The 72,089-nt window shown below is 39.2% G+C and overlaps 2 protein-coding genes across 3 annotated transcripts; both read left to right on the top strand.

The window, feature by feature from the left end:
• The first annotated feature begins 15,461 nt into the window (after positions 1-15,461).
• Positions 15,462-24,359, top strand: Gpr61 (G protein-coupled receptor 61). Of its 2 annotated transcripts, none has more exons than XM_046467271.2 (3): positions 15,462-15,746; positions 18,565-20,775; positions 21,430-24,359. In XM_046467271.2, exon 2 carries the CDS (start codon positions 19,163-19,165, stop codon positions 20,516-20,518), a length of 1,356 nt encoding a protein of 451 aa, XP_046323227.1. In that variant the 5' UTR covers positions 15,462-15,746; positions 18,565-19,162; the 3' UTR covers positions 20,519-20,775; positions 21,430-24,359. The 2 variants fall into 2 exon arrangements, with proteins under 2 accessions (XP_046323227.1, XP_058442299.1); XM_058586316.1 differs by having other exon boundaries at positions 18,565-20,953.
• A 141-nt stretch (positions 24,360-24,500) lies between these two features.
• Gnai3 (G protein subunit alpha i3) lies at positions 24,501-67,825 on the top strand. Its single transcript, XM_046467199.2, has 9 exons — positions 24,501-24,749; positions 47,093-47,135; positions 47,249-47,390; positions 55,058-55,215; positions 57,258-57,386; positions 60,635-60,764; positions 61,465-61,618; positions 66,349-66,561; positions 66,653-67,825. The coding sequence occupies exons 1-8, from the start codon at positions 24,632-24,634 to the stop codon at positions 66,537-66,539; spliced, it is 1,065 nt and encodes a 354-aa protein (XP_046323155.1). The 5' UTR covers positions 24,501-24,631; the 3' UTR covers positions 66,540-66,561; positions 66,653-67,825.
• The last annotated feature ends 4,264 nt before the right edge of the window (positions 67,826-72,089 follow it).

Raw genomic sequence — 72,089 nt, 5'->3', positions numbered from 1 at the left:
TAGGAAAGTGCAAAGAGCATTGGTCCAGACTCTAATCCTGCCACAACTACCTCTGTGACCTTGGATGTCCCCCATTCCCTCTTTATGAAATGAGGCGTAATGACCTTGGTACTTTTCTCAGTCCTAATAACATAATTTTGTGATTCTAACTCTGAAATTTGACTGTGGTGTCCCCTTGGAGTCCCAGGCTAGGAAAGCTGCCAGGCTAGGAGGCTGCATCTCCAGAATGGATTTTCCTTTTGCCTTATTATTGCATTGTTCTCTACCTTCCTCCTGGTCTTGCCAGAAGGGAGAAGGGCAAGGAATACCCTCTTTAGGAAGATTTCTGTTTCTAGCAGTCCAGACTGTGCTAACTTGATGAACCAGTATTTTCCAGCCTGCAAAGAGACAGGATATGGAACAGTAACTTCCGTGGCCTACTGAGTACAGAGGAAGAAATCAACTTGATTTCTAGGCATTGGCCCATCTCTGCGTGTGTGCCCTGCCACCAACTTCACACCAATTGCAGAGTCCTCTCGTAGGAAATCAAAGAACTGTCCCCTTTCTCTGGGGAAACTCATCTCTACAGATGGATAAGTAAGATGGGTAAAATGGGTGGGTAAGCCTCCCTCTGCCAGGGGGTCAGCTGTTAGATAAACCAGATATTTTCATCTGATGAAACAAATCTGTGAAAAAGTAAACCTGGGTCATAGACCCCTTTTGAAAGGGAAGGAGAAAAGGTAGTGTTAAAGTTATACTTGTGCAAAGGAGGAAACTGCTACTTTTAGAATAATGAAAGATTCTGAAAAAGGATTAAGGCCTCCCAAGATACCAAGTCCATGCTACCTGGCCTGGTCTGATGGGACAAACCCTCATGTGGGAATCAAAAGGCCACCTTTGACATTATGTTTTGTCACTTCTAAAGGGTAAACTTGGGCAATTATTATTTTTTTTTACACAATACTTTTATTTCTTTGTTTTTATGTGGTGCTGAGGATGGAACTCAGTGCCTTTCCCATGCTAGGCAAGTGCTCTACCCCAGCCCTTGGGCAATTCATTTGCTTTTTGCAATGGTTAAGGTAGTTAACTGATGTGACCAATAACCCCCAAATCTTAGTGGCTTAATTTCAGTAGAAGTCAATATTTCACTCACAGAACAGTTTAATGCAGGTATTTAGTTGAGGGCTTTCCACAGGGTGATAGACACCCAGTAACTATCTGTCCTGTGGCTCTGCTCACTACTGCAGGCTTTGGAATTTTCTACCAGATCCTCTGTATTTTAATCAGCAGATTGGAGAAGAGGCAGGGAGCATGCAGGATTATGTGGAAGCTTTTATGGGCCAGATCTGGAAGTGGCATTTATCATTTCTACCACATACTGCTGGACAAAACATCATATGTCCACATCTGACTGCTGAGGAGGCTGGGAAGTGTCAAGCTATGCACACAGGAGGTGAGAGGAAATGGTTTGATAAACAACCAATCAATCTTTGCCATGCAATGTTTGAAATTTTGTTTCCCAATTTATAAGTAGGGCAAAGGGCCTCTACTTTGTCATATAAATTGGCATGATAAAAAATAGGAAAATAGATTATGAGAAAGCTTTAAATATGTAGTGAATATGCACTTATTATAGTGTGTTTCTAGCTTAACCTAGAATTAACTTCATGAATACTGGCTCTATTACTCTTAAACAATAAAGTTCTCTATTGTGGAACAAACCTATTTGAGTTATATGACAATTGTCTGAATAATGGTGGAATTGATTTCAATATGTGATGAAGATGAATTTGTCAATAAAGCCAATCCTTTAAGAACTTATAGAATGTGCACTTAGTCTCCTCCTTACCTTTGATTGGATGGAGGGTTCAGCCAGCATAGCTGGAGTGGTCAGTGCAGCCAGGACCAAGATTTGGCCTCCATGAACAGCATGTTTGGTGAGCCTGGGGCAGTGAAGGTGGCCTGTGTGGTTAGAAGTTTGATTATAAACAGGAAGACTGAATTAACAGGTAAAAGATTGGGATAATGGAAACTGTATGTCTCCTGGTTCTAGGAGTTATATATGTGAAAAGGGAATAAATACTGTAGTACAAGATGCAAATTGGGAATTAATTTGAGCTCATGTTTTTAATATAGATAAACAGATGTAGAAATGAGTATGTGTTTATGTTTATGTGTATGTGTGTGTATATATATGTGTGTGTATGTGTATGTATATATATGTATATATATATATATATATATATATATATATATATATATATATATACAGCGCATAAATGAGGAAACTCACTTACGTGTCCTCTCTGAAAGACATGAGAAGCAGTAGCAGCAGACAAACCAAGCACCAGATATTGGTTTCTAAATATCATTTTACACACACACACACAAGAAAAGAAATCAGGACTGATCAGCCTAGAAATTATGAAGTGAATTTGGAATATCTTGTTATGCTAGAAAGTAAGGAAGTGCTCAGAGAATAATGGAAACATGAAAAAGGACTGAGAACCTAGCTTGAAGTTCACAGCCCATATCTGGGCAACTTAAGCATCAAAGTAATTTTAGTATTAGGTTGAAACCCATTGAATAAAATAGGAGTAGATGAATTTATGCTTATGTATGCATATAATATATGTATATACCTACTGTATCTATCTATCTATATGTGGAGAGAAGGAAGCCTTTATCTTATATTAGAATGTCAGTTGATAGGGGCTGGGGTTGTGGCTCAGTGGTAGAGTGCTTGCCTAGCATGTGTGAGGCCCTGGGTTCAATTCTCAGCACCACATATAAATAAATAAAATAAAGGTCCATCGAAATATATATATATATATTAAAAAATAATGTCAATTGATAAATATATTACAAAGGATAAAATTAGAAAATTTGCCATTTGGTAACCATCATAGTAATAAATGATTTAGGCAAAAACCATCAAGGTATTTTAAAACTAGCAGAGAAGGTTTGATGAGGAATATGATATTTACACAATCTCAAACATCTCCCCACAAATAGTCATTAATTGATGAGCACATAATACTTCTTAATTGACTTTACAATGGAAAAACTTGGCTGACATCATCTTAACCGAGTGATAAAAGTTAACATCCTAGGTAACAAGACAAACCAACATTGTGAGGTGAAATGAGAACACAGCACACTTCTGTAGTATTCACAACAAGATGCATACCCAAATTCAAGTAACTGCCAAACTGAAATTGAGGGACATTCTACCAAGTAACAAAGTGAAGTGTTCTTCAAAAATATTAAGAACAGGGAAGACTGAGGAAGTGTTCCAGATTGAAGGAGACTAAAAAGACAAAACAACACATGATCCTGGATTGAATCTTGAACTTACACACAATATTATTAGAATAAGCAGTGAAATTCAAATGGAGTCTCCAGATTTGATGGTTGTTCTGTGTTGAGGTTAGTTTCTGATTATGATGTCCTGCTGGGGTTCTGTAGGAGAATTGTCTTTGTTTTTAGTAAATGCACACTGAAGTACAAAGGGGTAATAGGGCATTGTGTCTACAATTTACTCTCCAGTGGATAAGAAATTACATAAATATTTATAAACAAGAGGGAGGGAGGGAAGTAGAGAGAGAGAGAGAGAGCGAAGGAGAGAGAGAAGACATAACTGGGCAAGTTATGTTGCCAAATTTCAACATAAAACAATTTGAGAAACTGGATGAAAGGTATTCAGGAGTTCTTTGCAACTTTTCTATAAATGTGAAATTATTTTTAAAAAATTACAAACAAGTTGGTGGAACAGAATGCTTGCACCTTCCAACTCTGGCAGGAGAGATGCTTGGTAAGAACTAGGAGTTACCAAGAGGTGAGAAGGAGCAAAATGTCAGAGAGTGATCAGGGTTCAGAATAAATGACTTAGTTTGGCTTCTGATTTTGTCACCTACCAGTTGGATGATCTGGAAGAAGTCACTTTGACTCTCTAGGCCTCAGGTAATAGTACTGATCTCACAAAAGTGCCATGTGGTTTAAATAATGATAATAATATTAGTGATAATAAAAATAATATATGCGACAGAGCTTTGTAAGTCATAAAGCATAGCAGCAAATGTAAATCATAGTACTACCTTCTTTCTCCCAGAAAACCACAACTAATGAATATAAAACTGTCCCTTAGTCCCCGTATCTCTTTCAGTTCTTTGTCTGGTTACCACCTTAATGTTGTTATTCTCAGAGAAACAAACTGTATCATGGACTGAGAAATGAGAAAGCCCAGCACCTAGAAAGGCTTGCCATGGTGCATGTGTCTATGTCTGTGTGTGCATATGTGTGTGCACATGTCTTAGAAGCATAGGTTTCCAGTGCTTCCTCTGTGAGCAGAGATCCTGTGGGGACTGACGCATGCTGTTATAGATTCATAAACATCTGCTCATATGGCCTGGGTAGTCCCTTCTAGAAGGAAAGCCCCTTGCTTCTGTCACTCTGACAAAAATACTTGTGTACACAATGTTATGATGCAAACCATTCTCTAGCAACTTGGAAAGCAGGGTCCTAACACCACACGCTGCAGATGAGCTGACAGACAGCAGTGTGGGGTAATGAAAACCGTCATTATGGTTTGAACACTTTCCAGAGCCTTTCACGCGCATTCCCTCCAGTGAGCCTTAGAGCAACGGCAACCTGGGAGGCAAATATCACTCTTAGCATTCTTCACAGATCAAGACTTGTCCTGATCAGATCTGGAACTTGCCACAGTCTACAGGGATAATAAATGGCACCCAAGGGACATACCCTCAAGACTTTTAACAATGCCCCTCTGCACCACAGACATTTTGGTATCTCTCTCTCTCCTTTTCCAGAGCCCCTTTCCTGCCATGCTGGTTCTGTTTCTTATGTTCTTGGCTTCTCAGGGCTCCCCCTTCTTGCCACAATGACCCCACCCCCAGATATCTGGTCCCAAAGCATCCTATGCTAAGGTTTCTACTCCAGGTTGTCTGGCAACCTCCTCCCCACGTTCCAGCTAGAACCAGGGGGTTTGCTTCTTAGTCCCTGCTGCTTAAGGCTGTCACTCCCTGTTCTGGAGCCAAGAGAAGAAAATGAGGATGAGGCTGCCCTGCCAATGGCCTCAGGAAGCAGGCCCCAGGGACTCACTTATGTGCCCTCCCTGATTCCCAGGCCAGCTGCCATGTTATCTTCTATCCCATGGAGAGCCTCCCTTTCCTCCTAATGCCAGCAGAAGGAACAATACTGCATTTCTATTTCATTCCATCCCTGTGCATCAGGCTAGATGAAGTTCCAGAAATACCAGGCACCCGTTAAGCTCCTTCTGTCCTGAGCACCACTTGGACCTAGACAGAGAGATGGCTCCACGTCAGACACAGCAGAGCCCAGTGGTCTCTGCTCCATGCTTGAGTAGTAGCTGCTCAGGGGTCTAATCTAACAGAGTCTTACCTGAGAAGGGGCAACTCAGGAGGCAATGGTGTGTCCAATGTGCTTCTGACTCATCCCAGGTCCCTTCTCTGTTCTGAGAGCCCTGAGAAAGAGGTTGGCTCATTGTGGCAGATCTTAGATATAAGAACCTGTGGTGAATGGACCAACACTGACCACCTGGAAACTGGGAACCCTGATCTCCAGTCTGCCTCTGCGAATCCTTGAGCAAAAAACCTTACCTCCACATACATAAGACATAAACGTTAAGGGCCCTTCTGCCTCTGGGCGCTTCTAGTTATCTTGGTCTGCTGGCTTTTCAGGGCTGGAGCTGGGTCCCATTGGATCTCAAGTCTAGAATTCAGGTCTCTTATTTCTGAGCTTTATTCACTGCTGATTCTGGAATGGAGGACTCTGTAGGAATTTGGGGGAGCAGAGGGCACTCTGCCCAACGTGGCCTCTGTTCAGTGGGGTAGAGATATGGCACAGGAACCCAGCAGCTGAAGCCATCATTGCTCTGGTGACTGTTGTTTACCCTGGTGGTCCTGAGGTAGCATGGGAAGAAGCCCAGCAGGCCTACTGCTTTCTTGGAGAGCAAAGCCTCCATCTGTGGCCTGAGGACGGACCTGTGCCCCAGGGACCTCAGGGCTATATTAAAACTCAATTCAGAGATTAGGAGAGAGGAACAGAGAAAACTGAAATGTGCACTTGCTAGCAGAGTCAGCCAGGCATGGCAGAATTTAAAGCTTATTAGAACTGGCTATCTCCCTCCTTAAAATGAGGAATGTAGCTTGTGATATTTTGGAGGTCCCTTCCAGCTTTGACACTTAAGTAAAAATGTAGTTTATTACTTAATGGACTCCCCTCTGACAGTGGGACTTAGGGGGTGAGGCAGGTGGATGTCTTCCTTGGGTTCTGCCCAGCTGAGTATCTGCTGGCCCAGGTCAGAGAAAGGAATAAGGAGAAAGTGAGAACCATTGTCTTTCGCCTCCTTCCTTCCAGCACCTCTATTCCCTGAGGGTCAGAGGATCCCCTGCCATCTCTCCACCCCACAGGAAATCAAACCCAGCTGAACCCAGGGGCACAGAGAGGTGGCCCTGGGCCAAGAGAAGCAGCTGCCTTAGGTGTCATCTTGCTGTGGGGGTGGAGAGGAGCTGGACTTTTAAGGTCTCCTCTGAGACCAGGGTAGGTAATCCGAGCCTTTTCTGCCCTTCTTGATCCCCTGTGAGAGAAGTCTCTAGGGTCCCCTGTGAGCCAGGTCAGTGTCAGCCTAGAGGCCATCTCTCTAAGCTCCAGGACAGGAAGGGTTGAGGTTTCGTGTATGAACTCCAAGGAGCTTGGCCAGTGCTGCAGCCGCAGCCCTGGAGAGAAACACAGCCCAGAGTGCCAGAGGAGGCAGCCACCAGGCACTTCCCCCACAGACAGACTGGGTATTGATCCTGCTTGCTCGCTCCCTCCCTCTCTCCACTTCATGGCGCAGCTAATGGCCTGGAAAAGACTGGCCAGCTGTTCCCCAGCTGTGACATAATGAGCCCAGGGACGATCAATGCCGTTCCGGTCTCTAATTAGGCTGGGGAGCTGGCTGGGGTGAGCATGTAGCCTGTTTCCTGAGGGCGCCACTTCCACTCCAGTCCCCAGCTGCTGTCTGCTGGCAGCCACCTGGGCCCACGCATCTGCGCCCTGGAGGAGTGGGCAGGGCCCTGGAGTGACCCTTGGGAGCTTTTCTGGCCCAGAGTGCCTTCTCCAGCAGCAGAAGTCAGTACTCCAGAACCATGCTGCGGGGAGAACCTGACCTGAATATGAAGCCCCCCCCCATCCCCTGCAGCTTGTTGGCACACCCCTCTCTCTGTCACTGTACAATGGCCTTCAATTCTGACCCTCCAGTTTCCTTCACTTGAGGCCTTGCCCAGGACCCTCCACACCTTAGGTCCTGGATACCCAAGCCCCAGACTGCAAGGAAGAGACTGGAGGCAAGTTTGGCTGCTAGCCCAGCCTCCCTCTGCTATTTATACCCTCAGTCCAGAGAGGGATGGATCAGCTTCTCTGTGTACTCACTGCAGAGGAGGAAGTGAGGGTGGAGAGAGAGATGGCAAGCGGAAGGTGTACATTGAGGCAGACTGAGAGTGGTGGGGGAGCAGGGGCCCATGGCCAAGAGGCTCCAAGACTTGGAGAGTTCTGAGAACAGGATACAGAAAGCAAAGGAGGGAGAGAGATCAAAGGAGGGAAACCAAATAAGAGGCAGAAAAAGGGAGCAAATGGGGCATCAAGGAAGAAAGAGGAGATGAGATAAAAGAACGAGGACACACCCTATGCTTGGAGGGTCAGGCCCCAGGTGCCGGATCAGATGCCATATCAGGGAAGCCGAGGTGATGGGTAGACAATGTCCAGAGGCCTGCTGTGAAATTACAGGAGTTGGGAGGGAATGATTGGGTCAGAGAGGAACAAGAAGCAGCTGTAAGGGCATGAACAGAGGCAGATCTGAGGAGATGGAGACGAGCAGGGCAATCCAGAAATGGAAAGGCCAGACAGGCACCTACCCTGGAATTGAGGCTGCAGGCTCCACTCCTTGGAGGCGAGATTTTGTCAGGGAGCTGGGATCAGGAGTCAGAGCAATTTGGGGAGTAGAAGAGACTACTGGGGAGTCTGGGAATTAAGGAGACCTGGGAGGGAAGGAGTCTAGGCTTTCCTCCTGATTCTACTGCAGTGCAACCCAATAAGATCCCGTGGCTTTTGGGGTAATCTGGGCTGGCAAGGCGACATTCTTCACCCAGGCTCCAGGTCTTCTGCCCAGTCAAATGCAAACCAATCAGATAGAGCTTGTCAGAGGGGTCTTTCTAGTATCCAGCCAAACCTAGTCATCCCTTTCTAGGTCCCTTCCCAGTCCTATCATTGCAATTTTTTCTGACAATAATTCCCAGAGAATGGCCTGGTTTGGAGAGATCAGAAGTATCCACAGACATTTCCTGCACCCTCCCACCTGCCTAGACCCTGAGCCTCTGAAGCTGTCAGGGCCCTGGAGAGAGAAGCCATGCAAGGACAGGAACTGCTGACTCAGACTTGAAATCCAGAGCAGAAAAGAACCTCAGAGAAGGTATGGAATCCTAGCTCAATCCCTCATTTGAAGTTGGGGATCAGTGAAGCTAAGAGAGGAGCCCCCAATGCACTACCCCCTTCACATGAGTGCAATCTGCACTGAATGCTCTGGGTTGCTTCTTGAACCCCAGTTGGCCAGATCTGCCTCATAACATCCTAGGAATAGGAGGGATTTTCTTTTGGGACCCCCCATGACTTTACTGCCTGCCCACCTTGCAGCTGAGACCACAACAGTGTAAAAAGATCAGGTCCCACAAGATGCAAGTCCCTAGGAAGGAGAAAGCAGGTGGGGGTTGGCAGGAAGAAACCTGTTACTAAGATGCTGACTCTTCGCAGCTCTGTAGCAACACTGTCCTCTTGTGGCTATTGTCTGTTAGTGCAGCCTAGAGGTCCTGCAGTCTGGAGGCCCTGAGATGGAGCAGGTGGGTCCTCTTTCCTTCCCAGGTCCTCCCCATCCAGGGATTCCCTGCTGGAGTATGAATTGATTTAGACCCTTGAGGGCTAGGCCCCTGGAGAGACAACTCACACATGCCATTCTAAGAGGGTCCCAGGAGGGTGGGTGAAGTTACCCCTTTGTGAGGGTTCACTCATGAAGCCATCTGTCCATCCCAAAGGAGCCCTTGAGAGCTCTGAGTCTGGGGGTATAGCCCTCCCTTGAACCAATGGGCATTAAAGTTGAATAGGGGGTCTTCCTGTCTTTAGCTGGGCCAGAGATCCAGGGAGAGTACTTTGGAGGGAAGAGGAACAGCTGGGAAAGGGACTACAAGGCCAATATCACAGAGCCCAGCAGTGTCCAAGGAGGGAAAAGTCAGGATGCCCTAGGGCTCAGCATAGACTGGCCTTCCTGAGGATGAGATGCTTAGGGACAGCTGTCCAGAGACGCCACCAGACTGAGAGTCTGAACTTTGTGGAGTGCAGCTCTTTGTTATCAGTACGAGCTAATGAAGTTGAGCTTGAACTGCCATCTCAGGCTGGAATAACCAGCTGAGTGGTCCGGGGTGCCATGTTCCTGCAGATCAGGCTGGGTAGCTTCTAGGACACCACCAACCCACAGGAAGAATTTCCAGGTACTCAAGTTGCCACTCCACCCATCTCCACCTCCTCCCCACAAAATGGGCATGCAAGTCAGAGAGCCCCGCCTGGAAAAAGGAGTATAATTTGATCTCTGTATCTCCTCATCTGTATCTCCTCATCTCTGACCTGCCCTTCCCTCTGAGTTCACTCTGCCATACTTTCACATGCCTTAGCTCCTTCATGACTTATAAACTTTTGTGTTCTTCCTCTGGGCTTGAACAACAAGGAAAATTCCCAGTCTCTAGTTCAGTTCCTTGCTCTGGAACTTGTGGCTTCAGTAAACACAGAACAACCGACTCACAAAAACACAGGAGATGGACACATCTGTGGCACTGTGACTCTCTGCTCTAAACATTTTGCCATGCTGACTTTCCAGGCTGGCTTGCAAGGTCTTCCAACAGTCCCACAAAAAAGTTTTCTCAACCTTTCTGTGAGAAAACTTCTCTCCTATGCACAGATTATTTTTCAGTCAAACTGGACAACTCATAGTGCCTGATATTTCTTAAACTTGGCATTCTCCATGATCTGGGCTACTCCCCTTCTTAGCCTCCACCTACTGCTCCCAGTTAATATCCCATACCAAAAAGGAATTTCTAATGTTCTATATATAGCAAGGAGGATGACTGTGGTTGACAACAATTAGTTGAATGGTTCAAAATAGTTAATAGACAGGATTTTGAATGTTCCCAACATAAAGAAATCATAAAAATCTGAGATGATAGGCCAATTACCCCAAACTGATCATTACACACTATACATGTATCGAAATACCATACATTACCCCATAAATATGTACGGTTACTAGGTGCCATTAAAAATACATATTAATAATAATTAACAAAATAAAATCTTACCCTTCTTTTAAGACCCCCCTCATGAAGACTTCCTAGACTTCCTGAAGGTTTCACTTTTTCCTTTGAATCTCCCCAGCAATATGAGTCTCCCTTGAAACTTATAACCTACTTTGACCCATCGTACATTGTAAGCACCAAGAGGGAAAGGTTTGTATTCATTTAATCTCTGCTTCCCTTTCCCTCACTCCCTATACAGAGCTTTGCATGTAGCAGAGAATTGATAAATATTTCTGGACTTGAGCAAAATATAGTCTGTAGTTAGGACTGCTGGGAGCAGAAGGAGTGGGTGGGTGCCCCGAGGTTTCAGTAAACTATATGAGTGTGAGCAGAACAGGGAGGCGGGGACTTTGCACAGAGAGGTGATAGGGAGCCTGAACCCCTTCAGAATCACACCAGGGAGGAGAAGCATATTGCTGAAGAGCATGGAAAACTAGAGGGCCTTGGAGATGGGGGTGGCTTGAGGAAGGACACTAAGTATTGGAAGGGACCCCAGGTTACCCTGAGACAGGTCTGTGAAAACTTACAGGCAAAAAGAGGAGAAAGGTTTTTTTTGTTTTGTTTTGTTTTTTGTGTGCTGGGGATTGAACCTAGGGCCCTGTGCTTGTGAGACAGCACTCTACCAACTGAGCTATATCCCAAGCCTCAAAAGAGGGGATAGGAACCTGGAAGCTTGGGTTCTGGTCACACATCCTTTACTCTTTTTGTCAGGAGGGTACTGGGTATTGAACTCAGGGGCACTCGACCACTGAGCCACATCCCCAGCCCTATTTTGTTGTTGTTGTTGTTTTGTTTAGAAACAGGGTCTCACTGAGTTGCTTAGCACCTCGCTTTTGCTGAGGCTGACTTTGAACTCACAATCCTCCTGCCTTAGCCTCCTGAGCCACTGGGATTACAGGTATGTGTGCACCACTGTGCCTGGCCACATCCTTTACTCTTGAGCTGTGCATTCAGGACAAGTTATTTCCTCATCTGGACCTATTCATCTGTAAGATGAGGGGTTGGATGCCTGATCTCCTAGAACCCTTTCAGTGTTGCTTTTCTTACACTGGGGGTTTGGATGTGCCCCTCCCCAGGCCTCAAATGCAGGAATGACCCAAACCAGGTCCTGGACTGTTTTCTCAAGAAGTGGCTAGAACCTGATGCAGTGGGGAAGCAAGCAGGTGGCCTGGGTAAGCTGTGCCCTGGCTTGGAGGCTGTGGAGGTAAGTGGCTGGTGGAGACAACACTTCTAATTCAGAGCAAGTAGAAGTGCCAAGTTATCAGCCCCAGGGAATGATTTTCAGCAACCCCCCACCTTCACCCCTGCTTTCCTCTGCTGGGCTTCCTGTCCTCTCCCTTGTCCTAACCCCAGTCTGAATAAATGTAGATTCAAACCCTAGATTTACATTTACTCAACTGTGTGATTCTGAGAAAGTCACTTAACTTCTCTGAGCTTCAGTTTCTGTACCAGTCAATGGACTTATTTTATTGAAATTACTCTTGTGAAATGCTCAGGACTGTGCCTACTGCTAGATCTCCCTTCCCAAATCTGGAAAAGAACAATTGGTACTTGTTGCCCCTGCGCCCCAGGGTAAATGGCGAATGCTGCTTTGTGGGGGCATGGGGTAGAGCATATGGAGGAACAGGTTAATGATGAGAAGGTTTAGTGGTCTTGCTCAAGCTGCCCCTGATTGCCAATTAGGGTGGCCACTCAACCTGTAAGTCTATTTATTGTTACTAAGGGCCCAGGAACTGTCTGGAACTTTCCTTTAGGGGTCCATGGTTGAGGCCTGGCTAATGGTTAGGAGGTGGGCGGCATGGCCTGGTCTGCACATGTGCACTGTGGATGTTCCTGCCACTCTTTTGAGCCTGGTTCATCCAAGGCCCCCAGTTTCTAATCTGGTTGGGAAGGATTTATTTTTGGGTCCCTGTAACCTAGCAATGGGCTCACATGACCAGTGGCAGCTGCCGGCTGAATACACTGTTGGATCTCGGCTCCTGGCAGGGGGTGTGGGCCAGACTGTGGGGGAATAAAGAGAATGGAAAGGCTCTCACCTCAGTCTTCCTGCACCCCCCTCCTAGTGCCTCAGCCTGGCCCCCAGATGAGGACAGGGGAAGGTGGGTGCCTGAGGAGCAGGCCCCATGGTGCCAAGCTGTAGTGGAGAGGCCCCAGCTGTGAGCCTACTTCCTGGGTGGGAGAGTTGGCTGTCCACATGGATGGAAGTGGGTGCTGAAGGGACACAACGCTTGCCTCCTGGGGATGAGGCCAGACTGGGGAGTGCTCTGTATTTTGGGATCTCAGGGGCTTCCCTGGTTGCTACTGGAATCCCAACATCTTGCTTCTTCCCTTTGTTTCTTGATAAATTGTTAATATTCCTGGGAGAGAGAACACATTAAGCTGCTATCATTACCAACGGATTTATCAACCTCTTTCCTCAGAGCAGGTTTTGACAGAAGGCAGAGAGAAAACAGAGGGAAGACAGTGGTTACCTCTAAGCAGAGGGGCTACAGGGAAGGAGCTATGGGCTCATAGAAAACATTCAATATTTAATAAATGGATACATGGATGAAAGGTAAACTTGGTCAGTTGCAGTATCTCATGTTGGCAGGAAAGGGTGGGTGGAGTGAACAGAATACTGTCAAGAGGGGCTTGTGGGCAAGGGTGGGATAGAGTTGTTTCAAGAAGCAAGTCTAGGATGGACAGACCAGTCCTCAGCACCAAGGGCTTCCCCATGACACGGGGAGAAGGGGTCCTGGTCTTCATCCTATACCAGGGAACCTGGGCGTATGTGGTGGACCATGGATCTATGACATGTTTTGAGGGACCTCACCCAGTTTTTCTACCGTGGTTTTCTCATTCCCTTCATTGTGCTAAGCTCTAAAAGGAGGGATTAGCCTGGTTGTGATGGTTGGGTGATGTGAGCTACTCCAAACCCTGATTGAGATAATCTAGTGACGTATAGCATAAGAAGTACCTCCCCAGACTGGGCCCTCAGGAAGTAGCATTAACCTGCATGCCTGTAACCCCAGGGACTCAGGAGGCTGAAGCATGAGGATCACAAGTTTAAGGCTAGCTTTTGCAATTTAGCAAGACCTTGTCTCAGAATAAAAAATAAAAGGGCTGAGGATGTAGCTCAGTAGGAAAACACCCCTGGGTTCAATCCCCAGTACCAAAAAAGCAAGCAAGCAAGAAAGAAAGACAACAACAACAACTAGCACTATCATCATCATCATTGTTATTAGTAGTAGTATCAGTGGCCACTGAGGCTTGGCCAGACAGTTCTCTCCATGCCTACCCACTTCTCTTTGTCTAACTCTCTCCTCTGAACCAAGATGGTTTCTGACATCCAGGAGGAGCTCTAAGACCCACCACCTCTTTGGTACCTCCTTCCTCAATAGCTCTCTGGGAGAGGCCTCATGACCTTGGCTGTTGGCCACTACACCATCTGTTTGGCCAGCCATGGCTACCATACTAGCTCCACCAACCCTCAGCAGCAGCCGTGATAGGGTGGGGAACCCTATCACCCTACTAGATAAGCTGGGGAGTGACAAATTTTGCCCGTCTTATAGGTAGGAAAACTAATGCACAGCTGCCAACTCGCAGGTTTTCCAACCAACCAGTAGAGCAGAGCCAAACTAAAACAAAGTTTTCTGACCACAGTCCAGTGCTTTTTCTATAACCCCATTCCAAAGAGCCTTGTTTGCTCAGATTCTCCCTGAACCTCTTGGAAGAGGGCCACACCAGCCTGGGCTTCTACCTGGTGTGTCATGTCAGGACTCCATGGAGGTTATGGGGAGGGAACAAACACTTTGATTTCAAACAGACCTGAGTTTGAATATTGACTCTGGCCATATTTGTGGAAAGTCACCTCACCTCTGGTACCTATAAAACAAGATGAGTGTGGGGGTTGAAAATGCTGTACTTTAAAGGACTGACTTTCATAAGAGCTCAAGAAATGGTAACTAAGTATAGCAGAAAATGGTTCTGTGAGCTCTGAGCTGGCCAGTGGCCTCTTTGTTGTTGAACGGGGGCCTGGGCAGCCACCCTTCCCTTCTGAATTTGCTGGGTAGTTCGCTATTCTTATGACTTGAGTTGGGTTTAGTAAATAGTTCTAGAATTCATGTTCTTCCTTTTTAGAGACAGAAGGAGTTCCTGGTGGGCAAGCATAAGGTTACAAGGCTCTGGAGTCAGTAGCATGTCTGAATTTTCTGCACAGGCTTATGGCTCTGCCAGGTGGAACTGTGTGATTTTGAGCAGTCTCTTTATCTCAGGAATGTGGATGCTTTGGTTTGTAGAATGCCTGACAGCTCTTGCTGTGTCAGAATCCGACCCTTGCTATCAGTCATGTACCTGAGAAGCTGTAGTTTTCTTCATAGTTAGTGGGAGGTCATGCCCCTATCTCATCTCTAAAGCCCATCACATGGATAGTGACGCTCCATGGATGATGTTCCTCCAAGCCTATAAACTAGACCAATCTGATCCTTTCTGAATACCTGGCCCCCACTCTGCCTCTAGAGAGCAGTGTTGTTAAGGTGCATTCTCAGAGAAATGTTAGATCCCCCTATCTCCACCAATCTTACAGCTCCACTCCAAATAAGCATACAATCTAGGAACATAATAATGTGCTTTTTTTCGGGTATGTGTGTTGGGGCAAATGTAGGGTTAACACAAAGCCTTCAGCTCCTCTTTGAACCTGACTGCTACCCTTCAATCTGTCTACTGTATACACTTGGCATGTTCCAAAGGAATTAAACCTTGGGCCATTCCCTGGAGCCTCCCCTTCCCTGTCCTAACCTTGGAGTCCTATGCATGCACTAACCTACCTGCTAAAAAGCACATTGGTCCCGATGTCATACAGAACCATGAGATGACAAGGCTGTCAGGAACCTCAGGGATCATCTATCCTATAATCACTTTGAACAGATAACAAACAAAGTCCAAAACTGGAAATGATTTGCCTAAGGTCATACAGCCAGTGAGTGCCGTAGCCAGTGAGTACCATAGCCAGGTCTTGAACCTGAATTTCTTGACTCCAAATGCTCTCTTTACTTCAGGAAGGTCTCTCCTGCCTGTCATCGCCTGGTCCCATGAAACTTTTAAGAAGCAGTCCAGCAACCTGAGAGAAGTGAGAAGCACTGGGCTCACTCCAGAGCACTTCACCTGAGGCACTGATGCCCAGCTGTTTGCTTCAGAAGTGGCTCCAAGGGGCTGGGTGGGAAGCAGGAGGCCATTAGGACCCAGAAGCATTTCGAGCATCCTGCTCTGCCGGCTGCCTCTCACGCTCACTGCAGTGGTTCAGGCTTCAGCAGCCTTGGAGAAGCATCAGCTGAGAGGAGCTATCACATGGGAGCCGGGAGCTGCTCAGCAAAGGTAGGAGTTGCCGACTAGGCCAGGAATGGGCCAGACCCAGGGCCTGGTGGTGAGTGCTGCAGCACCCTATGGAAGGGTAGCATTCAAAGGACTAGCTCATCTTACCCTATGGTGGGCAGTTTTGTTAGGGGATGGGCTCCCAGGTATCCCACAGGCAGTAATAGGGTGTCGGCATCTCTGGAGCCTAGAGATGGGGGTTTGATGATCCCCTGCTGGTGGGGGTAGCCACATTCTGCAACAGACAGCATTCTCCATCTGTCTTGTTCCATGTCATAGAGATGGGCTCCCCACATCTTAGGAATTGGTTCTTTGGCATCTAGGCTGATGGGCAACTGTGCCCTGGGTGTGGGCAACTCTGCTTGGGAGAGGTGTTGAAGCTTCCTAGAAATCTCCCCTGGCTCAGGAGGGGTATGAGCTTGCCTGAAGGAAGACTGGGCTCCGATCCTTGGGAAGGAAGCTCCGTATCTGAGAAACAGGTACATTGAATCTCAACAGCACTTCTGTGGCCTTGGGCTGGGCACCTGTGTGCATCCTGCGTCCTGAAACAAGGGTATTTGTTACTTGACTATGCCCCTGCTACAGGCCAGACCTCAGTCCCTATGGTGGCCAAATCTTCCAGGAACTAAGAGGTCCTGGAGGTGAGGTGGGTGGTGTTGGAAGGAAGCAGTGGGAGGATGAAAGCATCTGTTGGGGTAGAAGGCATGATGACATGAACTGGGAGTGGAGCAAGGCTCCCTGGACTACCCCTATAAAAGCATTACACCAAGGCCCAGCCCTCTATAAGGCAGATGGTCAGAGGGAGTGTCCAGTTGCCAGGTATATTGGTCTGTCTGTTAGAAGTTAAATAGGATTCCTGGAGTTTGGGAGTCATTGTGGAAATACTGGCAAGACTGAAGGGACTCTGAGAAATGTCCAATGCTTGTTACCTAGGGCTCCATCATGGCTGTATGCATCCCTCCACATCCACATGGAAACCATGTCTGCCTCTCTCATTCTGGGACCCTGGCTGAGCCTTGCTAGATTAGACTCTTGCATGCAATCCACCCATGGTGGATCTTTCTTCTATTAGTTACCATGGACTCGGAGTCATGTCTTCTGGGTGCCTCATAGGTAGAAGAGATGGGTAAATTGTGGCATAAGAGGCAAGGATGCTTCCTCTAGTATTTCTGGTGTTTTTCCTGGTAGACCATCTTAAGAGAAGATGACATCTCCACTTTTCTGCCCTCTCTTCATGTTCTCTGCAGACCCTGAGTCTATGTGGCCTTCTCAACTGTGAAATGAGCTTTCTGCTATCTCTGGAGAGAGGCATGTCTCTAGGCAGATGTCCAAAGTTAGGGCAGTCTTGAATCCAAGAGCCTGGGTTATCCTTTCCAAAAAAGAGTCCCCTGGCTGGCACACAGATGACTGACAGAATATTCTTGGAGTTTGTACTAGGAGGTAGGGATTCACTTTGAGTCAATTTGAGTCTGATTCAGTTCACAAAATTGCATTGAGCACCTATTGCACAGCATGTTAGAAACTGGATTAGTGTGAGAGTCATGGTAACACCAAAACCCATAATTATTTTAAGATGATAACTGGAGAAGAGTGGGCCCTGGAGGCCACATTGTCTTATTCATAGAAGTCATGAAGATGGTAAGTTTAAAACTTAGCAACCACCAGGCCCTCTGTATCAGGGAACTCACAGAGTAATCAAATGTTATCATGTGCAGGATTTTGGAGGTCATCTAGTCCCAGCCTCCCATTTCACATATGAGGAAACTGTAGCCCAGGAAATTTTTAACTTGTCTACAGAAAGACCATCTGATTGGGCGTGCTGCAGTTTGCCTCTAGGTTGCATAAGTCATCATACTATATTGAGGGAATCTGCACTGCAAGAATGATATGTGTAAATGAAAAAAATTTAATTACATTGGGCAACCCATTTCAATTATATGAAAACTCAACATGGATAATGACACACATAAAAAAGATGTGATATTGACATTTGATAAGGAGAAATGAGAGATACTGGTTTCTTCCAGTCTCCTTGTCTGCTTTATGCTCACCACTTCATGATCATGCTGCTATCTGGGCATCTTCACCTCATGCCTACTCCAGCACCTACTCCTAGTCCTTGTTCTGTGACCGTGGTGACAGTCCAGAACCAAGAAACCCTTGGGCCAGGGATCCTCAGAGGGTCAGTCCAATGACAAGATATGGGAAGCTGGGAAAGTGAGAAGCAGCTCTTCTCCACCCACAGTGGCACAGTGGCCTTGAGAAGCTAGAGTAGGTAGAGAAGGGCAGCTTTCAAGTGAACCAGTTTCCTTCCAGCTGGGACATTCTATTTTCACTGTTTCTTTTCAACATTCCCAAAGTGATAGCTCTTTGTCTTGGGAGTGGTGATGTCAGAAGAGACAAAAGCACAGTTCTCCTTTTCAGGTGACAGCCCTATAGCAGTGAGAGACATTTTTTAGAGATAGTTCATATTCAACAATCGCTAGAATCCTACTGTATTTCAGTTGCTATAAAGGGCATCTTCATGCACATCAGGGCACCAGACTGACCAGGTAGGTACCAAGACCTGGCCATTTACTAGCTGTGTGACCTTGGGTAAATGCCTTAACATCTCTAGCCTCAGGTTTATTCCTGGAAAAATGGAGATAAGAATACTATTTGTTTTATAAGGTTGTATGAGGACTAAAGTGAGTTAATATTCATCGAGAGCTTAGAACAGGGTTGGACATGTGGGAAGCCTGTGATTAGAACTGTGGTTAATGAATCTCGCTGGGCCTGTAAACACAGTTGTGAAGTAGGTACTATTCCCTTCATTTTACAGATACCTTTATGAGGAAACGAGTCCAGAAGAGTTGCAGAGTTAGTAATGCCCAGACCTGGAACCGGAAGCCTAACCTTATGCTCCTTCTACTCCCTATTTGGAGATCAGAAATCGGGAAATTCACATAAGCAGCCCTAAAACTGCGCACTGTTCCAGAACTTACCAGGACCTGGGAAAGGCAGACAGAGGATTCAGAATCTCTGGATAACAGCTCTTGAAAGGGGAGAAGGGTATGGAGAATGGAGGAAGGAAAGTGGAAAAGAAAGAGCCAGAGGCCACTCAGGAGGGGGAGTGCTATTGAGTGGTCAAGGCTTCATCTCTCTCATGTCTCCTGCGTCTTCCCAGTTGTCAAGGCCAACCTGGGAGCCACCTCCTGCCGGAACAGGGATAGGAATTCCTAAGACTGCAGCTGCCTGGCCTGGTGCTCTGGACACAGAGCAATCCAACTTTGAAGGCTGGTGATAAGAGGCTCCAGCAGGAGCTCCACTTACTCACAATATTGGAAAGCCTGAGTCTGGGCTCACCATCCCAGGGTCGTGAACTAGAATGGGGGATGGGCCTGTGACAGGAGGTGCCCTGGGTGTCCTCTTTCGGCCCCATGGAGTCCTCGCCCATCCCTCAGTCATCTGGGAACTCTTCCACTTTGGGGAGGATCCCTCAAACTCCAGGTCCCTCTACTGCCAGTGGGGTCCCAGAGGTGGGACTGAGGGATGTAGCTTCAGAATCTGTGGCCCTCTTCTTCATGCTCCTGCTGGACTTGACTGCTGTGGCTGGCAATGCTGCCGTGATGGCCGTTATCGCCAAGACACCCGCCCTCCGAAAATTTGTATTTGTCTTCCACCTCTGCCTGGTGGACCTGCTAGCTGCCCTGACCCTCATGCCCCTGGCCATGCTCTCCAGCTCCGCCCTCTTTGACCATGCCCTCTTTGGGGAGGTGGCCTGCCGCCTCTATTTGTTCCTGAGTGTATGCTTTGTCAGCCTGGCCATCCTCTCTGTGTCCGCCATCAATGTGGAGCGCTACTATTATGTGGTCCACCCCATGCGCTATGAGGTGCGCATGACACTGGGGCTTGTGGCCTCAGTGTTGGTGGGTGTATGGGTGAAGGCCCTGGCCATGGCTTCTGTGCCAGTGTTGGGAAGGGTCTCCTGGGAAGAAGGAGGTCCCAATGTACCCCCAGGCTGTTCACTCCAATGGAGCCACAGTGCCTACTGCCAGCTTTTTGTGGTGGTCTTTGCTGTCCTTTACTTCTTGTTACCCCTGCTCCTCATCCTTGTGGTCTACTGCAGCATGTTCCGAGTGGCTCGTGTGGCTGCAATGCAGCATGGGCCACTGCCCACGTGGATGGAGACACCCCGGCAACGCTCCGAGTCTCTCAGCAGCCGCTCCACTATGGTCACCAGCTCGGGGGCACCCCAGACCACTCCACACCGGACGTTTGGGGGAGGGAAAGCAGCAGTGGTCCTCCTGGCTGTGGGGGGTCAGTTCCTGCTCTGTTGGTTGCCCTACTTCTCTTTCCACCTCTACGTTGCCCTGAGTGCTCAGCCTATTTCAACCGGGCAGGTGGAGAGTGTGGTGACCTGGATTGGCTACTTTTGCTTCACTTCCAACCCTTTCTTCTATGGGTGTCTCAACCGGCAGATCCGGGGGGAGCTCAGCAAGCAGTTTGTCTGCTTCTTCAAGCCAGCTCCAGAGGAGGAGCTAAGGCTGCCTAGCCGGGAGGGCTCCATTGAGGAGAACTTCCTGCAGTTCCTTCAAGGGACAGGCTGTCCCTCTGAGAACTGGGTTTCCCGGCCCCCACCCAGCCCTAAGCAGGATCCACCTGCTGTTGACTTCCGAATCCCAGGCCAGATAGCTGAAGAGACCTCTGAGTTTCTGGAGCAGCAACTCACTAGTGACATCATCATGTCGGACAACTACCTCCACCCTGCCCCCTCACCCCGGCTGGAGTCATGATGGGACGCTGGACACTTGGAGGGAGATGGGGCTGGAGGCCAGTTATGATTGCAGAGACTGCCTTGTGGGACCACCTTTTTCCCAGCTGGGCTGCGACTGGGGTTTCCCCACAGTTTTTGCTTAGTGTTTCCTGGGTCGAAACCAGAGCCAACAGGAGGGATATGTGGCAAAAGTCATGGACTTGGCTGTGATCTTTGACTACTGGGGGAGGGAACCTGGGTATGGTGAGACAATGACGAGAGAAAAAGGTCACAAAGGTGAGGTGAAGCTTCTCAACCAGTGAACTTTCCATGCCTCAGGAAACAGGGAAACTCTATAGGTTTAAGAGCTGGAGGATCAGGGTAGCAGGGAAGGTTGGGAGTTATTCTGGGGACCACTGAGGATATTTTGCCTTTCAATGTAATTGTCCAAGGCAGTAATTTCACCCAAGCAAAGGTAAGAAAATAACCTGTGTCTCATTCTCTACTAGGTTTAAAAAGACTGAAACTTCAATTAAGGGTCATGAGTTAATAGATGATTTTGTAGTTTTATACTTGAAGTTTCCTTAACACAAGAGGAAAAACAAGGTACTTTCCCCACAGGGTTTATCCAGGAACAAGGGGAAACAGCAATTAGGGTACATGGAATAGAAGACAGGAAAGGTTACTGCAGCTCTTTCTCCCATTCTTCAGGAAAAGCCCTTCTGATTTTTCTGCCTTTCTCTTGCATGCAGAAGATCCAGCATGGGGACTGATCTCAGCAGAGATAATAAGACAGGCTTTTTCTCCCTATCTTTTCAGATGAATAACTAGAATGATTAAAGTTTGGATAGTTGAGGGTGGGGGTTAGCATTTGAATTAGTAAAGTGGCTGGATACAGACAGATCAAGTAAATTACCCTGATCAATAATACTGCAAATCTTCTCTTTCCAGGACTGGCCTCCCTGATCTCTCTCCTCATGGCAGTGACCCACCTCCAGCCCCCTGGACAATCGGGTACAAGAGACTAAGGTTGGGCATGGGAAGGGTGGGGTTTCCATGGTCCATTAAACGCTTTCCTACTCTCATTCATCGCTCTCAAAATTAGCTTCAGTAACAAAGACTTAAATCTCTTTCTTATTTGCAGCCCTGGGTTGGAGAGAGGGCACATGAGTTGGGCTGAGTTATTTACTGATTGAGACTGTAGGAACTGTGTTGATTGGCTTTGGTGATAGTATTTGCAACAGAAAGGGAATAATTGCAAACTGGACAGGAATCTGGGACCACCTGTCTATCTCACTTCCCTCAGTTGAATCAGGTAACACTAAAGGGTCATGGCAGGGCCCAAGGGTGGTGTGGTCTATATTTGAACAAATTCTTGTCTTCTGAGCATCACAGGCAGAAAATGGCTTGGTGGGAGTGGGGCTGTCTCCCCTTTGAACAGCCAATAAATAATTTTATGATAAAAATTATACTGATACCAACATTGACTCCTTCAGTTCAATTCAGTACATAATAGTTTTAACATCCATTATGTCCTGGGACCCACACAGAGAATGTGTGCGCCCCTGCCTTCAAGGAGCTAATAATCAGATACTTTGTATCTTTATAGAGCATTTGAATCTAATAAAGCATTATAAAATGTTTCTAAAATATGCTTGAGAAATATGTTAGAGACTATATCCACAGTTCTAATTTCTGAGAGTTCATTGCAGTAATACATAGAGGTTTCCTGCAGATTGTGGAAAGTGTGGGAGTTGTAAATGAAATGAAACTGGGCAAACATAGATTTTCCCCTTTTGAACTAGAAAAATTTGCAGGTTTCTGTCTTCCTACCACTAGACTATCATTCTAGTACAGTGCCTATTACACTGAAGAAATCCCTTAGGAAAAAAATGTATATATAGCAAAGGAGTGTCCTTTGTGATTCAAAATCTGTTTACCTCTATTTCCTTTTAAGATAAAGTCATAGGAGGAATCTCCTTTCTAGATAGGGTAAAAACTTTTCAATCACTAATCATCTAGTAGATCTGAGGTATTGCCAGCAGATGGCAGTGTGATTCTGGTGGAAATAGGAAAGGCATATGAGGGGGGAGGGAGAAAAGGGAAGGCATTAAATATTGCTTGGCAGCCATTTTGTTAATTTATTTTGGCTTTTCTTTTGACATTGTCCTCCAACCCTTCCTTCACATACATCAAAGAAGAAAAGTTTTAAGTGCAAGGATCTCTCTAATTTAGGCTGGAATTACCTGACACTGTGAACTCACTGACATTTACTACAGAGTTTGACATAAATAGATTCATTTGCAATTTGTTTTTCCCTGTAGGAATGGATCATGAAGGAAATTAAAGAGTTTCTCTTTTATTATGATGAGAACTTTCCAACATTTTCTGCTATGACCAACTTCCAGGAGTTTTCTAGTCACCAGGATGGCTTGGTAAAATTCAGTGTGTAATCCTTAGCTCTGAAAGCTGTTCCTGGGTAAAATCTGACCTCCCTAATACACTGAAGAATCAGCAGGCTGAGGAAACCATTCTGTCAATTACTTTTTCTTACATTCTGGTGATATCCAGGTGACTTTCAATACTAAATGAAAACCTTAGGCCTTTTGTTGTATGATGTCCCCAGAGCAATATCTTCTAGGGGGCAATGTAGAAAAGGGGTTAATTTGTAGTCAGATCTACTTACTCACTGTTTGAACTTGGGAAAGCTGCTTAATTTCTCTGAGCCTATTTCCTCATCTGTAAAAATGGGGATCATTATAACCTACCTCACAGGGTTGTTGTGAGGATTAAGAGATGAGACATGGAAGCGCCTAGCCATAATTGGTAAATAGGTACTCAATAAATATTGGTTTTTCTTCCCTTTCCTCTGGCCCTTTTTCCCCAGAAGTGTTGATAATGGAAAATTATCACAAAAAGCTCATTTCATTCTAACATCAGTTAGAAGCGACTGGGGACTTTAAAAACTTTTAAGAATTAGCATAAGAGTTATGATGCATGAGGCTGTTTGAGGTGGTTCTAATTTTCTAATTAATGAATCATCATTATATAGACCTTTCTGTTGGGACCTTGTATTCTTTTAGATTCTTTATTCCCAACTAATTTTTAATCACAGGAAAAGATTTTAGGGGCTGCAAAGAAGTCCCTCTCCCTAGAATGTACCATGACAGTACCTGTGGGGCTGTCTGTCGGTAAAGCTAATTCAGAACCGGCGCCACAGTACTTTCTAAGGTTATCAGTGAAAAGGTATCAGTATGGGGCTTTCACGGATTTATTTTCAGGTGACAATAAAGCCGAGAGGCAATTTTTACCAGAACTTCCCTTTTGTGTGGTATCACAACAGAAAATTTTAGGAGATTAAGAGGATGCACTGGTTTGTTTCCGGGTGGGGCTGACTGGACAAACTACACACTTTTCAACTGGCCTTTTGTAAAGCCCACAGCAACTTAGTCGTAGTACCATAAGGACTAGAATATATTTTAAGAGCAGGAAGCAGTGGGCCAGAAGAGAAGGCTTGTCTTAAGTAGGATTGGTGTTACAGATCTCAGATATCAGGAATGGCAGGAGCTTATGCGGGGCAATTTGTTCTTACTCGATAGATAAGACTGAAGCAACTTAGGCAGAAAAATGTCCAACACCTGGGCAAGTGCTCTGGGCCGCCAGAACAGAACCTGAGACCAAAGGGGTTTTATGCCCAGCGAGAATTTACCAGTAGAAATGGACATGTTGGCTGTGGGTTCTTATTTGAGAATCCCAACCCCCAGCCTCCAAACCCGCTGTGAGACCTCAGAAGAGCAAATGAAAAGGAGAACCCGGTTTTTATACATTTACCCAACAGGTAAGGGGGGGATTAAGGTTAGGAGATGCGCACCGAGCTTCACAGAACCTGACAGCTCCTCGGAACCCTCGCCCTCCCGGGGACTTCCGCTTTCGGTCTCATCTCCTCTCTTAGAGCGGGAGTGGTTCAAGTGGTAACGGCCGCAGGGCGTCGCCGGAAGTGTCGTAAACGCCGGATATCCGGTTTCTCGGATCGCTAGTGAAGCTGACGGAGAGGGCCGCCGCCCAGCAGCAGACGCGCTGTCTGAGCCAGAGGAGAAACACTTTCAGCAGAGTGTGAGTGAGGCCGGGCCCGGTTCCCTCTCCCGCCGCCGCCATGGGCTGCACGTTGAGCGCCGAAGACAAGGCGGCGGTGGAGCGGAGCAAGATGATCGACCGCAATTTGCGGGAGGACGGGGAGAAAGCGGCCAAAGAAGTGAAGCTGCTACTACTCGGTGAGGGGCTGGGGGCGGGGTTGGAATGTGGTCGGGAGAGCCCGGCTTTTCCGAAGCCTGAGTAGGGTCTAGCCTGACCGGCGGAAAGTACCCCAAAGGGATCCGGAGGGCGTGCCGGGGTGTTGAAGTTGGTGGCTGAGGCCCGAGAAGGCGTGTTGAGGGGGTGGAGTTTGAGGTAGTAGGAATTAGGCTGGAGAGGGTGTAACTCCGGACTGGTATGGCTTTTAAGAGAGTTTGGGAATACGGAGTTTTGAGACTGTGTTAGGAATTTGTGAAAAGCTCGTAAAGGAAGAGCCTCTATTAGGGAAGGTTTTACATTGGGTTGGAGCGTGTTGGTAACTCCGAGGACGCGGAAGCGTATATGTTGGGTTTGTACAATGGTTTGGGAGTTTGAGCGTGGTGATACTTGATGACAGGATAAAGCTGCAAGACTTGAATGTTTAAATGGAGAGGCTTGGACAGAATAGTCACATAAAGACCTTGTCATTTGTTAGAGTATTTTGAACTGTTATTAACGTATTCAAACATGAAGGTATCTATGTGTTGTGATAAATGGTAAGTTCTTAGCTATAAAGGAAAAGAGCTTGGGTGCAGAGGCAGTCTATGCTTTTTCCTACTTTTTTGTACCATTCGTATTCTCAAGATTTTATATCTCTTTTTGTAAAAGGAGGGGGATGGTATGAATTGAGGAAATTCAAAGAATGGCTTGAGTTTTGTGGCTATCTAGTGGACAATAGATTACACATTGGAAATTGCTGAATAGTTGCTATGGGTGGTGTGCAGTGGAATGGAGTTACTTTAGGATAAATTATGGAATTGGACATTTACTGTAAGACTAATAAACTTCTGGGGAGCTGGTTATCTCTTGTGTTCTCTTTAAAGGAAAAATACTGCCTTTAGGACTACTTCATGTTACCTGATATTCATTTTAACTGTTTTTATGTACCGTCAGATGCATTTTACTTAGCATGATTTAGTTTTAAACTTTTATAAATCATATGAAGTACTCTGGTATTAACTTATCAATAAATCAAGCCATGTTTCTTCATTGTTAGTATTTTATAGGGGTCTGTAAGTAGGAGTCATGGTTTCTGTAAGCAGTAAAACTTTACTTTTTAAAATAAATTGATTTTTCGAGAAAAAGGAGTTACTTTAGGGAAGTGCCAGATTTTCACAATGTAAAGCTCCAAAGGACAGAATACAACATCATAACCCAAGACTCACTTTGTACTCCATTTTGTACCAATTACTTCTCCTAGTCTCTTTATTTTTATTTTATTTATTTATTTATTGAGTACTGGGAATTGAACTCAGGGGCACTCCACCACTGAGCCACATCCCCAGCCCTATTTTGTATTTTGTTTAGAGATAGTGTCTCACTGAGTTGCTTAGTGCCTTGATTTTGCTGAGGGTGACTTTAAACTTGCCATACTCTTGCTTCAGCCTGTCTAGCTGCTGGGATTACAGGCTTTATACCGTCCATATCTCTTTGTTAATGTATTTGGTTGTTAGTAGATTGTAGAAATATTAGTGACAGCTTCTTTTGGATACAGAGGAAAAGTTGTACATTGAAAGGAGCTTCCAATTTGAATACCAGAACTTCCAGAAGGCATGAATTTGAATTGTAGTTTTGGACTGTCTTTGTACAACAGCAATCTTCTGTGGATGAACATTTCCTTGGAGCATAGTAGATGTTCCTTAAGTATTTATTGCTAGTTAATGTTGGACATTTGTCTTTGGGGCCCCTAAGAAGTTTGGCACAAAACACAATATCCAAGACATTAGCATTTTCTTTATTGATCAGTTGGTTATGAAATTAAAGGCATATTCTCATCTTTTGTGAATGATTTGATTTATTTACATTGACCATAAGAGAGACCCTCAGGACACTAGCCTATTGTAATATAATTGTAAACTGTGAGGCTTTTTAATGGCATGATGTAGCAGTCAGAACTTGGGCAAGCAGAACTTTTCCAAATGTCTGGAAAATTTTTTATTCAGAACTTTACAAATAGTGCATTTAGTTAAAAACAAAATTAAACACATGATGACTTACAGAACTTGAAAAGCAATAAGTAAAAATCAAAGTACTAAAACTTTGCTTTTAATTTTTACCAGCTTCATTGTTTTTCAAGTGTGGTTTTTATACAGTATTCTTGAGTAAGTTAAATCAGTAAATTCAAACAGGTTGTAAAAACAGCTGCTCTCACTTGAGCCATATCATAATACATATCTTTAAGTTAAAATTATCTTTCATGCTATTTCTATAACCATAGTACACCAACATAGTATCCAAGTTTTTTTTTTTTCCTGTGGAATATCTCCTTTAATGTGCATGCAAGCCTTTTTTATTTTTACTTCAATACTATGAAAGTATCTAACTTAGTTTAAGTTGAAATCTATCTACTTATCCTTGTCTCTTCTGGCTCACAATAGATTTTCTTACTGGGATATAGTTTTTTTTAAATATTTATTTTTTAGTTGTAGTTGAATACAATACCCTTATTTTATTTATTTATTTACTTTTATGTGGTGCTGAGGATCGAACCCAGGACCTTGCACTGCACATACTAGATGAGAGCTCTACCACTGAGCTACAACCCCAGCCCATGGATGTAGTTTTCAATAATGATGGACAACATGGGCTTCCAATCTTAATTCCCATTTGCTAGCTATAAACTTGGAAAAGTTATTTACTTAATTTCATTCTGCCTCAGGTTCTTTAAAATGGAGAAAATAGAGAATCTTCATGGTGTCGCTGTATGGATTAAACATGAAAACAATGTGAGGCAGAACACAGCCAGGTATATAGTACTACCTCAGTGAATATTAGCTGTTACTGTTATTATGAAATTAAAGTGTATGTTACAGACCATAGGTAACACAGAAATTTAATTAAGATACTAGAATGGGCTAAATTAGCTAAGACTTGAGTATTGTAATTCTTCTTGGATTACTTTTGGTTTGAATTTCTTTCTAATTGGAAAGGTCTTGATATGCCAAATTAGTGTTTAATCACAATTTTCTCTTGAAAGAGAAAATTATATTATGAAAAGCTTCCCAATCAGTGTGTAGTAGATAAGATGGCATACAGGTGAGCTGTTTGCAATTTTTTTGTAATGTTGAAATTTTAAATTATTTTTATAATAGTTGAAATAATATTTGAACACTTATGTGATTCTCTAAACTTCCTGAAGTTAGTAATTTGAAAAATATTTATTAGAAAGATTTATTCCAATTTAATCATCTGTAATACTTTGTATTTTTTTAGTCATAATTTCATAACAAAGAATATTTTTCACCAAACCTCTCCAGTTTATTCCAGTGAGCCTTACAAGTACTCCTTCTCTTCTTCCCCCTGGACACTGGGGATTGAACCAAGAACTCTACCACTGAGCTATATCCCCAGCATTTAAACATTTTTTTATTTTGAGACAGGGTCCTGCTAAATTGCTTTAAACATTTTTTTATTTTGAGACAGAGTCCTGTCTTTAAACATGTTTTTATTTTGAGACAGGGTCCTGCTAAATTGCCTAGGCTGGCCTCAGCCTCACTGATAGTTGAGATTATTGGCATGTACCACCACTCCCAGTTTATCATTTTCAGTGTGCACCCTGATATAACTTAAAGTTGGGAAGCACTAGTGTGATTGATAAAGGCACTACTTTTGAATAGACATAAAACTGAATTAAATTTCTACCTTTATTTACCACTATGAGATTTAGAACAAGTAACTCAACCATATGCATCAGTATATTCACCCATATAGAGTTGGGATGATAATACTTGTTTCATAATGTGCAATGAGATAATATATATAAAATGTTTACCATTATTGCCTTCCAAATAATACTCACTCAATGGCAAGTTTTATCTATTATGTTTGTGAGGCTTATCATTTTAGCTACTTTTTCCAGAGATATTTCAGAAAAATATTCGATTATTTTTCATATTACTAAGTTCTTTCCCAAGCTTTTCAAAGAATTTTATATTCTTGTGGTGAAAGGAATTAAATCTATGGCAAGAATTAAGTTGCATGCAGATAATTGCATTTAAAACCTATATTGTAGGATATTTGAATTTATCTCTAATCCTGTATTATATAATTGATCATATTTAAATTTGCAAATTACTGACTGTGCTGGAAATAAGACCGTCCTTTGATACATATGCTATTATATTCTTCTATAGGAGGGTATTCATTATAACATTTGCCATTTATTTGGGATAAGGTTTATAGAAGTTAAATTTACTGTGAGGATTTGTGTTATATTGGGACAAAGAAAGAAAATGGCATAACAGATAAAAGTATGTGTTGCAAAAAACTTTTTATAGGCACTTTCTTGGTATCTTTTTTTTTTTTTTAGTTGTTGATGGGTCTTTATTTTATTTATTTATATGTAGTGCTGAGAATCGAACCCAGTGCCTCACACATGCTAGGCAAGCACTCTACCATGACCCCAGCCCATCTTGATATCTTTTACATAAGTACATTCTTTTGCAGACTGAAATATGGTCCTTTTTTGGACACATGTCATAATGTGATCTTCCCTGACCATGATATTCTTGTCATACAGTGATGACCATAGAATAGGGTGCTCAGTATTTAGATTTGAAAGGGCATGTGACTTTATAATCAGGGCTGCAGCTATATTTCCTTTTTCTTTTTTGGAGGGGGTTGCTGGGGATATTGAACCCAGGGGTGCTTAACCACTGAGCAATATCCCCAGCCCTTTTTAAAATACTTTATTTAGAGACGGAGTTTCACTAAGTTACTTATTAGGGCCTCACTAAGTTGCTGAGGCTGGCTTTGAACTCATGATCTTCCTGCTACAGCCTCCTGAGCTGCTGGGATTACAGGATTACTGGATAACAATATTTCTTAATAATAATAATAATTTTAGCTCAGCATACTTATTTGCACTATTACAAAACTTTGTTTAGATCTTAGGCACTTGTTTCTGATAACAGTGGCTCCTGGTCAGGAGTTCTGTTTTGCAGGTTTGTGAAATCTGAAGCAATATGCTGTTTACGCTGTCCCTCCTCCAAACAGCTGAACTGCTTCACCTTCTTGTTTCTCAGGGAAAAGGGAGTTGGTGGGTCCCTGAGATATTTCCTGTTTTTCCCTACCATCTCTCTGTCCCTTCCTTGGTTTCTTCCATAGCATGCTTGCTTTTTTTTAAACATGAGATGCCTGCCACTCATTAGGGTATCAGAAGACCAGTGAACTTTGAAAAAAAAAATTATTAACACAATTTATGGTTATGTATGTTTTCGTGGGGAAGGGAACCATTTTATTTTTTCCCATCAGGTTCCTCCTTGGAGTTTTTGAGAAATCTGTTTTCTGTATTTGGGATAACTCGCGTTTCTCCTTTTCCCAGTGCATTAATAAACTTGCTGCTACTTATTCCCAAGTCAGTACATCCCAGAGAACTAGCCTTCCTTCTTTACTTCTCTTCTCAGATCCACTTGTTGCAAACTTTTCTCTTCCAACACCAGCATTCACATTCAACATTATGGTTGTGGCTCAGTGGTAGAGCACCTGCCTGGCATGTGTGAGGCACTGGGTTTGATCCTCAGCAACATATAAATGTAAATGAATAAAATAAAGTTAATGTGTCCATCTACAACTAAAAAAAAACAAAAAACATTATCTAGACTGAAAACTGGATTTATTTTCAACTCCTCTCTTGCTCCCATCTCTTTATTATCTGTCAGTTGCCCAGTTCTGTCACTTGGTCATTACCAGATTCCAAATTCTCTAGACCAGCAAAATTTAGAAGAAAAAAATTTTTTTGGTAGACCTAGGATTCCAGTTTTCTTTGTAAATACATTTAAAAAATGTTTCACACACTATTGTCCACTGTGATTACCATTTAGTTCCTTTTACCATGAAACCTTTTTGATATTCTGAATTGGATGTGATCTGTCCCTCTCTCTCTCTTTTTTTTTTCATTCATGAATTGTTTATTTACCAAGAAAAACTATTCTTTAGGCCATATATTCATGTTTTATAGTTCTGGAGCACAAATCAGTAACAAACTTCCCATGATCACAATCCAAAGAATTTTTTTTTTTTTTTTATTCCAGGATCACTTTGCACTCTGAAAGATACCAGCATTCTTCATCTCCTCAGAATCTTTTTTTGTGTGTGTGCTGCTAGGAATTGAACCCAGGGCTTTGTGCATTCCAGCCAAGTACTCCACCAACTATGTTATATCCCTAGCCCATTCTTAGAATCTTTCATAGAATCATAATTTCTGTAGAAATCTTTATATGTCTTCTTCCTTGGTTCAGTCACACCAAACTTATAGAGGGCTGCAACCTCCAGGGTGACTGAATGCTCCAGCAGTATGAAACCCCGGATGCTTGGCCAGAAGGCTCTGCCTCTGAGGATTCATTCGGGTGCTGGAAGCCATGGCAGCTACTTTCCTTCACACGAGCATCCCTCCTGATTGATGGAGAAATGAATGGTGTCCCTGTTCTTGAGATTTCATGGTACTTTTTTTTGCCAATTAGTGTCTGCCTTATAGCATGATTATTTATATATGTAGTTGCTCCTAACTATATATGGTTCTTAGTTCAGGAGAACTACATATTTCTCATATATGTGTATTTCAGGACCTAATATAATGTTAAGAGCCTGTAAGAAATAATATCACTCATATCATACAAGTAAAAGAGAGGTTTATTGAAAGAACACAGTAGATAACTTCTTAGGCATTAGACATCCCAGGAGAGATAAGAAATTAAATATAAGCAAGTTGCATTCTCATGGACTGTGACACTATTCCCCACCCCCATTTCTCCTACAACAGAATGGCCACTTGCTGTGCTCTGTTGGCTAAGTCATCAGTTCATATCAGCTTTCTCTGCTCACTTCTGATACTCTCCCAAACCCACCAGTATTCAACTTTGGCTTATTCTTACACCTTCTATGGCTCACATGCCACCTGACCTGGTATGTTAAGTGTTATGTGTTAGGTTGGTGGCAGCGACTTGGTGGCGACTTAGTGGCAACTTAGAACAAAGCAGCCCGCGCCGAAAAAGAACATCAGTCAGATGTGGTGGAAACGCCTGTCAATCAGCCAAATCTCCTGACTAACGCCTGTCAATCAACAGGACCCCCCTGGCCAATCCTGGAGTTCAGCCAACTCCCCTGACCAACTTCAAGGGGGCAAGGGACCCTAGAAACACCTTTTCCTGTCCCAAGCCCTTCCCTTCCTGCTGTAAGCCCCATAAAAGTCCAGTCCGGTCGAGCTTTCACGCGGTTTCTCCTCAGACCCTTCTCCTGTCCCCTCTGTGGGTCTGATCGAGTTCTGCCAGGGAGTGATATCTCAATAAAGCCTGTTCAGCGGCCCTTTTAAATCTGCCTCCTTTGGCCATTGCCTGCCCCGACTGATCTGACATTATGTGTCATCTGGCATATGCTTCCAGTATCCCCCCATTCCAGGATCCTGGGAAAGAATATCAGATTGGTTCAGCCTTGTTAGATACCCACCAGTCTAGTCTTGAAGTAGGCAGGGTTGTTGGGGTATTGTGAATTTTATAAAGCTGAACTTTATAAATTTTTATAATTTTATAAGAGCTAGGGTGGGTCACTATTAAAAAGAATTAATGATTAATTAATAGATGTCAATGCCTACCACTTAGTAGACATTCACTAAATATAAATTGAATATAATGAAATTAGATGGAAATATTGAGGAACTAAACATATTACTGCTCTAATTTCTCATTAATTCATGAGAACATGTCTGCTCATTTTCAATGTGGTCATTTTGTGTAGTTCAGAGAAAACAGTTCAATTCACCTTGAGGTAGGGTGTAGGATTCTATTCTAAGCTCCTGTTGTCAACATATCCAATTGAGAATACTTAATGTAAACTGAATTTCATTACCTTCTATTTTACTTTAGAAAAGTTTAAAATATACATGATCAAATGTATTTTGGGAGGTTCATGCATCATCATCACCCCTGTTTTTTCTTGCTAATTCCCCCCGTAAACTTTTTATGAACACCAAAAAAAAAAAAAAAACTGTTCAAAAGTAAGAAGAGAAGTAAACAGATTGTTTTGCTGCTTATATTGTGTTTCTAGGTTTTTCATAAGGAGTAGGTAAAAACATTTGGCAAAGTAGATTTTGGTGTGGATAGGTTTTAGCTGTCTTGTGCTGTTTTTTTGTTTAGTTATTTGGCTAAATTTCATTGGAGATTGGGACTTTGGAGGGAAAGGAGAAGAGGGGATACTTTAAATGTTCAGGAACTAGAATATTAGCAGTAAAGACCAAAAAATAAAAATGTTACAAATTTCATTATAAGAAATGTCTAGACCAGTGGCACTAATTTTGTTCGGATTACTGATGTTTATTTTTAAATGTATTTTCTAGCCAACAGAATATAGTAGACTAGTATTAACTAAAACACATCCCTGATTAATACAATTCAAAATAGGAGATACCATGTAATACAGGGCAAAGAGCCTGAAAATTGAGAGATTAGTCCTAATCTTTGAACTTCATTTTTCTTTCTCTCAATTGGTGAGGGATTTAAATTGATCTTAAGGTCCCTTGATGGTGAAGTTAATATGATTAATCAGATAGAATATTTAAGTAAGTTATAAAAGGCTTATTTTTGTGTTATTTTTCTTATTCTTGAGTGTGATCGAAATCGTTTTAACCCTACAAAGCTTCTTGAGAAGATAGTTAAATTGAAGTTAGAAAAATGCCTCTGATGTAAATGTTCAAAAGAGAATACAAAGAAAATAAATTCTACTAGTATTTGGATTTCCCTCAATTTTAATTGTCTTCATTTTAGTGTAGCTCTTTTGCAGTGTTTAGCAAGTTGGAGTTATCTTTAAGCTTTTATCTATCCAGACTATCCTGTTACCTGCTTAGTGATCAGCTGTATTTATTTCTGTAATTCAAGCTGCTTGAACTGAATAACATTGTGGTAGGATTGCTGGTTAATTGTTCTAGTTTTGATATAGTGCTCTATGTAAATAACATATCCTGAAATGGCCTATTTTTGTCTTAACATTTAACAGAAATTAATATGTCTGATGTAAACTTAGCCAAGAACAAGGGTACCCAAAGACCAAATTTGTTTGTACCTGAGTGTGGCTTAGAGATATTAGAAATAAGTTTTTAGGAGAAGCTAGTTTTTAGTCTGAAATTCCTTTGATTTCTAAATTTAACTTGAAAGATATTTAAAGGTTTAAGGAAGATTGTTAAAAATTAGCTGAGATTTTATCATGTTATTGATCCATTACTGTTTTTCTGCTGTGGGCTTTTCTTTTTGTCACTGAGTCATATTTTTAAATTGATAAAATTTTAATATTCATGTAAAAAAGTTTTTCGAATGATGTATTTTAACGTCTCAGAAATTCTTGTTATTTAACTCAAAAAGTAGATGATATTCTGATTTTTTTCTAGCTGCTCTTGTAAATCTACAACTGTTGAATTGGACATGTCTTGCTATGATCCAGACATTTGTATACTTTTATTCACCTGGCCTGCAAATAATACTTACCAGACTGGTCATATAGGGATCATTTCTACTGGATATATTTAAAATTATTAAGGTAATTTGATTCTGGTCATCTTGTAATTACTTTTCGTATAAATATTGATATGTAACCTATTTATACTAGGTCAGGTACTAAAAAATTGCTTTTATTTTTTCAAGCTGAATTTAATTTTTTGTTACTGGATTGAGCCCAGGGGTACTCAACCACTGAGTCACATCTCTAGCCTTTTTTTGGTGGGGTACTGGGGACTGAACTCAGGGCATTAAACTGCTGAGCCACACTCCCAGCCCTATTTTTTATTTTATTTAGAGACAGGGTCTCACTGAGTTCCTTAGCACCTCACTTTTGCTGAAGCTGGCTTTGAACTGGTGATTCTCCTGCCTCAACCTCCCTAGCTGCTGGGAGTACAGGGTGTGCACCATGGTGCCGGGCTCTAGTTATTTTTTATTTTTTATTTTGCGACAGGGACTCTCTAAGTTGCTTAGGGACTCTCTAAGTTGCTGAGGCTGCCTTTCAACTTGGGATCCTCCTGTGCCCCAGTCTCCCAAACTGCTGGGATTATAGGTATGCACCACTGTACCTGGCTCCCCTCTGTTTTCTCTATTTCCCCTAGAACTGGGGAATCATTAACTTCAAAACAGAGCACTGTTTGATGTAATGACATAATTACGTCTGTTAAGTTACTTAGGATTTCTGAAAATAATAATGTTAGTACTACTTCAGTTTAATGATGTAAATCTTTTAAACCATTTTGCAACATTAATAAATTCTCACATATTTGGTTCATCCCAGAATGTGATCCAGTCCTAGGGTACTGCATCACATTTAGCCAAGGCTACTTTTTATTGAGCTTTTCAATTTTCATTGTTGTGCCATACAGTGGGAGACTCATTTATTATTTATGATTATGTATCTCTGATTGTCTTATGAAAAAGGCACTTTTATAGCCTAGTGATAGAAATAAGAAATAGACAAGACTCTTAAGCAGTTCACGGGAGGTAGATGTACAATTAAACAATAGAAATATATGTGGGATGTGATTTGAGAGGGAGTCAATTTTGTAAGGTGGAAGAAAAAAGATATTCATATCAGGAAGTCCTCTTGGAGGATGTTACATTTGAGAGGACCTTGAAAGATAAACAGGAATTCTTAAAGCAGAGACTGGAGAGAATTGTATTCAGACAGAGGGAATAGTATGCATTAAGGCTCAGCATGCGTGAGCAAATAGATTTGACAAGAAGGATTGGTATAGGAGATGAGGCTGGAAAGATATGCAGGAGATTTGGAGAGTATTTATTTGAAATTTTTAATAGCTGTTTTTTAAGACATATTTTATTGTATACACACAAACAGAATTAACATACCAAAGTCTTTAGACTTAGAAGTAAATACATATGCGAAACCCAGACTTTTAAGTTTTGTCTTAACAACAATGGTGAACATTTATATGTTAAAGGAAATTGAAATAGGCCCTTACCTGGCAACTCAAATTGTAATGTTTTCCTATTGGTGAATTTTTAAAGTGTGATATATTAATTTACATTTTATTAAATAGATATATAGAAAAGTGTTCTGTGCTGCTATCAATGTTTCTGGGTCCTAGGATTAGATTCTGATATTTTTAAAGGTGAAATTATGGGATATTTGGATTTTTTTTTTTTTTTTTTTTTTTTTGTACCAGGGATTGAACCCAGGGGAGCTTAACCACTGAGCCACATCTCCAGTCCTTTTCTCATTTCTATATTTTGTTTAGAGACAGCGTCTCGCTGAATTGCTTAGAGCCTTGCTAGGTTGCTGAGGCTGGGTTTGAACTCATGATCCTCCTGCCTCAGCCTACCAAGAGGTCTGGGATTATAGGAATACGCCACCTCTCCTAGCAGAATATATGGATTTTGATGAATGGATTTAGTGTTACTGTTAACTTTGGAGGACATCCTCCAGTATAATGAAATTATTTGTATAGACTAAAATAGGTCTTTGGATTATTTGTACATTACTGTTGTTCATGGCATTTCTGTTCCTTTTTACCCTAAATAAATGAATGTTTTCAGTCATGTCATATATAAAGACCATATATAATTTAGTATTATTAGAAAAATGGCTTTTTGTTGCTTTGCTTTCAAAGAAGTGAAGAAACTTACTCACTAGAGGCCAAAATTTGAATATTAAGGCATGCAGAGGATAATCATCCTCCTTGCTGACAAATGGCTGCTCCCTTAAGCATTCTTATGTTCTGCATAGTTGAGGAAGAAACTTGGCTTCTCCTCCTTCTTGACCAGTTGTTATTACTAAAGTTACTTTGTTCATATTCTCAAGAGGTGATATTTTGGTAATATTTTGGGAACTGAGTGAACTGTCTGTCTGTCTCTCTTTTAAAATCAAACCAACAGCTTCCTCAAGTGATTTATGAATGTAAAAATGGTTGATTAGTGATCTATTGCTTGGTTTTATAAGGCTTGTTACAGGTTCATGCTCATGCAATTGGCAAAACACATCAAACTCTGAACAAATCATACACTGCCATGTAAGTTATGGATATGTTTTAGTTGGAGGTTTTTTTTTTTTTTAATCTGCCCTTCCCTCCTTGCATACTTACCCTCTAGAAATATTTAATGTAACAGTAATTGACATTGAGCGGGACACATAGATGGCTTCAAAGATAAATGGTAATATTTAATTTTTTTTGAGGAATAGGTACACAGAAATTTGTTTTATTACACATAACAAATGTACCCTTTTATTAGCATTTAATATTTAATAAAAACAAACTTTTTAAAAGCTCCCCCCAAAAGTAATACTAATTTCCTTAAAGCTAATTTCATTCATTTTCTTTTTTTTTTACTTATTTTGTTGCAAGGAATAGAAAACTCATTCAAACTAGCTTACAAATTGTTAGAATATAGGGAGATTTTTGTGGGAATACAGAAAAATTGAAGAATGGTTGCAGGAGCTGAGGCACCTGTTTTTCTTCTTGCCTTCACTATATCTGCCTCCTTTTGCTTTCTTATCTTCACTTGTTCCCCTCTGCCTCTTTCTCTTTTTTGGTCCCTTTGGTCCTGTCCATTCTTTATTTCTTTTCTAACTTTCTCTTGGCATGCTCTCTTTTCACTCTCATGGCTTCTTTTTTTTTAAAGTCTTTCTGCTCATTTGTCTAGACGCTTTCCAAATCAACCTTTCTCTGAATCTTTTCCTTATGACCTTGGTGTAAATGAGGCTCTGTAAAGGTAGTGTGAGCATGTTTTTTCTTTCACATATTGTGAGCTTTTAGTTTAGGATAATGTTTTCCGTATCTTCTGGCACTTATTTCTCAGATAACTGATTTTTCCCGCTCACCTTTTGGAGGTAGGTTTCACACAGTGTAAGCACCTGACAGCCTATGATTGGGTGATTACTCTGTCAGGCATTCATTACTGATCCAATCATGGAAGGAAATTGGCCCATATTATGTGGATGATTGATTACTAAGGGGAGTTAGGATTTTTCTAGAAGGGAGTTTATGGGCAGGCAGGTATTCTGAAATTCTGTCTAAATGAATGTGGTGGTGCATGCCTATAAATCCAGCAATTCAGGAGGCTAAGGCTGGAGGATTGCAATTTTGAAGCCAACCTCAGTAATTTAATGAGACTCTAAGTAACTTTTTTTTTTATACTGGGGATTGAACCTAGGGTCCTCGGAACAACTCCCCCCTCCCACTGTAAAAATTTAATTCTTTTTTTTTAAATATTTATTTTTAAGTTGTTGTTAGACACAACACCTTTGTTTCACTTATTTATTTTTTTTATGTGTGCTTAGGATGGAACCCAGGGTCTCACACGTGCGAGGAGAGCCTCTACCTCTGAGCCACAACCCCAGCCCCCATTGTAAAAATTTGAGACAGAAGCTCACAAAGTTGTTTAGGGCCTTGCTAAATTGCTAAGGCTGCCCTTGAACTTGTGATTCTCTTGCCTCAGCTTCCCAAATTGCTGGGATTACAGGCCTGTATCCTGCTAGTTAAGTTTTATAAAAATTTTCTTATATATCCTTTAAGCCTTTTTAGTGATTGGTATGTGATTGCTTCCTTGAAAAAATCTTTTTTAGAAGAGAGCTCCATCATCTCTGTCGTAATTGAAAGTTCACTGACTTACTTAACCCATAAGATATTTATTCATTCATCCACTAAGCGAATATTTAAAGAGTGCTCACTATATTTTTTGTACTTTTAGGTGTTGGGGTTACAAGGACAGATTTGTAGCAGTTTATGCTGCTGGAACAGAATGGTAGTACATGCACGGGAGCTAGGACAGGGTTTGAGATTAAGTTTAGAGGGAAAGGAGGCTGGTGAGTCCAAATTTATTCTCATTATAGTAGTGGGCTGAGAATTGAAGGCATAGCCAGGAGTGGGTGTAGAGTTGAGTAAAGATAGCCAAGGAATAGAAATCTGTTTCTGCTAACTGCCCACATTAAAAATTCCATCCATTGCAGCTGGCACTTACAAAATAAGATTAGGCAACCACTGACTATCATAGAAACTCGAGCCATTCATCCTACAGATAATTATTAAGTGCCTATTCTGCCCTAGTTTTGGAAGAGGGGGCTATAGAAAGAAGGCAGCTTTTTGTACTTTCAAGAATTATCCTTTTAAAGAGTTTAAGGATAAGTGGAATTCTAAACAGGCATAGGTCCGAATAATTACAAAAAAATTAACCAAGTACGAGTGTAACAGTGTCTGATCCTATCCTATAGAGCCAGGTTAGGCCTGGTCAGGGTACTCTTAAGGGTGAGGTACACAGGCATGGAAGGGTTTTTAGATTATGTCAAAAAAGATTTCATAATTATTTTAATCAAAATCAAGAAGACCATTTAACCGTTTATGAGAAGCCAGGAGATGAGGAGCTAGGAAGGTAGTCATATAGTGTTTTTAGAATAGCCAGAACTGGGCTAGAGATAAAATTGAGGTGCAGTGACTGGGAGGGACGATCTGGAGTTTAATTTTGGAAATTAACCCCTGGGACTGGTGCTGAAAATGGATAATTTTTGCCAGCCATTGGGATGGCAGTAGAACTGTGGGAGAAGTGCAGAAGACTTCATCAATAAATTGGAGTTTGACTTGAATAGGGGCATCAGGAGTATTTATACATACAAGGCTTAGGATGTTTAGAGAAATAGTGGGGTGAGTAAACAATTCTTCTGTTATTTTAGACTAAGGAAACTTGAACTTTGAACTCTTGATGTCCAGCAGTTCTGGGCACAAAGGAGGCATATTTGTTGAAAAAAAAAAGTGAATAATAATTTTTATTTGCTCAGTGACATTTTCCCCCAACTGTGATTCTTCTAATCTTTCCTTTTAATTAATTAAAAAGCAACTGATTTTTGTAGTTAGTACCTTGAAAAGCACTTACATGAAATGTCATTGTTAACCTTTGTCTGAATTTTTACTGTTAGCTACTTACTACCTGTTAATATGAAGGATCCAGTGAGAGCAATAGGTATCCTCATTGGAAATAGCATGGACTGTGTTCCTGTGATCCTTAATTGTGGGTATTTACAATTCTTTTCTTTTTTTCTCTTTTTAACCATAGCAGTTTAACTTGAAGGCTCTGCTAGTTTGAGACCATATATAAAGTGCCCTTGAGCATGAATAATAGGAGTTTACATACCATATAACTCATCCTTACTGTCATGTATTCTAATTCTGTCTACTATTGGTCCCTTCTGGAGCCAGGAGTGCATGTTGGAGAACATGCTAATAACTGCATTATGGTAGCTGTTGTAAATTGAGTTGATAGGAAAGTAGGGAGCCATGGTTTGATTCGAGACCTCTGTGTGTCAGAATAAGAGATTTAGTCAGCTTTTAGTGTTATAGTAATTATAGTCATGGAATAATAGAATATTAGAGTGCATCTATAGATCACATGTAGGCCTCCATGTTTTTAATTTTTTTGTGTTGTGTATGGACAGAATGCCTTTATTTTATTTGTTTATTTTTATGTGATGCTGAGTGAGGATCCTCCGTCTTTTATATATAAGGACATAAGACATTGTGTAGTTAGGTTATTTGCCCAAGGTCACCCAAGTAGACTTGGCAGAGTTGGGACTAAATTTTACTCTTCTGTTAGAGTTTGTTACTATATGGTGTCATTAGCTTTAAAAAGGAGGGAAAAAATCTTCTTAACTGCCTGTGTTTAAATGAAAAGTGAGAATATGTTAAGGGAAAAAAATCTAGTTAACTTGCTTTAGAGGAGGGGCTGCCCATGCCTATTCTAATTATGTTTCCATATGTATGATAATGGACCTATACAAGAGAGAGAGTCTTGGTCTAGCATTGGCTAGAAGGTTATCCAAAAATATTGTCATTCTGGAACTTCATTTTGCAGACCTCTGGAAGAGGGTTTGTATACCAGTTATAATTCTGAATTATTAAAATTTTCAGGATTTCTCCACAGTAGCAAGTATTTATTTAAAAGCAAAAGGAGGTGTTTCAGGTGCCACTGGAATGCCTGTCTCTCAGGTGGTAAGAGGTATAAAGGAAACTTTAAGGAAAAGCAATAGAGACAAAGGTGGGTTAGAAAACTGTGAGATAGGAGGCTGTAAACAGAGCCTAAAATATATTTAAGGAAAGAGAGGGGGATGGAGAAAATAACTAATGCTTTGACATAGTTTGCTGTAGTTTTTAGGTTATAAATTGTTTATGTGTGTGAATCCAGATCTGATCTAGGGTTTTATGAAATAGTGAAATAGCTGCTGAATATTATGCCATTTCTACTGATATTTTGAACTAACATCAATATCAGAGTTTTTATTAAAAGAAACTTTGGCAAGCCTTGACATTTCTTGATGATATTCTGAACAGTGAAAACACATTCGTAAATAATAGTAGGCTAACATTTATTGAACATTTACTACATGTCAAGCACTTTTAAGCTTTTTCTATTAGTCCCTGTTTTGTGCTTGAAGACATGAATAGAATAGTATAATACACTCAAGTATGTTATAAATATACTCAAGTATAAAAAATAAATGTATGTTTATTTTTTTAGTTGTAGTTGGACATAATACCTTTATTTTATTTATTTTTGAATATCAGGCATTTAAAAAAAATAGACTGATTTTTTTAAAACCCATAGTGTTATATGTGTGGAAGGGGCAAATAAAATGATAACTGTTCTTAAGGGATTTCTTTAAAATTATGAACATATTTAGGTAAATCCAATGATTCAGCAGTAGAGTATGTACTGGTAAATTGTTTTTTATCTTACAGTGATGATGATTATGTACATATTCCTCTTGTTTTACTTGATTGTTTATGATTTTCTAAATTAATTTTACTTCTTGATTCTCTACAGATTACTTTGCCTCTTTTATTAAGAATGAGACCATCTAACATAGCTTTTTTTCTCTCAAAAATCTTGTCATTTTTATTTCATCCTTTCTTTGTATTTATATAGGATGCCCTTTAGGTAGATATACTTTTAAGGATAATGTTTCTAAGTTTAACTGATCCTGTTCCCTTTTGTTTCTGGGACATTCCCAATGTTTTCTCCTACATATAGTCTAAACCTGGCCTAGTGCTATCCCTTCTGCCTACAGAATCATCTTCATTTCCTCCTTCTCTAAGCCATAAATTGTCTCTGAAGTAGTCTTTGCATCTACCCCATTTAAAAAAAAATTATTTATTTTTTTTTTTAGTTGTAGTTGGACACAATACCTTTATTTTATTTATTTATTTTCATGTGGTGCTGAGGATCGAATCCAGGACCTTGAATGTGCTAGGCAAGCGCTCTACCACTGAGCCCCAACCCCAGCCCCAACCATAACCCCAGCCCCATACCTCCTGATATACTTTCCTTGGTGGGAATATAGGCAACTTTTTTTTTTTTTTTTAGAGAGAGAGAGAATTTTAATATTTTTTAGTTTTCAGCGGACACAACATCTTTGTTTGTATGTGCAACTTTTGATGACTTTTTGAAGGAGTATGGCCAAAAAGATGTAGATAAAATTAAGAAGTCCCAAACACCACATATGTAGTGGGGAAAGGGGTGGGACATAGGAAAACAACTTGGGGAAAACCTAAGAGGATAGGAAAGGTAGCAGAATACAACAGTTACTAATAGGGCATTATGTAAAAATGTGGATGTGTAACCGATGTGATTCTGCAATCTGTATTTGGGGTAAAATTGGGAGTTCATAACCAACTTGAATCTAATGTATGAAATATGATATGTCAAGAGCTTTGTAATGTTTTGAACACCCAATTAAAAAAAAAAAAAAAAGAAAACCCTAGAGTGAGATGTTTTTGGAGACCCTTCTACTAGAACAGTGGACTATGGGGGGCTGAGGTAAAACAGAAGAGCTTAGACCTAATAAGAAAGAATTATGAAAAGTGTTTAAAGAATTTGGAAACTGTTAAGCTGATGCTTTTTTAGTAGTGCTATTTGGAAGTAATTGGAGAAGGCCTTTGAATTTAAGTTTGAGAAAAATTACAGCAGTAGCACATAATAGGCTGAGTGTCACGCTCCATCAAACATATGAGAAGTAGAAATTTAATTTAAGAAAAACAAAGAAAGAGAGAAGATTTTGTTACAGCTTGATAAGGAGAAAAGACCAAATGGGTTCTAGATGACTCTTATTTCGTACTTGGGAGATGGATGAGATGGTAGCACTTTTCATAGTGATCTAGAAGCTGAATGGGTTAAAGATGTTTAGTATATAGTGATTCACCCTTTTTTTTTTTTTTTAGTTATACATGGGCACAATATCTTTATTTTGTTTTTTTTATTTTATGTGGTGACGAGGATCGAACGCAGGGTCTCTTACATGCGAGGCGAGTGCTCTATCACTGAGCCACAACCCCAGCCCCTGGTTCACTCTTCATGTGTATAAAATACCCAGGAACACCCATGAAACAAATCCTATATTTAGTTTTGTGAGCAGTAAGAAGTGCCTTCTTTCTTTTTTTTTTTTCTTTCTTCCTCTGTTTCTCTCTTTCTCTCTTTCTTTATTTTTGTTTTGTGGTACTGAGGATTGTACCCAGGGCCTTGCACATGCTAGCCAACTGCTCTGCTATTGAGTTGTATTCCCAGCCCCAAACTGATGTTTTCTAAGGGAGCCTTGGAAAAGGCTTTGTTTTGTTTTAAAGTTAGCACTTTAATAGAGTAGAACTTAAAGAGATAGGTGGATATTGATGCTAAGATTAGTAAAATTATTGATGGTCATTCAGAGTAGTCCAACATGAAAGGCAGAAATGCTGTTTTCAATATATAAAACAATGGTACACATTTTATTAACCTATACTTTTTTAGCATATAACCACTTATTAGTATAGAATGATCTGGAAATAGTTTTATACAATGTAGACTGTAACTCAAATGCATTTGTATTCTTGTTTTTGAAATTAAATCATTAGTTTTCCTAGATGTATATATAGGAGAAATTTATTTCTTTCAAATAGTATCTTAAGAAAGTCACTGTGTGCTGCTGAATATTAACTATATAGTGCTATCCCTGATTATTGACCATAGTAATAAGAATAAAGTCATATATAAATGTACATTTTTTTCTTTTTTTTTTTGTATTGGGATTGAACCCAGGATGCTTTACCACTGAGCCACATCCCTAGCCCCCCCCCCCCCTTTTTGTATTTTATTTAGAGACAGGGTCTTGCTAGGTTGTTTAGTGCCTCACTAAATTGCTGAGGCTGGCTTTGAACTTGTGATCCTCCTGCCTCAGCTTCCCAAGTTGCTGGGATTACAGGCATGTGCCACCGCACCTGACTTAAGTGTACTTTTTGATTCTGCAAGAATGTAGCTTGTTTAAAATTTTTATATGGTTTAAATTATCTTTTAATTTATATTTTTGGTTGATGAAGTTGAGAAATATTTGGTAAGGGTCATGCTTATTGAATATTAGTCAATCATTTTTTCAATAATATTTAAGTAATTTATGTCAGGCTCAGTTTGAGGCTCTAGAAATATAGGGATAAATAAGCCTTGACCAAGCATATATCTTAGTAGGGAAGACAGGAAGTAAGCAAATCTGTTGTGTGAAAAAAATGATGTATTCTGTGAAAAAAAAATGTAACTGGGTAAGAAGAGAGTGTGGTGGGGTGAAAGCTATTTAGGTAGATTAGTCGGTGAAGGCTGTTGAAGGAAGCAGAAATATGAGTGAAGAAAATCTTGCAAAAATTATTTCAGGTGGTGGGAAGTGTAAATGCAAAGACTGAGTCAGGATCTGGCTCAGTGAGAACCAGTTTGGTATGTTGGAGGAAAAGTAAGAAAGCTGGTCTGACAAGAGCAGTGAGAGCAAAGTGGAGACTAGAGGAGATGAGGGTGAGGAGGTAGGCAAGGGCTATTGAAGGATACTGCCATGCATTTTAAGTATAAATGGAGGCCATGGGCCAACTCTGGTCAGAATTGTGACATGATCTGATTTACTTTTTTTTTTTTTTAAATAATTTTTTTAGTAGTGGACACAATACTTTTTATTTTACTTATTTATTTTTATGTGGTGCTGAGGATCAAACTCAATACTTCACATGTACTAGGCAAGTGCTCTACTACTGAGTCACAACCCCAGCCCCAGATGTACTTTTTACACAATTTATTCCAGCCACTAAGTGAAAAACTATAGGAAAGGCATGGTCTGAAGCACTGGCCCACTTAGAAGCTTTCATTGTCATCTAGGCCATGTTTTCAATGTGCAAGGAACAAACTGTTTTAAAACTGTATTTGTATGTTTTTATTTTTTTAATAAAACTAAGCTTTACTAATATTTAATGTATAGATCAGCACTGAAGCCCCCATTCTATGTGCATGTTAGTTATATTTTAAGTTAGTTCACTTGCCATTTTTAGCCTGAGCAACTGGATGAATGCTGGTGCCATTAACTGAGAAGATGAAGGGAAGAGTAGAGTTTGTTTTGAGATGGGGGTGGGGAATTAGTAACTCAGTTTTGGGCATTTTAAATTGGAGATGCCTATAAATATCCATTGTAATTTATTCAGTAGGTGATTTAACTATATGAGTACAGATTCAATGTTAGAAACCAAGATTACAGATCCATGTTTGGGAGTAAAAGAGGCAGCATACACCACTTTGGAGCCAAATTCTGTGAATGTACATTTCAGTTATGCAACTTACTGTATAATTGTGGGCATGTTATTTGATATCTCTTTGCTTCATTTGCCTTGTCTGTAAAATGAGGATAATAATATCTACCTCACAGGATTGTTGTGAAAGTTAAATGAGCTAATAGGGCAAAGTTCTTAGAGCAGACTGACATATCATAATTGTTAGATGTTAAATATTACTATCGGCTTATGAATGGTGTTTAAAACCATAATTCATAAGATTAGATGAGATAACTTAGAGTGTGGGTATAGATAGAGAAAAGGACTGAGGAAGAAGCCTTAAAGCAATACATTTTTTAGAATTCAGAAATTGGAGAACAGAAACTGAGGAGTCAAAACCAGAAAGGTGTGGTAGCTAGAAGCATGCCTAGAAAAGAAAGTATTTCAAGGGAGAGAAGTCATCAACTTGGACAAATCCTGCTTGAGAGCTGAGTAAGATGAGAAATGACTATTGGGTTTGTCAAGATGGAAATTGTTGGAGACCTTGAGAAATGGGTTTAGTAGATTGGTGAGGATAGAAGCCTTATTAGAATGGGTAAAGGAGAGAATTGAAGGTACAGAATATTGAAGGTTCAGCGAGTATATATGACATGTTAGAGGAATTCTGCTGTAAAGAGGATAAATGGAGTAGTAGCTAGAGGGAAATAAGTGCGGTCAAGGAAAGGTAGAGATGAGTGTGGGTGTGTGTTGACTAAAGATGGAAAGTCAGTATAGCATACGATTTGTATGAGCTGATCAGGATTGACCCAGTTAGAGGAGAAAAATTGTCATTTGAGTAATTGATGACATTAGAGCAGATTGACATACTTGTTAGATGTTAAATATTATTATCAATTTATGAATGGTGTTTAAAACCATAGGAAATTGCAGCAGTCGTGACTGTGAGCAGATAAAATGAAGTAGTGTGTAAGGAGAGGGTTAGTCTCTAAGACATCACAGAGCCAGTTCATCCATTGATGAAGGTCAAGAATACTAGTGGAAGTGCAGATGGATTGGTACATATGATTATGAGGAAATGAGATAATTTTTCCTGATTGATTGAATCATCAGGGTATAATGTTGGAGAGAGAGGTAATGGTGTTGGGGCATTTCGGAAGGTGAGAGAATGAATTGACTGGGGAAGATCTGGCAGGAAGATTGTCAAGGAGTTCAGAGGCCTATTTGACATAGTGATTGTTAGCTGAAAGTGATTCTGGTTTTGCAAGGAGGGAAGTGTGGTTTTAAGGGTCTGGAGGAGATATACAGTGAAAAGGTGGTGGAGGCAATACTTTTATTCTGTATTAATGAGAAGTCAAATGTCTCTTAAGTCCTATGATGAGAATATTGCTTTTGAAATGTTCCTCCAGTTCATGGGCATGGCAAGTAGTCAACAAAGGAATTAAATAATCATTAATTTTTGCCTATGTTCAGTATATAATCATGTTTTATGATGAGTTACTAGAAATGCTTCTTGAATATGTCTGTTTTACACAAATTATAGCAAGCAGGCCCTGGGACACTTTGAGTAGATTATACTTTGTTGCTGAGTTACATGAAGAAAGTAAAATGCTTTAATGGAGAAGCTCCATTGTTTTTTCCTGATAGACATAACAGTCTCACCCAGTTACCCTAGGACCTGTGGTTTTCATTAATTTATAGTTATCACTTATGTTGATTTCATACTTTTATGTGTGAATCCAGAGAAATTCAAAGTCTGTTTTTGTTTTATTTCAGGTGCTGGAGAATCTGGTAAAAGTACCATTGTGAAACAGATGAAGTAAGTTGGAACATGGCTTTTTGTAAGACTAGATTTCCTCCTAATGGGTAAAAAGTCCATAGTATCTTTTCATTTTAGGTCCATGGTATTGACTTGTGGTTTTCTTTTTAAAGAATCATTCATGAGGATGGTTATTCAGAAGAAGAATGTAAACAGTATAAAGTAGTTGTCTACAGCAATACTATACAGTCCATCATTGCGATCATCAGAGCCATGGGACGGCTAAAGATTGATTTTGGGGAAACTGCCAGAGCAGTAAGTGTTTCTCTTTTCTTCTTCACTTGCTTTTATTTAGTATGTGCAGGTTAAGCAAAATTTTTAGGTCATGTTTTAGGGAAATAAATTTAAGTAACAAGGTAAGATGTAACAAAGTACCGTGTGTTCATTTGAACAGCATTAGCAGTCTATTTTAGAAAATACTAAAACCACCATAGGAGTATAGGCAGTGGGATTTTGTAGATATACTATAGATTTTTGTGATAACTTCTATTCAGTTGCTTCTTTTATAGCACTATTGACATTTATTTTTTTTAAATATTATTTTTTAGTTGTAGTTGGACACAGTATCTTTATTTTATTTTTATGTGGTGCTGAGGATCGAATCCAGGGCCTTGCACGTGCTAGGCTGGCTCTACCAGCCCCAGTTGACATTTATTTTATAGTAATTAATAATAATAGTAAATTAAAAGGAAGATTGCCATGATACATAGCTCTATTTTCTGAGGTATAGAGATTAAAAGCAAAATCACTTTTACAGAATAAACTGTAAAGACATGAGCACTAAGTCCATTAATTTTGGGGGGCGATTTTAGAATTCAGGAATATTACATCCCTATACTGCATTGAACCATAGGCTATAGAAATGTATTGTACAAAGTTGTAGTATATTCTTTAATGCCTTTCTCATATCAAATATTAAAAAGCTGTATTGATTAATTATATTAATACTTAGTGGACCTTGAAGGTCTAGTTTGAAAATTAGGAGATTTGATGCCAGTGGGGAGAGAACCACTGTGAAGGTAGGAGATCTTTTATTGTCAGCCAAATTTCAAGGAAAGTATAGATTATTTCCTAGAAATAAGGAAGTCTTTTTTTTTTTTAATTTTCTTTCTTTGTACTAACTTTTTTCCTGGTATCTTACTTTCTTTATTCCTTCCCTTTCTCTCTCGCTCTCTCTCTCTCTTTTTTTTTTTTTGGTGCTGGGAATTGAACCCAGGGCCTTGTACATGCGAGGCAAGAACACTACCAACTGAGCTATGTCCCCTGCCCTCTTCCTCCCCTTTCTAATTCTTCTCTATTACCTCACTCTGCTTCTCTTTTGTGTTTGTTGTATCTGATAACTAGTTAGTAATACTGTATGTGTTCTCTGCCTTCTCTCTGTTGGCTTTTTCTCCATCTCAGTTATTTATTTCTCTTAGATTCTTCTTTTTCCCTTCCCCTTTTTTCTTTCTTTCCCCTTTCTCTTTTATTTATTTCCTTTATCAAGTTAATGTTATTAATTTTTAGGTCATAACACTCATATCACTGGATGGAGTTGACATCATTAATTCCTGTCAGCCTCCTAAATCATCTAGCTTTCCAGTACCAATTATCCTACTCTACAGTCCTATGTAGTTTTGTTGTTTCTCTTTTTTTTCTTTCACATATGAGGATTTATATTTGCAATTCCTCTGTTCCTTTAGTTTTTCTATGGTTGCCTAGAAAATGAATGGAAAGAATAGAGCTGAGTTTGGGATAGATTCCTTCTTCATATCTGCTTAAGGTTGAAAGTATGAAGCTCATTGTACATTGTAAAGAGGAGCCTCTTTATAGACCTATAAAGAAGGTTTATTGTGGGGAATCAAGAGCAGGTTGGTGAGAGATTAAATGGTATGGGAAAAAATGTTTCTGCCTAAAAGTATTTTCAGAATCAGAACAGCAAAAATATGTAGTAATAGAATATCATTGTATTTAAAAAACAGTAATGCTTCATGAGATTATTTGAATACCTATATGAGTATAGATAGGTCAAATTTCAAAATCAAGGGATTGCAAAGTCTTCAAATGTGAGGTAAATCATTATACCATATGTATAGAAGGGCTTGCTCACTGTTGAGTGAGTTTGACAATTTGTGTAATGCCTAAGTCTTTTCTCAGTAATTGATTCTTTGTTTTAATCTTTTATCTTTGAGGGCTAGAGATGTAACTCAGTGGTAGAGCACTTGTCTAGCATGAGCAAGGCCTGGGTTTGACCCTTAGCACTGCTCAAAAGAAAAAAAAGTATATCTTTGAAAAGAGAGAAGGAGAATGTAGATCTTAAATGAATATTTTTAAAGACGGTTCAGCCCTAAGTGTTTCTAGAGATGAAAGAACACAGGATAGGATTTTTTTTTTTAAAGTTGTAGTTAAAATAAATACCTTTATTTTATTTATTTATTTTTATGTGGTGCTGAGGATTGAACCCAATGCCTCACACATGTAAGGCCTCTACTGCTGAGCCACAACCCTAGCCCCAGGATAGGGTCTTAAAGGAGGGGATATTACTAGGCAAAAACCATTAATACCAAAGGCCCAACCAGAGTTTGGAAAATTGTACTGTGGGCAGTTTGTTTTGCTTAGGTTGTTGTACAAGTTCAGATAATGAATTGTCAAGTTTTAGGAGATTTGGTTATGATTTTATCTGTGATTTGAAATGCCTTTTACTTATTTATTTTGTCTTGATGACTACTGAAAATACAAATGTGATTGCTCCCATTTTCCCTTTACTTTTTCTTTATACTGTATGTGTGTGTGTGTATATATATATTTTTTTTCTTTTTTAAGAGAGAGAATTTTTTTAAATATTTTTTCAGTTTTCGGTGGACACAACATCTTTATTTTATTTTTATTTTTATGTGGTGCTAAGGATTGAACCCAGCGCCCTGCGTATGCCAGGCGAGCGCATTACCGCTTGAGCCACATCCCCAGCCCCTGTATGTGTATATTTTTAATATCTGCATTTCTCTGTTTATCTTGAGGTAGACACTAGGTTTGGGTAGGAAAATAATTCTGTAAGAGCCTTTTTATTTTTAAACTTATAAGGAGGGATGGATAGAATGAAGTAAAACTTAATTCCCATAGCTCTTTTCTGACCTCTATACCTCTCACATATTTTTGCTTAAAAGCTATGATTCCTTTAAAACACTGTGTGTGACTCATGAGGTTTTGTTCACATCTTTCTTTGTTCCCTTCTCTTAGGGCATTGTTGTTATTTTGTGGGGGAAATCTATGGATTTTTAAATTTTTTCCCTGAGAGGTTTATTCTTCCCTCTATTCTTCTAGACTTTTTAAATGCCTCAATCTCCTCTGCCTGTTCCGTTGTCTGGACTAAAAGGGAAGAAGAAAATCATTTTTTCTTTAAGTTTGATTATTTTATTCTCTGTAGCATGTTAAAAACTTTAGCACCCCCCCCCCCACACTCATTTTTTTATTGGTGCATTGTACCCTTACATAATTATGGGATTTGTTGTTACATATTTATACATGCACACAATATAACAATATAATTTGGTCAGTATTGCTCCCTAGCATTTCCCCCCTTCCTTCTATCTACTGACCTCCCTTTGATTTTCATGAGATCCCCCTCACCTTTCTTTTCCTTTTTCCTAGCTTTCACATATGAGAGAAAACATGACCCTTGACCTTCTGAGTTTGACTTATTTTGCTTAACAAGATGATCTCTAGTTCCATCCATTTTCCTGTAGGTGACATTATTTTATTTCTTTGTGGCTGAATAAAACTCCATTGTATATATATACTACTTTTTCTTTATCCATTCATCCATTGATGGACACTTATGCTATTTCCGTAGTTTGGTTGTTGTGAATTCTGCTGCTGTAAATATGGATGTGCAAGTATCACTGAATATGATGACTTTAATTTTTTAGGGTAAATACCAAGGAGTGGCGTAGCTGGGTCCTATGGTGGTTCCAGGTTTAGTCTTTTAAGGAACCTCCATACTGATTTTCATAGTGGTTGTACTAAGTTCCAATGCCACCAACAGTGTAAAAGTATTTTTTTCCATCCTCTCTAGTGTGTATTATTTTTGTATTCTTGATGACTGTCATTCTTATTGTTGTGAGATGAAATCTCAGTGTAGTTTTTTAAAAATTTATTTTCATTAGGTATATATGACAGCAGAATGCATTTTTGATTTATTGTACACAATTGAAGCACAATTTTACATTTCTATGGTTGTATACAATCTAGTGTCACACCATATATGCAATCATACATGTACCTAGGGTGATGATGTCCATTTCATTCCACCATCTTTCCTGCCCCCATGCACCCTCCCTACCCTCCCTCCCTCCCATTTGCACAATCAAAGTTCCTTAATTTTTCCCATGCCTCCCACGTCTCTGTTATGGATCAGCATCCATTTATCAGAGGGAACATTCAGCCTTTAGTTTTTTTGGGATTGGCTTACTTTACCTAGCGTGATATTTTCCAACTCCATAATGCAGCTGCATCAATGTTCATGCAGCTCAGTTCACAATAGCTAAACTGTGGAAGCAACCTAGATGCTCTCTAATAGATAAATGGACATATAAGGGGGACAAACGAATGTCAGTAGAGGGGGCAGAGAGAGAAGAGGGGAGGGGAGGGGAGGGGAGGGGAGGGGAGGGGAGGGGGGATAGTAGAGGATAGGAAAGGCAGCAGAATACAACAGACATTAGTATGGCAATATGTAAATCAATGGATGTGTAACTGATGTGATTCTGCAATCTGTATATGGGGTAAAAATGGGAGCTCATAACCCACTTGAATCAAATTGTGAAATATGATATATCAAGAACTATGTAATGTTTTGAACAGCCAACAATAAAAAATTAAAAAAAAAATAGATAAATGGACAAAGAAACTGTGGTATATATACACAATGGAATATTACTCAGCAATAATAGAGAATAAAATTATGACATTTGCAGGTATAAATGGATCTCAGTTTAGTTTTGATTTGCATTTCTCTAATTGCTAATGATGTTAAACTTTTTGATATATTTGTTGGCCATTTGTATTTCTTCTTTTGAGAAGTGTCTGTTTAATTAATTGCCTATTTATTAATTGAGTTATTTGATTTTTTTTGGTGTTAAGTTTTTAAAGTTCTTTATATATTCTTTTTTAACATTTATTTTTTCTTTATATATTCTAAATAGCAACCCTCTGTCAGAAGAGTAGCTAACAATGATTTTTCCCCATCCTGTGGGTGCTCTCTCTTCACATTCCTAATCATTTCTTTTGCTGTGCAGAAGCTTTTAATATGGTGCTATTCCACTTATTAACTCTTGGCATTATTTCCTGAACTTCAGGAGTTCTACTGAGAAAATAGTTGCCTGTGCCTATATATGCTGGAGTATTGACTCTACATTTTCTTCTAGGAGTTTCATAGTTTCTGTTCTAATTCATAACTCTTCGGTTCATTTTGAGTTGATGTTTTGTGGAGGGTGAAAGATAAAGGTCAAGTCTCATTCTGGTTTTATGCTAGCACCATGCAGTTTTTGTTGCTAAGGTTCTGTTAGTATAATTTGAAGTCAGGTATTGTGAAACTTCCAGCATTGCTTTTTTTGCTTAGAATTGCTTTGACTATTCTGAGTCTTTTATTCTTCCAAATGAATTTTAGGACTTTTTTTCCTAGTTCTGTGAAGAATGTCATTGCTATTTGATTGGGATTGCATTGAATCTGTATATTACTTTTAGTAGTATGGTCATTTTAACAACATTAATTTAGCCTATCCATGAACATGAGAGGTCTTTCTATCTTCTGAGGACTTCTTCAGTTTTGTTCTTCAGTGTGTTCTATAGTTTTCATTTTAGAGATCTTTTACTTGCTTGGTTAGATTTATTCCTAGGTCCTCCCTCCCCCCAAGACTATTTTGAATGGAATTGTTTTCCTGATTTATTTCTTAGCAGATTCATTGTTGGTATACAGGAAAGCTATTTATTTTTATGTGTTGATTTTGTAATCTGCTACTTTGCCAATTTTTTTTATTAGCTGTAGCAGTCTTTTGGTAGAGTTTTTTTTTAGATCTTCTAGGTATAGGATCATATCTTTTGTTGTTTTTTTTTTAATATTTATTTATTTATTTATTTTAGTTTTCGGTGGACACAACATCTTTGTTTGTATGTGGTGTTGAGGATCGAACCCGGGCCGCACGCATGCCAGGCGAGCGTGCTACCGCTTGAGCCACATCCCCAGCCCAGGATCATATCTTTTGAAAACAGTGATGATTTGACTTCTTCCTTTCGTATTTTTTATCCCTTTTATTTCCTTCTTTTGCCTAGTTGCTCTGGATAGAATTTTTAGCACTATATTAAATAGGAGTGGTGAGGATAGACATCCTTACCTTGTTCCAGATTTTAAAGGAAATGCTTTCTTTTTCCCCATTTATTGTGAGGTTAGCTTTATGGTGTTGAGTTAGGTTCCTTCTATCCCTAGTTTCTTCATTGTTTTTCTCAGGATTGGGTGCTGATAAGTAAATAAAGCCTTCCCTGCCTTTATTGAGCTAAGTGATTTATGACCTTACTTCTTTTTATGTGATAAATTACATTTATTGATCCCTGTATATTAAACTATCCTTGCATCTCTGGAATAAGAACAAGTTGGGGCTGGGGATGTGGCTCAAGTGGTAGCGCGCTCGCCTGGCATGCGTGCGGCCCTGGTTCGATCCTCAGCACCACATACAAAACAGAGATGTTGTATCCACCGATAACTAAAAAATAAATATTAAAATTCTCTCTCTCTCTCTCTCTCTCTCTCTCTCTCTCTCTCCTCTCTCTCTCTCTCTTTTAAAAAAAAAAAAGAACAAGTTGGTTGTGATATATGATATTCTTATGTTGTTGAACACAATTTGCTAATGTTTTGTTAAGTATTTTTGAATCAAGTTCATCAGAGATATTGGTGTGTAGTTTTCTTTCCTTGATGTATCCTTATCTGGTTTGGTATAATATGATACTGGCTTTATAGAATGAATATGGAAATGTTCCATCCCTTTCTATTTCATGGAATAATATGAGGAGTATAGGTATTAGTTCTTTAAAGGTTTGGGAGAATTTTGCTGAGAACCCATCAGGTTTAGGGCTTTTTTTTTTTTTTTTTTTTTTTTTTGGAAAGCTTTTTATTACTACTTCTATCTCATTGCAAGTTATTGGTCTGTTTAGGTTTTCTGTATCCTCTTGATTCAGTTTGGCAGATTGTATTTGTCTAGAAATATCCTTTTCTTCTAGGTTTTCCAAAATTAGAATATGTTTTCATGGTAGTCCCTAATCTGCTGGATATCTGTGATGTCTGTGATGATTTTTCCTTATTCATCTCTAATTTTATTAATTTGAACTTTTTCTCTTTTTTCTTTTGGTTAGTTTGACTAAGAACTTATTAAACTTAACCTCTTAATGTGCTGGTCTTTTTTAAAAAAATATTTTATTTTTTAGTTTTAGGTGGACACAATATCTTTATTTGATTTTTATGTGGTGCTGAGTGTCACACGCAGTGCCTCATGCATGCTAGGCGAGCACTGTACCACAGAGCTACAGTTCCAGCCTCAATGTGCTAGTCTTTTCATTTCTGTTTTTAATTGTAGGCTTCCCTTAATAGAATGGGCATGCCATTTTCTTTCAGTAATCATGAGTAACCAAAATGGTTATTTTTCTGAGGAGGGGGGTATGGTGAGGAGAAATAGGGAGCAATAAAATCATTCCTTAGCTCAGTTCTGGACTTAAGACTGTAGTAGAGTGAGAATGGGAAAAGAATTAATTATAAATTCTTCCATGGTGCCTTGCTAGAAAAAGTCTTTGTAACACCTCTAAAGTATGACTCTGTGTGTGTGTATATGTGTGTTTAATGAGACAATAATCAAGTTTTAAAGAATGGAGAATCATCTCTCTCTCTTACCTGCTTTCTTCAGGATGATGCTCGGCAATTATTTGTTTTAGCTGGCAGTGCTGAAGAAGGAGTAATGACTTCAGAATTAGCAGGAGTGATTAAACGGTTATGGCGAGATGGTGGGGTACAAGCGTGCTTCAGCAGGTCCAGGGAATACCAGCTTAATGATTCTGCTTCATAGTAAGTAATTTTGCTGTATGAAACCATAACAGAACATCATGGCCCTAGAGAAAGTTCAGTGCCCATCCCTAAGGAAATGTTTAAGTAATAGAAACTCTTAGAAGTTTATAGGATCCTTTATTAAAGATTATCTCAATTAGGATTATAGAGGACTTGGTCATTTATATGATTTGGAGAAAAGAGTTCCCTCATGGAATATAAATGGGAGATTTGGCACCACAAAATTAGCTTCATGGTATATTTATAAGAGCAAGCAAAGGAGAGACATCCAGTGTAGCTGAGTCCTGGATCTCTTCCAGCTCTATCTAGTAAGTTCCCTGTGCATAAGGGCTTGGCACTGATAGCAGTTAGAGGGGTAAATTAGAATTGTGACACTCCTTTTCATGCAGCCAGTTGTCTGTGTATGGGCTGCATGCTATGATTTTTCTGGTACTAGTCACCACTTACAAATCTTTTGCCAGATTACAATAATAGACTTTATTATAGAAAGAGAACATTGAGTCATAAAATGAAGTTTGAAGCCTTTTTTTGTTAAGGAAATTTTCTTAATATTAGTTTTAGAAAATTGGTAATTAATACTTAGGTTGCACTATTATATGTCATTCCATTTTGACCCTGTGCACATTTGTTTTCAGATCTAAATTTATTGGTTTTTTTCATTAAACTTTTTTGGGGGAACTTGTTGAGTACTTGATATCTGTGTCCTTCTCTGTACTAGATAAAAGCATTTAAACATTAGGTAATTCCTCCATTATTATATTTTCCTACTTTCCCCATTCTTATTTTATCATATATTGTTATAAGAAATTAAATGATGTTTGAGAAGCTTGCTTATGACTTTGGAAATATTTCAGGATTCTTGCCCACCTTTTAATAACATTTTTTAGTTGAAGATATTAATTTAAATAATTCTCCCATGGTCATCAGGGATAGATTTTTTTTCTTTTTTTTAAATTTATTTTAATTAGTTACACATGACACTACAATGATCTTGACATAGGGGTAGATTTTAATTGCTTTTTTCTATCATAGATTCAGTAAGCTCTGGATCTTCAAAGGACATGTGATTTACAAAGTTGGTTTTTCCCTCCATAATTGTTCATCTAAGCTTGACTCCTTAACATTAATGGTAATATTTGGTTACATAGAAGATCTTTAATGATTCAGTTATATTGGTGCCACGTGTTCTTCAGGTTTTCAGCCTGGAAATTGGTGGAGAATTTGGCTTTGTGTCCCCCTGCCCACTACCACCACTGGGATTGAACTAAGGAGCACTCAGCCACTGAGCCACATTTCCAGCCCTATTTTGTATTTTATTTAGAGACAAGGTCTCACTGAGTTGCTGAGTGCCTCTCTTTTGCTGAGGCTGGCTTTGAACTCACAGTCCACCTGCCTCAGCCTCGAGAGCTGCTGGGGAGAATTTGACTTTGAAGCAATCTTTTAGTTATTCCACTGAACAAAAATTAAATTTTTTTTTTAATAATTTGTTTTTGACTTAAGTTAAAAAAAAAAAAAAACAGGCTAGCAGCTGTTTTCTAGTGGTAAAGCGCTAGTATGCAGGAGGCCCTTGGTTTGAAAACAACCCCTACAAATTTATAATCCTGCTTCCTGAATTAAAACAGGAAATATTCATTCTTATTATAGTTTTCATCATTCAAATTCCATTCTCTAATGTTCCATCAAGAGGTTAAACATGCAAATAATCTATTAGGCTTAAATTCTGACAACTTTGGTTTTTCTACTGTAAACTTCAGAAATTTTCTTGAATAACATTGTCATGTTGTTTTTTAAATTGGCCTTGACAATGTAATTCTGTAGAATTAAAACCACTTTTGTTAGTGTATGCATAACCTACTTTAAATGTCCTATGCTAGGTTTATAGTTTTCCTGATTAATATTCCATGATACTGAAGATCTGATTTTGTTTTGCTACTTTAGTAACAGGTTCAGAATCTACTTTTGGCAACGAATTATTTAGTCTGTTGACTTGCTATACACATGATTGGCTTCATCAGGTAAAAATAAATGTATTTATTTTTTAGTTACCTAAATGATCTGGATAGAATATCCCAAAACAACTACATTCCAACTCAGCAAGATGTTCTTCGGACAAGAGTGAAGACCACAGGCATTGTGGAAACACATTTCACCTTCAAAGATTTATACTTCAAGTAATTATTAGCCTTTTTGCTAAATAAGCCTAACACAAACATTAACCTTTCTTACATTAAGTAAGCTCTAAGATTTGTCTAGGCAATATTCCTTTGTTTAGAAATTTATCATATTATCAGCCATTATCTGAATGTTTTAACTAATGGGAGCCCAAACATTTCTTTTTTTCTCCAAGTAGAATAAAATATTTGATGCATTTGGAGGAAACTAAATTCAGAATTAAATTGTAGTTCACCTACCAATAGAATCAATCATGTGATTACCAATTTGTATTACTTGTAATTTTATTCTCTTTAGCTACTTTTTGTTAGTCTTGAAAACAGACATTGAATCTTTAGAATGATAAAAATACTAAATGGACATAACTTTCTGATTAGTTATGTGGCTTCGTTCTGCCATTTTTATATTAAATTTGAAATAACAGTGTCATTCCTTTCTTACTGGTTTACATTTTACTTTAAGGAGATGGATCTAATATTGTGATGGGTCTTGGATTGATGTGTGCATAGAATTATCAACTAAGTTCTTAGTATAGTACAGAAAGGAAAATGAGCTTGAGGGAATAGGTCTTTGGGGGCAATATAATGACATAAACAGTGATTGGATTGTTTTAGAGAATAAATTCTAGTATTCTAAAACAAAGAATTTTCTTATAGAGTTAGTAATTAATTCTAAGACAAGCCACAGCTTGTCTCTGTGTTAATGGACTTTTATAAATAATAAAACAGTCTCTTTGGTTCCCATTTTCTGCTTTTGTGACCTTTGAGATTAGGAGTGAATTTTTCCCCTTTGATACATGATGTACTTTTTGGTTTCTTCATGCTTATAGGTAGAATGGGATAGCATTATTCTGTACAAAGGTAAATAACTACTGCCACAGATCCTTTTAGTTTTCTTTTCTTTGAAATAGTTGCCTTCCAGAATTTGTGAAATCCATAGATAGTTATGTATTACTGGGTACCAGTTGTGGTCTTGAAATTGTAATACACCAAACAGATTTAAAACCTGCTGCAGTATATTAATAGTTAAGCTGAATGTTTTTAGAATAGATTGGCTACTTATCATTCTGATGAATTTATTTAACAAGAGCAGCAAAAACCACATGGAATAGCTAGTGAAACCATAGGAATGAGATGTCTCTTTGTGTACTATAAAATTAGCAATTTTTTATAATTAAGTGTTCTGACCATTATTTGTTTAGTGTGGGAAACTTTTGTTGATGTCATAGATTTTTCTTTAGTTAAGTAAATCCTGTCTATCGGATCAGTAGCAGATTGAATTAAAGTGCCACACCACTTTATTATTGGCATGTAGAGATATCTTGTTATGAAGTACTATCATTTCTTCCTTTTCCTCTTCTCTCTAGGCAAAACCACTATCCATTTATTCAAACATTTATTGAGCATCTACCATATGCAAGGCATTGTGTAATTGCTTACTTGCCTCTCAGTTATGAGGTAATGTTTATAAAATGTTGATCTGTCAGTGAATGATATTGTAAATGTTAATATGTACTAAAAGCCCACCTTGGAACTTCACAGTGTTCTACCAGATTTATGGACTTTATGGAAGAAAATGTGGGAGTAAACTGGAATTATTCGTGCACTGGTCTCCCCTTGAAAGAGTTCCATGGTGAAATATGTGGTATTAACCTTCCTACAACCTGTGATCTGACCCTTTGTTAAAGCCAGCTTGTTACTGCATCATTTCAGGTGTCATGCATGACCAGAGTTGAATAAAGAACTGTGCAAGAGCCGGGCGCGGTGGTGCACGCCTGTAATCCCAGCAGCTTGGGAGGCTGAGGCAGGAGGATTGTGATTTCAAAGCTAGCGTCAGTAAAAGCAAGGCACTAAGCAACTCAGTGAGACCCTGTCTCTAAATAAAATACAAAATAGGGCTGGGCATGTGGCTTAGTGGCCAAGTGCCCCTGAGTTCAATCCCTTGTACCTTCCCCGCCAAAAGAACTATGCAAGATCAACCAAAAGAAGGGTTGGTCACAAATAAGATGAATATTCCCTTTCAAATGTATATCAAGAAAACACCAACTCTATCTTTATATCTTTCGATCTCTGGGGGGTAAATAATCCTGGAAATTTAGGTCCTTAGAAATTGTAGATCTGATACAATAAACCAGTATAGCAGAGTTTAGCCTATAAAGTTGTTATCATTGTTATCAAATATAGATTTTAAGAGTCTTATTTATTTACATGCATACCTCATCAGATCCAGGTGGCAGCTAAAAGACATTGCTGAGTGTAGGTGACCCTGGCATTATAATAAATAGGTGAGGACAGTAATCACAGAAATTCAGCACTTTACTAGAGAGTGGTGGACTAAAACTAATCTGTGGTGAAACAAAGTAGTTGAATAATTGAAACTTCATGTTATTATTAATTAGGTTCAAGAAAGACTTGGAGCTGGGAAATAACTGGTTAAGGAGTTTTAAAAAATACCGGGTTCTTTGTCCCACCATAAAATGTAATTATTTTTTTTCATAATTTTTCTCTCAAATATTTTGACTTAACACAGGGAAAACTAACTTGTGAATCAGTAGGAAGATGTTGGAAAGCAGAATACAAGTTGGAGACTTAGAGACAAATCATTCTGAGAGGCAGGGTGGTGGGATGGATGAGTATAGATGCTAGAATACTTTAGAGTGCTTGAGTCTGGATCCCCAGTCCCCATCTTTATAGTAGTGTGCTTTTGAGAAAATTATGACATATCTATGCCTTAATTCCTTCATCTGTAAAATGAGGTTGATAACAATAGTACTTTTGGGATGTTAGGAGAGTAAAGTGAGTAAATGTTTTTAAGATGTCTAGAGTAGTGTCTGGCACAATGGTAAACACTCAATAAATACTGGTTTTATTATGATTGCTATTATCTTAAGCTGTATTATTCAGCTCTTCATTTTTTCCTTTCTTTGTCCTCTCTTTCCTTTAATTCATTTCTGTGCTTATTCTGCTGACTTTTGGTATGTCCAATAAAAGATTTTATAGGGAAGAACCTCAGCTATCTATCTAAATGAGAGTTTAAATTATTCCTAAATTTTATTTTCTCTTTTTGCTCTTTTTAACTTTTAGTCACAGATAATTATTTTGACTACATTTTATCTGCTCCTTGTTTGTCTTTTCTATTACAAGTGAGATTTTGAATATGTAATAATGGAAAGATTTTTAATCATTACAGTTTAGGGGTTGTATAAATGTGATCTTGTTGAATTTGTGCTTTTTTTCTCTTTGCTCAGGATGTTTGATGTAGGTGGCCAAAGATCAGAACGAAAAAAGTGGATTCACTGTTTTGAGGGGGTAACAGCAATTATCTTCTGTGTGGCCCTCAGTGATTATGACCTTGTTCTGGCTGAGGATGAGGAGATGGTATGTTGAAGCTTCTAGTTAAAAGCCTGTCTGATGCAGTCAGGAAATGGAAAGTAACTCCCATAATAACTGAGTGTATCCATTTGTTCACTAAAGCAAAACTTAAGATCCTTAGTTTTTCTGTGTGTCAGTGAGAGTAGATTTTCAAAATTAATTGTTACATCTCTTAAAAAGATGTAATAGCCCTCATTGAGTATGTGGACAGGGATAAATGGGTTTCTTGGTTTGTCCTTCTTCCCACCAATAATTATAAAAATGAGGACTGAATCAACTTTGTACCTGACATATTTCCATGAATCCCTTTCACTGCTTTAAAACCCGTTGGTCTGGTTTTTTATTAAATTAATCCACTTTTTAATCCTCTTTTTTGCTCCTGACTTATTCTTCTTTTTGGGGTACTGGAAATTGAACCTAGGGGTGATTTACCACTGAGCTTTTACCACTGAGCTACATCCCCACCCCTTTGTATTTTTCATTTTGGTTGTAAGTTCTGTGTCAAAGGAACTGCTGAGCTAGAGCCAGTCCTCATTTTGGGATAGGGTCTTGCTATGTTATTGAGGCTGGCCTTGGCTTTCAGCCCTCCTGATTAAGCCAGTCCCCATCTTTTTAGTCCTCCTGCTTAAGCCAATCCCCAGTAGCTGGGATTACAGGCATGCATCACCATCCTGGTTTGATTTATCAACCTTTGATTGTTTTTCAGAACCGAATGCATGAAAGCATGAAATTATTCGACAGCATTTGTAACAACAAATGGTTTACAGACACTTCAATCATTCTCTTCCTTAACAAGAAAGACCTTTTTGAAGAAAAAATAAAGAGGAGTCCATTAACTATCTGTTATCCAGAATATACAGGTACGGGTTCATGAAAGATTTTATTGGATGTACATATCTTAGGTCAATTCTTCAGTAACATTCATCCAACCAGCTTTTGTTGTGGGTGTTTGTTTATTTGTTTTTGTGGTACTGAGGATTGAAGCCAGGGGGCTTTACTACTGAGCTACATCCCCAGCCCTCTTTGTTTTTTTATTTTGAGATGGGGCCTTGCTGAGTTGTTTAGGGTCTTGCTAAATTGCCCAAGCTGGCCTTGAACTTTCAGTCCTCCTGAGTCAGCCTCCTAAGTAGCTGGGATTACATGCATGTGCCACCATACCTGCCTGTTTTTTGTTTTAAATGTTTCATATATGCCCTTAGGGAGAGTATTCACTAGTATTGGTATCAGCATTAAGCACAATGATTAAGATCCCCTAGGAGCTGGGGTTGTGGCTTGCTTAGCATGTATGAGGCACCGGGTTCTATTCTCAGCACTGCATAAAAATAAATATAATAAAGGTCCATTGACAACTAAAGAATATTTTTTTAAAAAATCCCTTGAGTACTATTGACATAATCAGGTTTTCTATGTTCACCTTAACTTTCTGACCTCATTTTTTGAGGAGAGTAAACAAGGATAAATATTAAAATTTGGTATATGTTCACAAAGATAAGATGCATTGTGTTCAAGAAACTCAATCTGGTTTTAGAAAGAGAAACATAATTTTATTGCAGTGTAAAATGTACATTGATAGAAGTAGAAAGAAAGAAAGAAAGAAGTGGTTCCCTCCTATGGAGTCAGCATAGTCTTTTCTTAGAAGAATGGCACTTGCATGAGCTGTTAAGAAGTTGAATTAGAAGTCATCAGGCAGACAGGAATAAAAGCATTTTTTAAAAAGGAAATAGCATATTTGACAATATGAAGGTTACAAAAATGACAGGACTTGTTCTGGAACCTTGTGTTATTATAGGAATTTAAAGTGGTAGGAAAGCAGTAGTTAGATGGTCAGGAATGAGCTCATGGAGAGACAGTGAAGAACAGTTGGAAGATTTTAACTGGGGTGCATAAGGTAGCATAAATACTGCTTTAGAAAAACTATGCAATAAATGATAATAAATATAGCTAATAGGGGAGTTGAATTAGGAAGAACTTTGCCAGAATATAGATAAAAACTTTTGGTGAGGACCCAGGGATCGCTTATATAAGCCAAGGCCAAGAATACAGATAGGTCTTTGAATGGAATTGGAACTAGGAAATATAAAGCTGTTAGGTATGCTGGAAGTACTCTTTATCCTTATCTGTTTCCTTCCTGCATCTCTTCTTTATTCTTCTCTTTCTCTATTTATCAACTTTTTGTTTTACAATAAAAGATGGCCTTGTCTGAGTTTTTGTTTCTTCTCCCATTAGAAAGGTTGGGTTGGGATTACTTGGCCTTAAGTTTGAATTCCTGAGATAGAAATTCTGGCCATAGTTCAATCAGGCTAAAATCTATGGGCTAGTCATTGGAGGTGGGTGGTTCAAACATGACTACCAGGGCTTCACCACTATGAAACTTGGAGGTCAGAGTCAGGTATTCCCAGGAGAGAACTCTTGTTAGCTGAAGCACTGTAAGTGCTTTCTATAAGAAAGGGAAAGGATATGGCAAGGGTGAAGAAATGGGAAGAGTTAAAGGAACCCATATTTCTGTCTCAATTGGATATATGTGCTATGATCTGAATTCATATTTAGGATAGTTATTTTGAAATATCTGTGGAACATCCAGATGGAGATGTGTATTAGGTGGCCTAGGAACTTTGGAAGAAGTTGGGTGAGTTTTATATATATATATATACACACACACACACACACACACACACACACATATGTGTGTGTGTGTGTATGTATCCATTTTGTTGTGAATTTGACAATCCTAATTTCCTTTGTGCAATTAGTGAAATTAAGTGGGAAAAGAAGGAATTAAGAGTCTAAGAAGGATGGATGGATAAACAATTGTGGCATATACATACAATGAATGTGATTTAGCCATAGAAGGGAACAAAGTACTGATAGTTGCTCCATCTTGGATATATGTCAAAAATATACCAAGTAAAAGAAGCCAAACATAAAAGATCACATATTATGTGAATTCCTCTTATGTAGAATATCTAAAATAGTTAAATTCATAGAGATAGAAAGCATGTAGGTGTTTACCGGGGGAGGAGATATGGATAGCATGAGGAGTGATTATTTAATGGGAACAGGGCATTTCTCTGGAAGGTAAAAACAAGTTTCGAAACATTAGAAGAATGATAGTATAACATTATGAATATATCAAATGATATGAAATTGTATGCTTTAAAATTGTTATGTTGGGTGAATTTTCCTTGATAATTAAAAAAACAAAATGTGTAAGTAGTCTTTTTGTTTTGGTATTGGGGATTGAACCCATAGGTGCTTAACCACTGAGCCACATTCCCAGACCTTTTTGTATTTTATGTTGGGACAGAGTCCCATTGAGTTGCTTATGGCCTCACTAAGTTGCTGAGGTTGGCCTTAAACTAGTGATCCTCCTGAGTCAGCCTCTTGAGCTGCTAGGATTACATGCATGTGTTACCTCACCTGGCAGAGTCATTGGTTTTGGGACAGAAGGAAAGACATCTCTAAATCCAGAGAGCAGATATTGGTAACTTTTAAAACTAGGTGGTAGGCTAAAAAGTTGAGGTATACTTTAAATCTCATGGCCTCTATTTTCTCAAGAAAGTAGAAATTGATATCTGTTCAGAGTAAGGAACAGAGGGAGGTGAGAATTAGATGAGTTTATAGAAAGGAGCCAAGTTTTTAGGATGGGAAGAGAAATCATACTGAAGTAACAGTGTTAGCATTAATTATGAAGGGCCTCTGGGAGACTTCACCAAGGCAAAGAGCCTTCATTATCATATCCATTTTGTTGTTGTGAATTTAACAATCCTAATTTCCTTTGATTTCATTAAAGATTCTCACAGTTCTGCTGAGCATGGTGGTGCTTGTAATCCCAGCGGCTCAGGAGGCTGAGGCAGAAGGAACATGAGTTCAAAGCCAGCCTCAGCAAAAAGCAAGGTGCTAAGCAACTCAGTGAGACCCTGTCTCTAAATAAAATACAGAAAAGGGCTGGGGATTCAGTTCAGTGGTCAACTGCCCCAGAGTTCAATTCCTAGTATCCAAAAAAAAAAGATTCTCATAGTCCTGATTTACCAGTTACCCATTTTGACTGAATATGATTCACGTTTCACTCATTTGCGTCCTTTAATTTACTGTGGGTTTCCTAGTCCTGATTTACCAGTTACCCATTTTGACGAATATAATTTACTTGTCACTCATTTGTGTCCTTTAATTTACTGTGGGTTTCCTACAGAATTCAAGAAACCTACTATAGACATTTACAAAGTTGTCTTCCTTCAGTTCTTTAAATATTTTATTTAATTTTTCTTTCTTTGATAAATTCTTCATTGTTATCAAATTTTCTTTGTATTCTTGGTGGTTGATACTTTTGGTCATGCTTGATGTCATTGAAAACAACCTCTGGTTTAGTGGAATAAAAGTGTGTAATGGCTTTGTTGAGTTTCCCTGACCTTGCAGCCGATTTAAAAAACTACTTTTACTATCTCCATAAAGGGCACAAGATGGTGTCAAAGGCAAATATTTTGGCACATGCCTGTAATCCTAGCAGCTTGGGAGGCTGAGGCATGAGTATCTTGAGTTCAAAGCCAGCCTAAAGCATCTTAGGCACTAAGCAACTAGCAAGACCCTGTCTCTAAATAAAATATAAAAAGGGCCTAGGGATGTAGCTTAGAGGTTAAGTGCCCTGGGTTCAATCCCCTATATCAAAAAAAGAAAAAGTTACAGATGTTACTGAAAACAGGGTTTACTTGTGGTTTTCTGATCCCTCCTAAAAATAACAGCTTTATTAAAATATAATTCAGAAACTATAAAATTCACCCTTTTAATGTGTATAATTGGGATCCCCTTACCTTTTGCACCTGTTGGTTTATCCCTTTGGTTGTTTAAATTATTACTTTTAACATTCTGAGGCTAGGGGCTGGGATTGTGGCTGAGTGGTAGAGCACTTGCCTAGTACTCATTTACTCAACATCCCTGACCCCAGAGGCCCTGGGTTCCATCCTCAGCACTACATAAAAATAAATAAAATAAAGGTATTGCATCCAACTACAACTAAAAATTAAATATTAAAAAACGGGGGGAGGGGTTGGAGTTGTGGCTCAGTAGTAGAGCACTTGCCTAGCAAGGGTGATGCACTGAGTTCAATTCTCAGCACCACATATAAATAAATTATAAAATAAAGGTCCTTGGACAACCAAAATAATATATATTAAAATATAAAACTCTGAGGCTAAGCCCTCTTAAAACTGGGATGATTTTGAAAAGAAGTATGCCTTATCCTTTTGAATTGTTCATTTCAAGATCTTTCCAAGTAGCACAGGCTCTCTTTGACCTTTTCAACAATTGTGTTTTCTAGAAATGCACCCTCCTACTTCCCTTGTTTCCTTTTATACTTTCCAGATTTTTTTCAGCTGAAATATCTAAAGAAAGGGGATAGAAAAATTTGTTATTTTCCTCAGTCTTTGTGATTATTTTATTTTAGTTTCAATAGGAGATTGCACTAATGAAGAATATAGTGAAGAGATATAAAATTCTGTTGCATCATGTTTCCTTTTTTCATAAGGAAATGGATGGCCTGACTTAATTGAGTTCAGCTGTTATAATTTGCACTGATAATATTGAGTATCTGTTTTAGGTTCTAATACATATGAAGAGGCAGCTGCTTACATCCAGTGCCAGTTTGAAGATCTGAACAGAAGAAAAGATACCAAGGAGATCTACACTCACTTCACCTGTGCCACAGACACCAAAAATGTGCAGTTTGTTTTTGATGCTGTTACAGATGTCATCATTAAAAACAACTTAAAGGAATGTGGACTTTATTGAAGAGGGTGGATGTTAGTAAAAGGTAAAAACATCATACAGTTTTGCTAAAGTGCTATAGTATAATCTCTTGGCTTTGTAAACTTTTTCTAATTAAGAATATTCTTCTTTTCTAGCTACAGCAGTATGGAGTGTTGAGACCAGACATCTTTTGCTGTCTCATGGGGCAGCTGCAAGCATGACGGGACCAGGGAATGGCAGAAGCATGCAGAATCTTAGCACTCTTTAGTACAATTTTCTGTATTAGGGAACTTTTAATTGACATGAGATACTCAAGTCAGACATTGGAATTGGAACAGCTGTAAAGCATGGTTTCATCATCAAGACATCACTTGGATTTTATAATCTTAAATTTTAGGGCAGATCTGAAGTTGAGGTGCTGCATTCCAGAACTTCAATATGTGGCTTACTTTTTTTTTTTCCCCCTTCTTAACAAATCACCAGTAATTCATTTCTGAAGTTTTTTTCATCAAGAGAATAACTCATTACTAAATGTTACTTCTTTATTTGCGAGAGAATCTTTATTAAAACACAGTCTTAACTATGCATATGATGTCACCAGATTATCTTGAAAATATTCCTCTTAATAGGAACTCTTTGTTTTTAATTCTTGGTGTGGTCAGAATATACATCAATAATTACTTAAAATTCTGTCCAGTTATAGGGGCTATAAATATAGCTTTTTTGAATGCAATATGGGTTACTATTATGTTCAAAGTAAACTATGGTGGTTTCTAAATGGTAATTACATTGGAGAGGTCTGCAATAAGATTCTAGCTCTCTTTTTTCTTTAAGCTTATGTGGTTGAAGGTTAACCTTGTTTTATGCTAATTACCAAATTACTAGGTACATGCTGATGTAGTATGATCAAGTCAGCTTCTTGGATATGGACACACCCAGGGCAGCTATTAATTAAAAATGTAAATTGCTAAATTCCAAACAGAACCATTGACTTTGCTGCTACATATCTCTAAATTGACCACTTTGATATTCTTGCTTGTTTGTCTCAGTCATAGGGAGTTTTATATAAGGTGCCCCTTGTTTTCCATCTGTGGTCTTTTTTGTTGGGAGACATCTATAAAGTATATTAACAGTGCATGCTTTTACTTTGTAAATGTGGTGCCAAACCCCTGTTTGCCATTGTTTTACTGAAGTAATGTTAAATGTAGTAATCCTTAGTAAGTTCTTTTACCCAAACTGTTGCATTTTAGGACTTTTCCACTTTGTCATATGTACAGATTTTAATCTGTTATAGTTGGCAGCAGTATTAAAATGGTGAGTAAAGAGTCCAGGTTTGCTCCTGTTTGTAACCAGTCTTTTTTCTGGAAGCATTGTCTTCTGTTTATTTTTACCACTGCTGAGTGTGCTTCGCCTTTGTCTGAGAGTGGGTTCAGGTAGAAGTGTTCCTTCATAGACTATTCCCTTGGTGTAATAGTATTGTTGAATCTTGACTTTATGGATGAAGGTTATATGTCCTGTCTGTGTACAAGTAATATGCAGTCATAATCTGTCCTCCAGATTTGCATTTTGCTGGCATAGAGCTGTATTTACTTTAGCCTAGAGGTCTTTTTTGTTTAATGTACAGCAAATGTCATTAAATACTGAGCAGACCATTGGAGAAAGGCAAATGAAGAGAATGCATTTTGAGCATTTCAAATCAGTAATTTGAGCAGTGCCTTTTGGGGTCCAATCATTTTTAATTGGATTCTGTTTCATCTTTTGCTGTGGCCTTATTCATTGAAGGTTGGTGGTTATCAAAGCTGCTTCAAAAAGCAAGCCATAGCAGTTCAGGGCCTTCAGTGGGAATTTTTTTTTTTAAACTTATTATTCTTTTTGGAGAATCATAACTAAGCAGATGGTGTAGCTGTATTATGAAACACAGTTTTCATTAGGTGTAGAAAAACTTGATCTGAAAGAAAATTATTAGCTTCAATTGGTGTTTGACTTAATGTAAATATGGGTTGATAGGTGTAACTCATTTTAAATATTTCCTTTCCTTACTGTATTCTTCTGTAATATAGGATCATTTAGTAATTAGTACCAGTGAAATACTGTTTTTGTAGTTTTTCTATACTCTGGGTTTAATGGAATGGTATTGTTGAAAATCTAAAATAATAGATAATCCAAAGTTAATTTTACTTTGAAATGCATTTTGTATTTTCATTTGAATGTCTGTCTGATGGGTTTTTTTTTTTTTTGAAGCCCTTCTATTAACAAAAACAGTCCTCCACTTTTCTGTTTTGACAACAGTCTCTATTTGCTTGAAGATCATTCCTACCATACCATCTCAAGTAACTTATCTAAATATACATCCCTTGAGAATAGATGAGAGGCAGTTTAAGCCAGCGGTTTTCAAGTATGACTTGAGTCAAAATCACCTGGACATATCTGAAAAGATTGAATTTTGTCTGGTAGAGTAGTAATCTGTAACTTTCAAAAGATGATTCTTATCAGCTAGGCATTCAAATTACTAAATAATATTTTGAAATAAAAAATCTTTTCTTACAACAGAGCCAAAAATGTGGGGGAAACATCACATCTACTAGCCTGGACAGAGATTGCAATTTTTAATCAGAGAAGTTAAAAGTTACTCTCCTCCCCAACCCAGAATGCTAGAGATTTGTAATGGATAATATTTCTGAATTTGGGTGACCAGACTTTTGGACCATCTAAGAAGTTGGCATAATTAAGAAAATTAAAGTTTGAACCATAAATACACCCTGGAGGGCTGGGGTTGTGGCTCAGTGGTAGAGCACTTGCCTAGTATGTGTGAAACACTGGGTTCAATCCCCAACATCACATTAAAAAAATAATGAATAAATAAAGATATTGTGTCCATTAACAACTAAAAAATATTTTTTTTTTCTTAAAAAGTACACCCTGGAAGGAAGGATTGCAACAGTAATTTTGTGGATAGCCACTTCTTCTCCTGATTAAACATTGGACAGAGAGATGCATTCTTCTTGATGGACAGGCCTCCCTAAACTTACAAATTCAAGCTTAGATTGATTCCACCTCCTGGAATGAAAATTCCAATGCCCATTATTCATCAGTAGGTAATGATGATATCATCTTGGGACAGTTCAGATTCTAAATTTCTAGTTCAATATAGCACTTTATTATTTTTTTCTGGTAGACTGTTATTTTTCACAAGGTGCTATTATCATAGGTGAAACAAAATTTTAAAAACCTTTTTTTATGTTCACATGTGTTCATATGTAACATGTACATTTTTAGACTAAAAAATCTGTTTATTCTAAATTATTACTCACCCTGTATTCTTTTTTTGGACAGGGGTTGGGATGGGGAGGTACCAGAGATTGAACTCCTGGGCACTTGATCACTGAACCACATCCCCAGCCCTATTTTGTATTTTATTTAGAGAGAGGGTTTTACTGGGTTTTTTAGTGTCTCATTTTTGCTGAGGCTGGCTTTGAACCCATGATCATCCTGCCTCCACCTCCTGAGCCTCTGGGATTACAGACATGCGCCACTGCTTCTGGCAGTCCTATATTCTTATATCCTGGTCACTATTCTCCTGTTTTGACTGAGATTTATTTTGGATTTTGCTTTCATGGCCTGATTGGTCACTTCATATGTTTCTCCATTTGTTTAACCTGTATGACATAGTTCTGGAATTTCATGTTGCAGAAGTCCTTGTTGTATTGCAGTTACATGTAAGTTTAAGTTAGTCTTTCCTTTCAGTTAAAAACCTGCCCTTGATTTTTTTCTCCCTTTTCAGTTGTTAAACAATAACAACAAAGTCCTCTCAGCAGCACTGATTTCCTTCAGTGTTACTGCTTGTGGAATCCTTTCCCTTTCCTATGTAATGCTTTAAGAACAGTTATCTTAATTTACCAGTGCTACCAGGTAATCATTGGGTTCTATTTCAGACTTCATAATACAAATCAGATCTGACCTGAACAGGCACAGCTCTCCACATAGCTTTATGACCATCATATTTTGTTATATTGTTCTCGTAATCACAAGAGCAAAAAGTTGGTTGTCTAGAAGTCTGAAATTGATGTTGGTTTTTCTGCCAGCTATCTGGGAGTAAAAAGGTTTTTTGAGGCAGTAAGGAAGTAACTTCTAGATCAAGGTCTTTGTTCCCTTATCTTTGTATAGCTTTTAAAAGTTTCCCCCCAATTTTGTCATTGCCTTTTATGAGTTACTTCTGCTGAGGATAACATACTTTAGAACTAGTAAGGGCACAGCGGTTATTTTCTTTTTGTGTGGTGCTGGGGTTTGAACCCAGGGCTTTGTACATGTAGGTAAGTGTGTTGAGCTACACCTCCAGCCCTTTTTATTTTTTGTTTTCAGGTAGGGTCTTACTAAGTTGCCTAGCCTGGCCTTGAACTTTTTATCCTTCTGCCTCAATCTTTGGAGTAGCTGGCATTACAGGTGTGCACCAGGACAGATTTTTTTTTTTTTTTTTTTCAGTTTTAGAGATTGAACCCAAGGATGCCTGTCATTGAGCTATATCCCAAACCCTTTTTTAAATTTTATTTTTGAGAAGGTCTCATTAAGTTACTGTGGATGGCCTTGAACTTTTGATTCTCCTGCTTCAGTCTCCTTAGTGTCTGGGTTAAAATCAGCACAAATGTTAAACAGTAGTACATGGATAACCTTAAAATTACTAGTAAAGTGACTGAGTTATTTTCTGTTTGCCAATAAGAAGTACTTTTTGTACTTAAAGTGCCTTCCAACAGAAAAATTAGTCTGAGGACTGGTTGTGAAAGACATTCCTACATTGTAGATATAGAGAATTTAGTTTTTATACAAAATTAAAACAAGAAACCAGTATCTGAACATTTTTATTTCATTTATTTCATGGCATTTATTATGCAGTAAAGATTGAAAGATGTACATCAAATTAAAGACAAGAAAATCCTGTATCAGAGGTGATTATTAGTAACAATATGAATAGTCACTTAGAGTTGGTGAAATAAAGCAACACTGGCTAGCTCTAAACTATTAATGGGTCAAATGTAAAAAGTCTTTGTCCAGTAGTAATATTTTCTTTTCCTGAAATCTAGTGGTAATCATAAGATGGCAGAAATAATCAAATATTAAAATATGCTGTGGGATACACTATCTAAATATATTAGCTATTCACTAACTAAACTGTTAAAATCTTTGACAGCTGGAATATTAATTCTGTACAACCTGGTTAATTGTCTGCTCCTAGCCTCTGCCTCTGACCTTAATATTCAGAATATCCAGAATAACCCCAAAGACTTTTATATGCAAGAGAGATTCCCAGTAGTTAGAATACAAGAAGTTACCTGTTCTTTCTGTTTATCCTTGTTCATCTAGGATAAAGGTGCAGAAACCTCTGAAAGTCTTATGAGATTGAAAGTTGTTCGGAGTGATGGGTTCTTGTCCTTTTTCTGCTATTTGCCATGAAACCTTGCATAGGTTACTTTTAGTCATATCACTCATCTGTTCTCTAAAGATGGACTAGACTAAATTATTCCTTCCTGCTATAATCTGAGGTTCTGATCAAATGGAAATAATACATTTGAAGATGTTTTATAATGTTCTTTGTGATAC

The sequence above is a fragment of the Marmota monax genome, unplaced genomic scaffold (assembly GCF_021218885.2).
Source record: "Marmota monax isolate L192 unplaced genomic scaffold, Marmota_monax_Labrador192_F-V1.1 WCK01_AAM20220418_F8-fsc00181, whole genome shotgun sequence".
In the NCBI taxonomy this organism is placed as follows: Eukaryota; Metazoa; Chordata; class Mammalia; order Rodentia; family Sciuridae; genus Marmota; species Marmota monax.
The sequence above is the reverse complement of the archived record's forward strand: the minus strand, read 5'-3'. Positions and strand labels throughout refer to the sequence as shown.

Coding starts and splice junctions, on each gene's coding strand:
- Gpr61 (XM_046467271.2), top strand. CDS start 19,163: ATGGAGTCCTCGCCCATCCCTCAGTCATCTGGGAACTCTTCCACTTTG.
- Gnai3 (XM_046467199.2), top strand. CDS start 24,632: ATGGGCTGCACGTTGAGCGCCGAAGACAAGGCGGCGGTGGAGCGGAGC. Junction 57,387..60,634: donor TTCAAAGATTTATACTTCAA/GTAATTATTAGC, acceptor CTCTTTGCTCAG/GATGTTTGATGTAGGTGGCC. Junction 61,619..66,348: donor CTGTTATCCAGAATATACAG/GTACGGGTTCAT, acceptor TATCTGTTTTAG/GTTCTAATACATATGAAGAG.